We start from the raw sequence: 72,089 nt of genomic DNA, 5'->3' as shown, positions 1-72,089 counted from the left end.
CTACAAAATCGCATTATTAAAACCTGGAAGGATAGCGATGAACCACTATATAAAAGAAATAAATGTGATTGGAAAAACTGAAGGGAGATGATTTAAACGCTTAGTGAAATCAATTTGTAAAAAAAAAAAAAAAAAGCAACATCATTAGAATTCAAGGTACAGTATTTGGATTTGAACAGCTCTTTATCCTTAAGAAAACCACTAATCAGTGCAGCTAATCGTTCATTGGGCTCAAATTGTGAAAGAGTGGTTCAGGGAGAATGAGACTTCATTTTCACACATGGACGGGACACCACCGAGCCCAGACCTTAACCCTTATTGAGAATCTAAGCAAATGTGGAGAAGGCTTTATGCAGCGGTGCGACTCTCCCATGATCAATACAAGACCTTGGAGAAAAATAAACGCGACTCTGGACTGAAATAAATGTTGTGACGTAGCGTGAGCTTATCAACAATGCCATGTCTGTAATCAAAGCAGATTGCAGTCCAAAGAAATATTCCAGTGTGAGATTTTATTAATTTTTTTGGCAGAGCAATGTAGAACACCCCTGTTTCGAATGACGTTTGCACACCAGTGGATTAAAAGTGCATTTTACTAAAGTGCATTTTTTAAGGGGAAAAAGCTGTCCAAACCTACAGTACATGGCCCTATGTGAAAAAGTAATTTCCCCCTAAACCAAATAACTAGTTGTTCCCTAATAACAAGTGTTCATGATAACTTGCAGTGACTTTTTCATGTCGCTTTGGAGGAATTTTGGCCCACTCTTCTTTGCAGAATTGTTTGTTGTAACTCAGCCACATTGGGAGATTTTCGAGTACGAACAGGATCTCGATCAGGTTTAGATCTGGACTTTGACTAGGACGCTCCAAAACCTTAATTCTGCTTTTTTGAGCCATTTAGAGGTGGACTTGATCATCTTTTAGATCATTTTCCTGCTGCATCACCCAAGTTTATGTACAGAACCTCATATGTTACACCATTCATTTGTCAAACACTTGTTACAAGAGAGAGATTGAAACGTTAAAACAATTCCCTTGTAAAATAACCTGTTAAATATGCAATCTGCTCTGGTTTATGCAAAGGTTCTCTGAATGCAAATGCTGTAGAATAAACACTGATTCATACCGCGTTCAGAAACTGAAAAACACCATTTTCCTTCCAGAACACTTTACAGAAAGAAACACTAACTTTAACATAGCATGAGGCAGGTTATTGGTTCGGATTGGGTATTCCTGTCACTCCCCACTTTTCAATTCTTACACCGCACATGCTATTATTACCATCTATCCGGTTTTCTGCTAATCTTAGGATCGTAAGCTTTTATCTAAAGATAAAAAAGGAGTTGGGATTTTAATACACTTTTCACTTCCCTGTTTCTGTTCTCACTCATGACGCTGTTATTCCACCACGTGCTGCTCCATGACTTGTCAGGATTCTGCAACTCTTTTGATTTATGACTAAAAATGTCACTAAAATCCGTAACACACACCACACCACGGTTTAACAGCTTATAATTTATTTCTTTTTTTTATCTTGTATGTGCATGATGATAATGATAAGCCAAAAAGCTCTTTAAAAAAAAAATCTTAGTTAGCGTTTGAATTGTAAAGAAGGCCTCCATCGTAATTTGTATACAGTAGTAAACATATGAAATTACACTTCCTCAGAAGGGAGCGAGAAATTTCTTCTGCACCCAATACGTCACTCAGCGAAAGCTTTATACCCCCCAGATCACCCATAAAGCTTTGATGCTGTTTAATCACTTCCACAAAAAACATACATGAACCAAAGCGAAAGGTTTTCTGCAAATCTACACTATGAAAAGCCAATAGGTTAAAAAAAAACTAAAGTGGACTGTTTGTTTATTTGTTTATTTATTTATTTTCGCATTAACTCACACAATTAGTTATTTTCTAACATCAATACTTAACATTATTATAATGTTCACGCTTACGACCTAGCATTACCGTTGTGTTTTATCCATGTGCAACATGTAACGTACCACCCACACACACATGTTCTCACACACAGATACCCACAACAAACAGAACATTTCTGAGGCACTGTGAATGCGACGTTTCAATGCTCTATCTTCCAATTACAGCAAGAGCCGCAGACACGGATACGCTTCTGTGGTTTCAGTAAATGCTCTACCTGTATTTCCAAGCAACTCGCGTCTTGTCGGCCGTACCAGCAAGAAGAAAAAAAAAAAAATCAACAAGCATTTTTAATTCTGATCTTCACTGGTTCACCAAATGTACAAAAATAAATAAATAAACAAACAAAATCTTCTGAATTAGAAATGTGCAAGCTCATATCTGCTCTGGTCCACCAGGAACACTGCTGCGAAATGAGGATATGTAATGTTTGTTCTATTAACCCTCAGAGAACATAGAAGAATTAAATGAACAGGTTTATTAAAGCGTTTAAGACGTTATGAAGTAGCATTAAAAAAATAACATTTTTATCAGGTTTTAAATGGATATGTGTCAAAGGAACATGTAGTCGCTGTCTAATTAGGGGGAAAAAATTACCGTCAAATTTAAAGTGCATGAAAGCATGAAATCTCTTTCTCTTAAAAAGAAGAAAAAAACATAATACTGCTCATGTTTTTTTGCCATTCCACATTGATTATTATTCATCTGATTTGCTGTGTTTGGCAGCAAAATTTAATAAATCCATTTATAATAATAATTATTACATATAGTAATAATATACAATAATTATTATTGTTGTTATTATTATTTTTTTTTATTATTTATTCATGTTGACACAAAAAAATTAGAAAATATGTTGTTAAAAAGCACAAATGCCAAAATATTATGTCAAAATTGTTTTGGTCACAGGCAGCATGATGAGCGCGGCCTCACACCTTCAGGTTCTGGGTTCGATTCCCATCTTGGGTCTGCGTGCATGGCGTTTGCATGTTCTCCCCGTGCTTGCTGGGTTTCCTCCAGGTACTCCTGTTTCCTCCCACAGTCCAAAGACATGCAGGGTAGGTTAACTGGCGTTTCCAAATTGCCCGTAATGTGTGTGTGTGTGTGTGCGCTGCAATGGATGGGCACCCTGTCCAGACCCTGTCCTGTCCAGGGTGTACCCCGCCTTTCACATATGGACTGAAGGTTTAGTATTAATAATATCATGTTAGAGGTTTAATATGGTTGTGGTTTTGTAGTGAAGCATACTCTGGCACCAAATTGGAACAAGGTGCTGAGAAACCCTTTTTCAATTAAAAACAACCTCCACCACTAACAGTTTCGCTTCACTTGTTTATGACTTGCAAACTTCCTTGTTGTGGCGTCAACATTCTCCAAAATCCAGTGAATGCATTTATGTTACTCAGCCGCATTTTGTTCAGAAGGTAGTTTTGCTTCCACTTTGTGGATGTGTCGCGGTCGGCTATTAAATGCCTTCATTCACAGTTGTGTTTTGCCATGAACATGTAAGTTCAAAGCTGCCTAATGAAGGCGATGTAGCGTTTCTTTTAAGTTTTTTGTTTGCCCGAATAAAATAATTGGCCAGAATGAGCAAAAGTTCTTTTTTTCCCAATTTGCAGTCAAACTGTTTAAATAAAGCTTCATTTTCATGCCACTTCACGGTCTCATCTACAGTATATCACATCATCGGCAGTAAATAAGAAGAAGCTTGTGAAATAAAAATTGACATGATTATTTAAAATCAGCCTCAGGGTGATACAAGTAAATAATCCACCTCGTTCATATTCTGTATTGCACCTACGCCTTCTCAATCCCTGCTGAAGATGTGTTGCCTAATGCCAGCCCAAATGGCAGTTAAATTAGGGTGTAATCACCTGCTACATGACTGTCACTGATATCCTGCATGAATCTGTGCAACAAAAAAAAAAAACACACCAAATAACCCACATACTGTATAAACAGCAAATAGTCTGCACTGCATAACGTGCATTTGGGCCATGTCTGACCACGTGCACATCCATGGTTCCATAAGGTTACAATAGACTTGAGATAGAAAAAAAAGATGATACAGGTTTACTGTGTAACAGAGTAAGCTTCAACTTGTATGCAGCTGGATCCAATATTACATCTCGTGTGTGTTTGATATTTATAATGTGGTGTTCATTGAACACCCAAATTGCATAATATTGTATTACACACACACACACACTCTAGGATTTCATTCGGTCACCTTAAAGCTTTGATTACAGCACACACTCTGGTGTCCTGATCATGTGTGAAAATGAACCACTCTTTCACAATTTGAGTCCTGGAGTCTACCTGTTCCATCAGGGAAGAAAAACTCATATGTGATAACCTGGTCATTCAGTACATTCAGGTCGTCAGCTGACTTCATTTTATTGCCACATAACGTTGCTGAGTTTAGACCTGAGCAACTGAAGCAACCTCAGATCATAACACGGACACACACGGGTTTGTACAGCCGCCACTATGCATGATGGATGCATTGCTTCATGCGCTTCCCTCCTTCCTCTGACACGCCCATCACTCTGGAATCAATCTGATCAATTTCAGGGTCAAACTCATCAGACCACATGACCTTTTTCCAAATTTCCGATCTTTAATCCCCCTAGAAAACTGAAACCTTATTTTTCTGATTAGTCTCACTAACGAGTGCTGCATACAGCTGTTTATTCCCAATCCTGTGAGGTTTTTTTTTTTTGGCCAGGCAGTATAAAAGCTGGCCAGAGTGTTGCTTACTATCTATCTATCTCTGAATGAGCTCTGTGAGTGTGTTCCCATGTTTACACACTTCAACAGTTGTTATCTATGCGCTTTTTTCAAACTGAAAAATTGAATTATGCCAGCGATGCGTAGTATTGTGGTTCCTCTAAAAATGTCAGGAACTACCATCCTTGGTGCTGTCATGTGGCATATCATTTTCATGTTGAAGAGAGAGAGAGTGTGTGTATTTATTTATTTATTTATTCCTACCGGAGGTCCTACCACAGTTGTACAAATAGGTCACCATTGGCCTCCACGGTCCCTATTCGGACTACAGAGGATTCTAGATGGATGGATATACACATCTATACCACTTATCCTGAGCCCCGGAGTCTATCCCAGGTGGCACAAGGTGGGGTACACCAGTCCATTGCATGGCACAAACATACACACACACACACTCACACGCTCATTTACACACTATGGGCAATCTGGGAACGCCAGTTAGTCTAATGTGCATGTCTTTGGACTGTGGGAGGAAACGGGAGTACCAAGCGGAAACTCCACGCACACAGACCCGAGGCGGGAATCGAACCCCGTCCCCAACCACTATACCACCGTGCTGCTCTATCTATCCATATACATACAATCAATTTTGAATTTTAACAACCAGCCGTCGCTGCAAGACTCACCTGAACTTGGGAATAACAGAAACGCAACGTGTGTGTGTGACTTCTTCAGGTTTTCTGACACCATTGGCGTTCCATATGAAACTCTTTAAAGAACTCATCAGTATGTGAACAGAATCACACTGAGCTGTACCCCCCCCCACACACACACCCCTCTCCAGGAGCAGCTGATGGAGTGTCAGCTCTGTTCCTACAGGATCATCATGGTATAAACCCAGCAGATAACTAATCCAGATATTCTCCCTGTCTCACTTTCATACAAAGTCTCAATGTCATAAAACATTTTATTATAATAATGATAATAATGAAGAATCCAGTGAAGTTGCATACAGCAGCTCTAATCAGTCTGATCCTCTGTGTGCAGCTGTCTGCTCGGCTTAAAACTGTCAGTGTGTGTGTGTGTGTGTGTGCGCTGAGAGATCATCTCCTCTTACCTTCCGCACTTCTCCACAGGCTGTTTGTGTCCGCAGTTTGTTTGCGGGTTTTGGTTCTTCACCGCAGCAGCCCGGTTCGGTCCAGCCTCCCTGATCCCCGCACACGCCGGCGGGAGGAGAAAAAAACAAACCCAAAAAAACTTCCCCGAGCCACAGCGGAGCAAGGACTGCAAAACACCCACAATGCAACACGTGGAGGTGGATGTAGGGAGGAAACAAGTGCCCGAGCGTTCCGCGGGAATCGCGCGCACGGCGCGGGAAAGTGCGGCGCGCGCGACTCCAGCGGCACCACGCGGCCTGCGGTGGAGCCGTTTATTAGGTTACAGCAGTGGTGCGATCACATCATCAGTGGGGTAATGATGCGCGAGAATGTCTCTGACTGACTGACTGAGAGAGAGAGAGAGATGATGATGATGATGGACAGATGATAGAGGAGATAGAAGTAAAAAAGAGAGAGAGAACGCGAGAAAAAAAAAACGTATGGGAAAGGTTAACGAAAGTGAGAGAGAGGAAAAGTAAAAAAAAAAAAAAAAACGAGAAAGAAGAAATAAAAAGATGTAAAAGAGAGAAAATCATTATAGTAGATGACCGATGAAACAAAAAAGAAAGATTGAAGGAGTCTATTATAGTTAATCTACCGTAAACACAACCGTACCTAATCTACCTTAACCAATCTAAACTAACCTAACCCAATCTTATACAACAACCCCAATCTACCACAATCTGCCCTAACCCAACCCCACATCCAATCTCCCCTTCCTCAAGCAAATTTAACCTAACCCAACCTTACCTTACCGATCTAAACTAACCCAATATACCCCAATCCAACAGAAATCTGCCCTAAGTAATCTTCTCTAACGATCCAATCTACCTGTTCTCAAGGTAACTTAACCTAATCCAATCTTCCCTTACCCAAAAAAAACTTAACCTAACTCAATCTTCCTTTACAATTCTAAACTAACCAAATTTTCCTTTAACCAATCTAATTTGACCTAACTCAGTCTCCCATTACCTAGGCAAACCTGCCCAAATCCAATATACTCTGTCTAATTTAAAGTAAGGCGGCACAGTGGTGTAGTGGTTAGCACTATCACCTTGCACCTCCAGGATCCGGGTTCGATTACCGGCTCTGTGTGCATGGAGTTTGCATGTTCTCCCCATGCTTGGTGGGTTTCCTCCCACAGTCCAAAGACATATAGGTTAGGCTAATTTCCAAATGACCCGTGTGTGTGCCCTGCAATGAATTGGCACTCTGTCCAGGGTGTACCGCGCCTCTTGCCCTAAGCCTCCTGGGATAGGCTCCAGGTCCCCGCGACCCTGAATACTGGATAAAGCAGTATAGACGAAATGAGTGAGTAATTTAAAGTAACCCAATCCGATGTAAACCAAGCTCAAATTCAACACAGAATAACCTACCCCAATCCAACTTACCGTAACCCAAAATTTGATCTAACAACCCAATCTTCACTAACCTAACTTAATTTTACCCAATCTACCGTAACCCCATCTAAATTTACCCTACCCAATCTACCCTTAACCCAACCCAAATTTACCCTACCCAATCTACCCTTAACCCAACCCAATCCAACCTAACCCAATCTAATTGTAACACAACCCAAGTACCTGATCCCAACCTAGTGCAATCACCTCCACAACCCACACTAACCTAACCTAACCCATATAAATCAACCTGACATAACTCAGTCCAACCTTATTTAAACGAACAAACAAACCCAAACAGATAAATAAATACTAAATCTAGGGAAGAAACAGTATGCGTCACTACTAGGACAGATTTTAAAGTCTTTAAAGAAGGACATTAAGAAACAAACTATACTTGTGGTGTTTAAAAAACAGCTAACTTTAAAACCAATATCAGTGATTATAACTTTAATGAGACTTCGTGGAAAATACTTGATTCTGTTTGATCACCCCAATCTAATTAGAGCTGTGTTCATTTCTCCCCGCTCACATCCTTCCACCGATAGATGCAGAACTCTATTAAAATCAGCACGAAAAAAAGAAATCCTCTTCATTTTTACCTTATAAGGAAATGTTTGGTTTAACAGTGGAACACTTACTCTGCTGTAGTTGCTACAGGCAGCTAGTGCCGCCATTAATTATACCGCCTGTTAGTGTTTATGATGTTATGAACCATTTTACTGTAAACGCCAATAAACGCCTTGAAGATATAAGAACCAGCTGGTCTGCTTTGAGCCAGGGTGTCGAATTCTGTAACAATCAACTGACTGTACATATTGTAAGTAAATACTGTAAATACTCCACCATTTTTCAAGTCTCCAAGTCTTGTTTTCTCTGTATTTTCTATCAACGTGTTTGCATTTGTACAATTTTTTTTAATCGTATTAAACGCAGCAATAAAACTTGCAGTGTGTTCACTGGGCACACCACAAAACTATCGTAATAATATAACCACTGTGATGAATTATTCATGAATGTTCTGAACACCAAAAATCAAATCAAGGCTTTTTTCAAAATACAAGCACCAGTAGTAGAAAAAGAGGAGACGAATGAGAGGAAGAAACCAAACAGGGAATGTGGATTTCTAAACAATGTGATTTATTAGATTTTATGGACATAGAAAAATAATCTAAAGTCATGCAGGGAAATGTGCAAATGAAATCATTATCACTGACAGCATTGAGATGTGTATGTTAACGTTTGTAAAAAAATATTAGTTTTGAAAGAGCCAAGTTTAACACAAGCTCTACTTGAAAATATTCATCTGAACCATTAAAATTAAGTAAAAAAAAGCAGTCTGTGCAAAATCTGACTTGTTATTTTAGGGTAAATTAATTTACTATTTAATTAATAATTTAATAAACATACTGGGCACATTTTAACTTTTTTTCAAGCAGCAAGTATTTTTTTTTTTTTGGCCACAAACAAACATCAGTCAACCGATTAAGTAAAAATCATCAAAATATGAGGTTTTGATAAAAAAAAAAAAAAATTAAAAAAAAAATCAAACGTGAAATGGAAAGGACACTTTCATAAACTACAAAAAAAGATAATCTAATTCTCTGTTATTACAAGATCATATTAACCTGCAGTATTTCTGATATATCAGACAGCATAACCGGCTCAAGGTGGCATTTATGCTATTTACTTGAACGTGTGCAAAAACATTAGACTTCAGGTTTTTACAGCGCTATGAATAAACAAGGGCCTTTAAAAAAAAGTTAAAGGTCTAGTAAATCTAACATAGTCCCGAGACTGGTGATAAAAGAGAACTGAAATGCATCTACGGTTATGGATAAATCAATTCGCTACAGACTGCTACAGCAACGATAAAACGAAGGAAAGACAGGAAACTTCCTTACAGGCAGCTCTCGCTGATTGAACTGCAGTTACCCCGGCTGTGAAGGTAACCGTTTTTTTCCCCCTATAGAGTCACCACTCCACACCTTATTGTCGTTCACAAAATCATTCATAGTAGAAGTGGGAAATATGACAACGTAACATCGATCCCACGATATACATGGTATTTGTGCGTTTTTTTTTTTTTTAAAGTATCAGTAGGTTTATAACACTGACTGATTGTTAATCACAAAAACAAGCAGTTAGTTGGACTAATTAGTCCTGAATGAACAGAATAATTTTAGGCTGTAGGATAAACCAGTGTGTGGATGTGCTGTCACAGCGATATTTTCTTAATTTGTTCAAGAAATCCAATCAAAACAGGTTAAATATATAATATGAGATATCATTAAATCACTATAATTGCTAAATAGGTTGAAACATACTTAGTAACAAAAAAAAAAAAACAAGCTTTTTAAAATGAGCTAGTTCTGTCACTAAGTGCATTTTGGAAATGATGTCATGGGTACACAAATTCACAGATTGTCAAACGACTGCGCCAGGATGTTCATTAGATCATCACTTAATTAGTCATTAGTCACATAAGACAATGCAGTGCAGTACACAGGAAACAGAATTGAGCGATTCTTCTCAATGACTCTTCTAGTCCGAGTCATCCGTTCTTTTTCACGCGACTCTTATAGACGTTATGCTGTGCAATAGAACGATTTAAAAGAAAGAACGACTCGGACCAGAAGATATGAGAGGTGAGCGGCTCCTTCTGTTTATCATAATATGTCCTTAGCTGCATTGTAATATTTCCATTACTGGAACCCTAGCCAAAATTTGTGTATGAATTGACGAAATGAATTAAATGACAAAAAAGATTAGTTCATTTTGATGAACGAGATTAAAAGAACTGAGTCACGGAAATGATTTAAACTTCCCATCACTATCACTCTCTATATTTCGACAAGCTATCCATGTCTGGGAGTTTGATATTTAATGGCACTTGCTGGACCAATTAACCATCTGCACCATTTATAGCTCCGCCCATATGTGCCTGTTTGGAGATCATTGTGGTGTTGTGTAAGACATAATAGCAGTTAATGCTCTCCTCCCTAACAGTCACATGTTACATGACTGGGGATGGAAACTACCTAAAATAAAAAAAAAAATTGGCCAACCCTGGTTCATAGTTTCACAAACCACTCTAAGCAAAACCGTAAGGTGGTTATCATTCTGACAAGAGTATAAAATCAAACTTTTGTTAAGTTTTGTACAAAACAAGGCAGGAAAAGAAGCCTACAGCACAGAGTGGTAATCCCTAATGTTATATATATATAAATCAGCATTGTATTATTAAAATGAACAATACAACAAAACATAAGTGCAGTCTCTGGTCTGAGAACAGCCCTTTCCCAAATGCCTCCTTTCTCTTCTTTCTCACACACCCTTTTTCACACACTCATACACACATTCAAGGTGCCAGAGAGTTTGTGCAAATTCTGTAGAGAATTGTAATAACATGGGATTGAACAGCTTTCATCCTCTGCTGCACCTGCAAGAACTGGCACCATCCGCATGGTTTTCCCCTAAAAGCACGCACACACACACACACACACATACATACATACATACAGACACACATGCTGTGGAAAACACAGTTAAGGGAAGCCCCTAAAGACCACATCAGAGCTAATAATTTTGATCCAAGATTCTTTACCCACGTACATGAATCCGCTCATTCGTGCAGACACACACAAACACACACACACAAACACACACACACACACACACACACTCTCACACACAGAAACACACACGCACAGACACGCTCACACAAACAGCTGGCTTAGAAATCATCTCCGTCTCCTGGCATCAAATCACTCCATAAGGCCTCGTCCCTGTTCACCGGGGAGCGCGTGTCTCTCCTCCCTCTCCTCCTGCTGCTTCCTCTCTCTCTCCTCCTCCTCCCCCCGTCGCTCCCCCTCCATCTCCGTGGGGGTCACCAGACTGCTGTTTTCACCCAGAATGCTGCACAGTTCAGACAGACGCTGCTGCATTTTGGGGATCCCTGAGAGCTGTGTCTCCAGCCGCAGCTTCTCGTCCTGCAGCGAGAGCCGAGTGGACGCGTCCAGCTTTTCGAAGCGCCAGCCACCCTCGCCATCAAACTGCAGCAGGTGGGTGTGGTACTTCCTGTGGTCAGAGGAAGGGAAAACCATATGGCATAATTAGCACGGACCATTAATTATAATAATAGAAATAGTATTAATTAGGATATCTAAAATCTCATTAATTTTGTCCTTAAACGCCATCTGTTTCCTGGTGAAGGTGTGGCATGAGTGCCTGTCGGTCCAAGAAAAAAAAAGCCTTGGCCTATTTCTCAGTCAGTACCATTAAACTGTGCCTGTCGGGTATAATGAAATAGAGGTGACCTCTCAGTCATTTAATCAAAAAGATGAAAGAGACGTGGCCTTTGTGCCTTTCAGTCCCACAGAAATAGGCGTGGCCTCCGTGTCTCTCAGTCCAAGTGAAAAAGGCGTGACCACTGTGCCTGTCAGTCTCAGTAAAGACGGCGTGGTCTCTTTGTCTGTCAGTCCCAGTGAAGAAGGCATGACCTCTGTGCCTGTCAGTCCTAGTGAAGAAGGTGTGGCCTCTGTGTCTGTCAGTCCCAGTAAAGAAGGTGTGGCCTCTGTGTCTGTCAGTTCTAGTGAAAAAGGCGTGGCCTCTTTGCCTGACAGTCCCAGTGAAGAAGGCGTGGCCTTATTGCCTGTCAGTCCCAGTAAAGAAGGCATGTCCTCTGTGTCTATCAGTCCCAGTGAAAAAGGCGTGGCCTCGATGCCCATCAGCCATAGCGGAGAAGGCGTGGTCTCTGTGTCTTAGTGAACATGTCTGGCCTGTGTGTCCATTAGTCCTAGTAAAGAGGTGAATGGCATCTATATGTCAGTAAGTCGTAATGAAAGAGGCGTGACCTTCTTTGGGACTGACAGACCCCCCCCGATGTCTTTTAAGCTCTTTTAAATCATACCATTTGAATTTTTTTTAAACAGCTCCAAACCATATTATATTGAATTGTTGGCTGCTTTAAATATATCTTTCATACTTAGATACTTAGGAACATCTGTCAGTTCCCATGTGGTAGAGACAGGCTTTATTAACGAGAATGTTCATCTTATTGCCATAATCATCATCATCATCATCATCATCATCATGCCATTTTCTCTAATTTAGATCAAACAAATCTGCCGAAACCCTATTCCTGTACTCCGGCTGAACTCCTCCGTTCTCCTCCAGCTGTGCAGGAGCGTGCTGCTTAGAAAGAAAAAAGAAAGACCCACCACAGAGATGGACGGTGTGTGATCGAGAGAAGCGCGATCCCGGCATCCTTTGCGGCTTCAAAGATTTTGCCCTCAACGTCGATACTAACGGCGCTGGTGCACTCGTCCAGGAGAGCGTATTTGGGCCTGGAGGAAACGGTCAGAGATCAGTCAACACACAGCACAGGGCAACAGGCAGAGGCGTCAATCACGGTCAACTTCACAAGCATGAAAAGAATAATAATAAAATAAAAAAATAAATAAATCCATCTGCTGCCATGAAAGACTTTTTCTTTATCTTTTGCATTTGTATTTGCTCGGTATGTTGGAAAAGTTTCACAGGATTTTAAGTTGCACTCTGGAGACTATATGTTTCTATATTAAAAAGTAATATTGCTGTTTCCCCAAGAGTGTCAAAAGGGTTTTGGGCGACATTCTGTTGTTTAAATAAAACATTAAATGTCTCACTTGTGGTAGAACATCCTGGCCATGCCCATTCTCTGCTTCTCTCCTCCAGACAGAACATCCTTCCAGTCACTTTCTGCATTCCAACCTGCCAAAACACCATGTATCACATCAGTCTAGGCACAGGGCTTTTATTACTACTAAAGAACTATAAGCAAAAGTGACGTTTATGTTTAAGTACCGACAGCTACCCTGAATCCACTGTACCCTGAAGTTCAGTTAGTGCCTGGGTTTCTTTTCACAAATGGTTTCTGAAAATCTATACCAAAGCATTAAAGTATTTTAAAGCCATTTATCAGTTCCTGTTAAAGCTTAGAAATGCTGAGAGGTGTTGTGTCTCCACAGAACATCCAGGGAAGAAGAAGAAGAAGAAAAAAAAAAAAAGCAAACCGTTAAGCTCAGCAGTGTTTACTGGCGAAGGTGTGTGTGCTCACCTCCCTCTCTCTCGAGAATATAAAGGAGGTTGACGGTGCGCAGGATTCCCTCAAGCTGCTGATCAGTGAAGCCTCGCTCCTGCATCTCCTGATGCGTGTCGGGGTAAATCACCTGATCCCGCAGAGTGCCCACGGACATATATGGCCTGCATGAACACACACACACACACACACACACACACACACAATATAAAGCAGAGAAAGAATGAAATGAAACGTGCATTCCAGTACAAGTCCTTTCAGTGAAAATAAAAGTTGGCCTTTACAAAACAATATAAAAAACATACAAGATCTATAAAATATCCTAACCTGGCAATGACATGTAATGATACAAGTGCACTTGTGCAAAAGGTCAATACCCTGGAAAAGGGTTCACATTTAAGAGCAGGGGAGTAATCTGGACAAGAGTTAAATGTGAGTGCTGGGCAAAGTTTTTGTGATTTATATTTTTTGCATTTACTTTCGCGTCTAATTTACTTCTGGACTGAACTAATAAAAAGGTTAGCATGTTAAAGCAGACACTTGTGTTGAATGCCTAATTCTGGTTGGTCAGAATATGTAAAATTTATTTTCTGCAACTGTTGCACATGGACATGGAAATGTTTTACTGTGACAGAATCATAGACAGAAATGAAAGATTTATACAACAAAAAGAAATATATGGAGTGTTTTTTAATTTTTATAATGATTGAAATAACAAAATAGTATAAATATTAGTGAAATATTATAAAATTTAGTTGTTTTTTAAAGGTTTATTCAAGTCTCTTTTTATATCCTACAGTACAGTGCAAAACATTCTTTATTTCCTTATATTAATTTAAAATAAGTGAAAGTAATAGACACAAATGTTTTACTGTGACAGGTTGCAAAAAGCCTAAAGACACAATTTAAAAATGGTTGTTTATGTAACAACAACCTCAGCAGCGACCTCATTTCCCCTCTTGTTTGTTCCGACCACTCAGAATTCAGCATCAGCAGTATACTAATCACCGGCCTGATCATTTGTCATCATCTGCACTTGTTTCTCACTGGTTCATGTCTTAAGATGTTTTTTTAATGCTTGAATGATTTATAGATCAATGTGTAGCTTACAAAGCAAAGAACATTCCTCTGAAACTGCTCAGGTGTAGGGACTTGACTGAAAATGAGAGACAGAAAAAAGCTATTGCTCAAGGCTACATTAAAATATAAGACAGTCTGGCTCTCTGGAAGCAAAACATGCAGAAGAGAGAGCTGGCTGAAAAACTTTTTTGCACAGTACTGTACAGTACGTATAAAAAAATCACTCGTTCTGATGATTTTAAATATATTAACGGTAAAGGTTCACTGATTATTTTCTGTGGAATTGAACTTAAACCCCTCTCTTTTGCATTGTACTTCCTTCTTCAACAGTCTTCACATGTGTTGAGATCATGTGTTGTTAAGCTATAATGAGCCGAAACATCTCTTGGACTTAATTGATGTTAGGAACAAGTGTGTTGCTGCACGGCAACGATCGGCTGCTGCGGGTGTAATCTCTTTCACTTGTGCAATGAGGCAGTCACGTCAAACAGTCTCTCTGCAGGGCCATCTGGACCCACTGCTCTCAGAACCTGCTCCACTTCATCACCACCTTCATCACTACTAATTAGCTTAGCAGGGCATGAAATGAGAATGAACACAAACACATAGACTTCTATAACTTCTAAACAGTCGGGGGCGGTTTTTAATGGTTAAATTAAGAAAAAGGCAGCACCCTGTGATGTGTGACCAGCCGTTAAGTGTACGATGCTCACCCTGAACGGAGGACGGTTAATGGGAACGTTTAAGCTCAAGAATTTCACACGATTACACTGGTATTAAGGATTAATTAATTAATTGCTAATACAAAATTTTTATACTATTACTATTAGGGATGCACCGAAATTTCGGCCGCCGAAAATTTTCGGCCGAAATAGCATTATCGGTTTCGGCCGAAACGTAAGAAAGAGCCGAAAATAAAAGCCGAAATTGTCGCCATGCCTCTCCCATCCTCCCGTCTCGTTCGCGCTGTCATTACGCATCAAACACGGAGTATGTCGGTGGTTTGGAAGCACTTCAAAGTTTCAGATGAGGACAGCAAAGTTGCAATATGCAACATTTTTTTAATACAAACAAAAAGAAAATATTTTAAACATGTTTTTTAATTAAGCCATTTTCGGTTTCGGTATCGGTTTTCGGCCAAGTGCATCCAAAAATTTCGGTTTCGTTTTCGGCCCAGAATTTTCATTTCGGTGCATCCCTAATTACTATTATTATCGCTATTAACCAAAGTTATTCTAATGAGCTGTACCTCTGTGGGATGTAGAACATGTGCTGTGGCGGAGGTTTGTACAGGACACCGCTGTACACGGGCCACAGGCCGCTCAGAATCCGAAACAGAGAGCTTTTACCGCAGCCGTTCGGGCCGGTGATTAACAGATGCATTCCTTCGTCCACCTTAAACCAGAACAAGAGGAAAAAAGTGTGTAAGATATTGTGCATCATCTGTTACTCAACTGTTAATTATCTGTTAGTCGACTTAAGTGTGTGGCCGTCTGTTTGTGGATCTATTTATAGAACAATATGTTTTTCACACTGTCTGTAATGTACGTATAATTATTATGGATAAATTATTTAACACTTCCAAAAACGTTGCAAGCCATATGCTTACAATAAACAATATAGAATGGTAATTTAAAAACAGACATGAAATGAGTCTTAGCTACTATAATTTTTTTTTGTTCTGAAAAACCATCTGAGACTGTACTCAGTACGTATCTACAGTATGTCACTCATAATTTGCATAAAAAGACAAACACACACTACACACTGTAGGGATGGGAATTACCAGTCACTACTCGATACGATATCATTACGATACCTCGGTGCAGATTCGATCGAAATTGCAATTCTGTAAGTATAACGATTTAAAAAATATCCAGATTTGCTATTACATTTTTGCAGATTTTGTTTTACAATTTTAAGACCTTAAAATAAAAGTTGAGTCGTAACACGTAAGTTTTATACCTTAGTTTTATATTTTAGTTTCAACACGGAATTGAACATCATAATTAAACTTTCCTTATAGCATTAGTTCTCTTACTTAAAAACTAAGCACAGCATTTAAACAACACAAACTAACTTCAAATACAAGAGTTTAAAATAAAACGTTAAAGGAAATTAAACCAAAAGCTAAATTTTTACTTTACATTTTTCATTATTATTTACAAACAAACTTAGCAAATAACTTACTTCTACCACACCGGATGAAAGAGTTTAAAGTGTACCAACTGTAGTAGTATTATGAACAAACTGCAACATTTTACCAACTGAAATGCCTCCGAAGTCTTGGGCGCGCGTTATGAGCCCGCAGGTGAGCGCAGCTTCTAACACGTGTGTTTCGAAACTAATTACATTACTGTATGTGGTGTTTTGAGACTGTTAAGTGTGTGGGTTTGAGATCGGAGACTTTTTAACATAAGTGACTTTTGATAAAAAACTGCAATTTCCGGTCACTAGCTGATTGACTGACACATCTCTAATATGAGAGTAATAAATGATTTAAAAATCGAGGTTTTGGAGTCAGTGTGGCGAGACACGAATCAGCACACACAAGAATCGTGATTGGTAACCGAAGCGCTTTTTCCCTCCCTATCTCTACCGCACTGTTTGTCCAACAATATCTGGACCATATGATAATACCAGTCTATATAGTATCACACCCGTACATCCTTTCTCAAACTGTTGCCACAAAGTTTTAAGTACACAGTTGTACAGGATGTGCTTGTTTGCTTTAGCATTACCATTTCCTTTCCTTAGAAACTAAAGGGTGCAAACCTGTTCCACTGAAAACATCAGGGAATCATTGAGTTCACACGGTGTGCACCCCAGACCTCACCTCATTACAGCTCTTGTGGCTGAATGATCACAACTCTTTACATCTTTGCCCTCAAAATATAGAGTAAAGCCTTATAAGAAAAAAAAAAAGGAAGTTAACTGAAATGGGATGTTCAAGTTGTTCATGTAGGTGTGATTTATTACAAACTTACAGTGTACTTTGGGAGGGGAAAAAACAACAACAACAACAAAAAAATTGGCTTTGATATTTGATAACCTGACGACTGCCAACTTGCATTGTGAGTGAATTTCAGTAAGTGTGTGCATTTTTTCCCCTTACTTTTTCAGCATAGGCATACACGCTAAAATTCTTGCTTGTAGCAATTATGTACAATCTAGACTGAAAACTAGATTGATTTTTTTTAAATATAACTGCTTCATTTTAAAGCAAATACAAATCATACAATCACTTTAATTCCACAAAGACACCTGCGTCCCGTCTTGAAATTATTCCTATTTCTAGGGCGAGCCGACCTGTCTAATTGGTTGACACACACTGGAATCACAAGCCCATTTCAATCAAGTAGAAATTATATAAAAATTGTGCCCCTCCTTTTAATCCCGTGGCAGTGTCACTATCTGTCAGGCTGACACGCCGGTCTGGGAACGGCTGCCACGGTTCGATGCGCTCTTTAATGATATCACTGTCTCTTTTTTTTTTACCCACAAATTTCTCCTCGTGTCTATAAAAAGGGGAGGCGTGGTGCCGTTTAAGGCTGTCTCACAAGGCATTGTGGGAAACAGCTTCGAGTCACGCGGGTGGCAGATGACTGCTGCATGAAAGGCACGGAAGGGTTATTAGCGATGCGATCTCTTTAACGCTTCAGCGGAACAGCGTGTCATCACAGGAAGGCCTGTCTCCGTGAGTCGAGAGGGATGGCGTATTTGGTGTTTGGGAATAATCAACACATTGTTCCTGGCAAACAGGCAACCAGTCAGAAGGAGTGCACGGTCTGCTTCCCAGAAGTTAACAGGAAACATGATTAACCACAAGCGGGGTCTGGTGCAGAATGACTGACGTGATTAAGAAAACATGGAACGTCGATATGAACATACAATTAGATAAAATTATCCTTAACAGACTAAATCTGGAGAATTCTCCCAATTACGTTTTTACAGACATGGGATACAGTCGGAGCTGATTATCGCTTGTGTTTCCACAGATGTTTCACCGCTTCCTCTATAGCGGGGTCAGATGATTATAAATCATAATCGCTTGAAGTACTTTATATTGCGAAGGCTCCTGAATTCTCTTTTTTGATTGGTCAGAAAATTGCTCTGCACTTTTCAAACAATCTAACAGTAGTTGCTGCAGTCGCTGATTATTTTCTAGCTTTCTGGTTTTATTCCTTACTTATGTCATGTGATTAGATCCTTTTAGGGAAATTAATTTCGAGTCTGCTCGAGTGTAAAAAGTGTCACTGCAGTGTGGTGTTGCAGGGAAAAAAGGAATGAGGAAAAAGTCTGATCACATGATAAGCAAGTGGTCATAATACTGTATATACAGTAGTTGATCAATTGGAATGGTTATTACCGTCGCGCTCACCGCCGCGTAAAAACGTCAGCGGCCAAAATAAATCAGTTGCATTTCAAAGTCATTCGTAAAATGGCCGCCAGGTGGCGCAAAGTGACATTTTCGCTCGTTGCCGTAAATACAACAGTGACCGTTATACAGCGTATCTCTGTATCGGTTTATTGTTATTTAAGTTCTGCATTATTTCAGGTACTTTAAACACATTGTTGGGTTGCTCATGTTGGCTCATATGAGATGTAGTTTACAAATGAACACCTGGTTGGGTTATTTTGACCCAACAACTGGTTTATTCATTATTCTTTCCTTTCTCCAAATATCAGCCTGCAGAATGTTTGAAATATTACTGTTTATTGTGTTACAGGTGTAGTTTTAAGAGTTGTTTAGGCAGGAATGCGTGTGTATACAGCTCAAAACCTCCATCAGTTATTAAAGATAGCGGCTATTTAGAAAACATGCCCAGTGATTTCTGAGCTTCAGGAAATCTCCCGGCGCTCTGCGCATAACACCGGGCCAACTCATGTCGGAAAGAATTTATAAACGGTTTCTAAACATGGGCTATTGTTTTTTACTTATAATATTTGTTAATTGAATTTAAATGAGGTTTGGGCTCAGGACTTCAACTCGGCATCGTGATTCTCCTCTTTAATTTACTCCATAGTTTTAATCAGCGCTCAGCCGCATGCAGGGAGTTTTCCAGAGCGACCGGCAGAAGTAGACTAATGATTATTAACACGTCGGGAAAACAGCAAGCAGACTGACTCTGACCATTTAAAAAAAACGTTTGCGTTCATTTTCTGACGCGCTCAAGTTCACCAAAAACAATACAGAACAGCGCAGCTTACAACACTTACAAAATCACAACACTTACAAAATCACAACGTTTTTTCGTTATTGTGAGTGCGCTTAAATAAAAGTTGAGTCTTATAAAGGCATGTAGTCTTATATAGTTTTATTATATAGATTTTGCACATTAATCTGACACAGTTTTTTCAGCCTGTCACGGCGTGCGCCCAAATCAATATCGCTCCTCGCGCACTAGTTAGGCGGCCTCCCCTTCAGACATGCGAAGCAGCGGGACCGCAGAATTACACATGACTGGTGAGCTATCGTTGCTATCGTTGCCCGGGCTTGCACCCTGCGCTATAAAATACTCGGGGTTTGTTGGGCTACAGTGGATTTTAATACGCGCTGTGTATGCAGCGCGCGTGCAACAACGCGGAAGTGCGGCATGCAAGCAGGGCAAATGGAACGCGCCCCATGGACTTCAAAGGAGCGAGAGGTGGGAGGGGGGCGGTACCATCCGCGGAGAGCAGAGTCAGCGCGAGCAGACGGATGGCCATTGCACTCACACTGCGTAGTAAAATCCACTCCTCCCAATCATCACCAGCCGTGCCTTATTCCGTCATGTCATGTGGGCATTATAAGCTTTGTATTGAAAACTTCTAACTAAAAAGTGGCAGCTGGCACGCCTAATAATAGACGCAGGTTATTTTTTTAATAGTCTAAATAAAACCCCTCCGATTTAATTTCCTATAGTCTAAAAAGCGCTCAACCGCACGCATAGTTTTCCCGAGCGCGAGGAATTTTTTTGTGCTAAATAATGTTTATGCAGTATAAGAATTCCTATTAATCCTGGGTTGTTCTTTTAGTGTCACTATAGTGCTTTACAATGCCAGACAACATTCAAATGCAAATTATTCACCCTCCCCAGGTGTGAATCGGCTGTTCTCACCTATACATTCAGAGGAACTGAAATGCACTTCTCCCCACTTTAAAAACCTCTTGAATCTGAAGCTCTTCTGGAGACTTTCAGTGATTTCAATTTGTGTAATTTTAATCTCCTGGATTCTAGATTCTAAAGTTGACATTGTTACCTTTTTTAATCATTGGAATGGAAGAACTTATTTTCCTTATGATAGCATAAATTGCATTGTTTTTAATCAGTCTATACACAATAATATTCTTTGGTATTTTAATTAATTTATTTTTTTTTAAACGGGTATGGGGGCTATCTTGGTTCATTAATCTCCGTGCCTGGTTTAGGTTTAGTATTCAGTGCGCATCTGTTATATTACAACTATCATAACACTCAAATACCTTTTATTGGTGGTTAAGTGACTGATGTGCCTAACATTTTTCAGCTGAGCCTTTGTTTCACTGAAAACGACCGCGACACCCCTCTCTCTCTCTCTCTCACACGCACACACACACAGAGCCGACCAAATCATTAGCACGTCCCTCCCTCAAACAGCACAGACATTTACTTACACCTGAACTGAGTTGTTTGAGTAACCCGTTACAAATCATAACAGTCTACTGCATTTCATTCTTATAATAACGCAAAAACACAAGCGGGGCTGAAAGACCGACATCTGCTGACGCAGTAGAACGTCCTAACACTGTTTTAATGTTATGGTCATTTATTTCAGTTAATAAATCTACTATAAATTTAAAGAACACAAGAAATAAGATGACACAAATCCATACACGCTTTTTTTCTAATTACAAGTGATAAAATCAAAAGGCTCACTGTGTTAACATTTTTTGTGCTTAAATTTTATCCTAATAAGATTTGATTTAATTAGAATTTTAGAACAGTGGCAGCTGGAACACCTAAAACAGATGCAGGATTATTTTTTTAAAATCTAAATAAAAATGCTTTTTTTAAACGTGGGCTATTGTTATTTACATGCAATATTTGTTAATTTAATTTAAATGGGGTTTGGTCTCCGGAATGTTGAGCATCAGGATCCTCTTCTTTACTTTCCTACGTGGAATCAGCGCTTAATCGCACGCATTAAGTTTTGTAAATTCGTTTAATGTTTAATAGTAAATAATGACCCCCGTTGCGCTGTACCACCGCTCGGAAAACCTTATGAAATACAAGTTTAGGACAATTATGATGATCTGCCACGGCGTGCGCGTGCGATGGGTGTACGCCCAAATCTACTATAACTACTCCCTCACTCCGTAGGCTCCCTGAATAGGCAGCAAAGGGACGGGAGCCGCCTATTTGTGCCGGCTGGCGATAATTAACGTTAATATGATCTCGGGCTTGCTCCGCATTATAAAAGCAAGGCGCGGAGGTTTGTCTGAGGTCTGGGAAGTACGTGATGTAATGGAGAATATAAAAAAAAAGCATGTCAGTGGGGAGATGTGACGCGCCCGAGGGGCTTTAAACAAGGACACTAGAATTCCGCCCTTTGATCTCCGCGCTGAGGACAGCGCGAGAAAGAGCTGCGCGAGCTCCCGCGGCACCTTTACTCCCGCACCGTGCCCGCCCTCGCAGCCCCGCTGCCGAAGAGGAAAAGTGTGGTTAGGTTTTTGCGTCAGCGAGAACTCGCGCCGGCCATCGACAGCGGGAGAAGCGCCGTCACGAGGGAGCGTGCAGGAGCGCTGCCTCCGCGTGCTCAGTTCTGCCACTCGCACCAACACTTATCGTCAGCTGTGTGCCTGCATGCCAGTGTGGCACAGCCCCCGGAACTGCACATGCACAACCTTTATCCCTTTCTTTCCATTCTCCCTCCTTCAACACTTTCCTTCCCCATTTTACCTAAATAAATTACCCTTTTCCTGTAAGACCTCGCCTCGTGTCCGTGCTTTATGGTGCCGCCCGTGCAACATGGGTCGAACCCGTTTACAGGTCATAACAGTCTACTGCATTTCATTCTTATAATAACGCACAAACACAAGCGGGGCTGAATGACCAACATCAGCTGACGCAGTAGAATGTCCTGACAATGTTATAATTTTTATGGTCATTTATTTTAGTTAATAAATCTACTATAAATTTAAAGAACACAAGATATAAGACGACACAAAACCCTACACGCGTCTTTTCTAATTACACGTGATAAAATTTAAAGGCTCACTGTGTTAACATTTATTTTGTTTAAATTTGATCCTAATAAGATTTAATTTAATTTAAATTCTACATTTGTATCGTCATTTTAGTTCTGTCATTATAAATTTGTTTAACTACAATGTTTTACTTGATTTTATCCGCTACTACGTGCAGTTCTAAAACTCTGTGTCTCATTAATCCAGCAGAGAATGAACTAAGGCATGAGGCGTCAGCCTGTAGTTATATAGCGCCACTCAACGGTAAAAGCCAGCAAACGCACAAAGCCAAACGGTACCGCCGAGCGCCGCGACGGTAGGACCTACATTCCGATTGATTAACCACTGTAGTTAGATTTCAGTGTTTAGTACTGTAAGGGGTGAGACATGAAGGATTAAGGACTTTTCAATTTGCATGTTCATAGAAACTGTTACTTGATGGGATGATTCTAGTTTTTTTTTCCTGTCTAATAATTTTTGCACTAAACCTACTGAAAAACATTCGACCTAAGTGACTCTGTGTTCAAATTGAAGACAAACAGCATGAGCCTACCCCTAAATAAACTTCCTTAATAGTCCATTAATAGGATGTCATTTATCATTGTTGATTTACTGGCACTGCTCTGTGGGTTATGCTAACAGAGGACTTAAATTAAAGGCTTCACTTTTTTTTTTTTATTGAAAGTGCCCTGAAACGTAGTGTAAAGGTTACGAGCACTATAACGAAATTATACACTTGTATGTTTTTCAGGGTTTTTAATGGCTTTGTATCTCTTTTTTTCATCTCCTTGGATAAATGCATCCACCGCATAAATAAATGTAAATGCAAAATCTGAAATGATCTAGCTGACCATGAAATGAGCAGATGATCTAGCTGACTGCTGATGAGACGCTGTTTTTACAAACTGGTTCGGTTCAGGTTTTGCTCTACGCTGCCACAGTCTAATTAAAAATTTCTCTCTTAAAAAAAAATAAATAAATAAAAAAGCTGATTCAGCTTATTTAGAAATGATTACATTCTCTCTGAAACAGTGAAAAGTTTCCTTAGGAAAAGGTACACAGAGCAAGAGTATGTTAAATAAAAATAAGAAAAAGGCTGGAAATGTCTTAATCTAGTGGAGTGGATCTCAACTTTGGTCCTGGAGGAATCCCTGCCCTGACCCTTCTGCTCAGCTCCCAGCATACCTGATTGAATAAATCAGCTCATTAACATCCTGAACTGAATCAGGTGTGATAGAGCAGAGGAAAAAAAAAAAAACTGTAAAATTGGGCAAGGAGAGGATCTCCTTCAGGACCGAGGGCTAAGAACCACTGATCTCGAGCATGTTAAAGCTGTATACTGAGTTCAAATATATTCTTAAACGAAAGTCCAATAATGCCTTGCGGATGTTATTTAAATGCCATGCCAAGCTAGTACAAACTAGGCCAAACCACAGGAAATAAGCAGAAAAGATAACAGCTCACAAAACCATATATTATAAACTTCCTGCCTCACCATTCAAATACAGTATAGCGTTAACCTACACATTTTAAAAGTTTTGCGAAATGCCTCACTGCCTGGCCAAAAAAATCTATTAATTTAAAAAGTTCCCATTTTACACAAGTCAAATTATTGGGCTGCATCAAGCAAAGAAAACAACCAAAAAAATCATTAATGGAAATCACTTAAACTCTTGGTGAAGTTGAATGGTAAAAAAAACAAAAAAACAACAGAGCTACAATATGTTTAATAGTGAAAGTAAGAACATTTCTATACACGAACACACAATGTGATGAGAACTTACAGGATTGGGACTAAACTGCTGTGTGTTCATTAAAAAAGCAGTTTTTAGTGAGACTCATCCAAGCATAAACATAAGACTTTGGAACAATTGAAAAAAAAAAAAAAAGCGGTCTGATGAGTTCAGACTGACCCCATTTACCTATTTACCACATTATGTGCTGTAAGCTAATCTAAAGGTGACTGAATAAAATCTGTGGCAGGCAGTGTATATTTAATTGTTGTATGCTTAATATGCAGTATGACCCTGAAAGTCTCTAGATTCATTGCAATTATATGAAACCTGATATTTTTCTTTTAATTTCAGGCCTAAGATAGCTTCAAAACTCAACCTAGAACAGGGATCTAGGGTCCTGGGGGCCAGTGTCCAGCACAGTTTGTAATTCACCAACACCAAAAAACACCCATTGAACCCATAGTCATTAACAAATGAGTTTAATCAGCTGTGTTTAAGGAAAAGAATCAATAAACTGTGCGGGACTGGAGTTGAAGATAGAGTTCATCTCAAGTCAACCAGGACGAAATCATCTCTGTGTCTAAAACACTCTGGATACGTGTTACATGATACTTGTTCATAATACACGTTAAATAAAGTGCCACGGAGTCAGACAGCCACTCAATTTGTTATAATTTACACTTCCTACAGATCCAGACTTTTGCGCCATGATAGAGAAATCAGTGGTGCTATAATTTCATGCATTTGATATTGTGACTACATCCATAAAATCAGCCCTGGTTCTAGTACAGTATGGTTTGTAAAAACATTATTTTCAAGCGCTGAGGAGTACTCAGGTGCATACGGTACCTTGATGTTGAGGCTTGATGCTACCACATCGCCTGTGGGTGTTATAATTGGCAGGTTCTCGCACCTGATGCCTTGTTCCACATCAATCACTTGACCTGCATGCATAACCACACGCGCACACACACAAACACTTAAAGGAAAGCCAAGAATCTGTCAAAAAAATGAAAAAATCTTAAAGGTACATGGGGGATAAATGGCGTCCTGCCAAAGAGCTATAAAGTTGTACACACAGGCAAAGATTGACAAGGTTTATTACTGATTAGATATTTGTTCCAGCTTTAGACAAAACAACTGATAAACAAGTGCACTTAATGTTATAAAGCACTTTTTCTAAAGAGCATATCCAATCTTAATTGGTGCTGGTCCACACCCTTTCTGCAAAATGAGATAAGTGCATGTTATGGGAAAGATCATGGGTATATGTTTGCATATCCCTGTGCAAAGACAGTATATAAAAAAGTATCATTGATTTACTCATATAACTTATAGTTTAATTCCAGGCAAAATAATTGTGTCTTTGATGCTTAGAATGGATAATGCTTTAGTTTAAGAAGTCAAAACTCTGCGACCTTCTCTTCTCTCCTCGATGTAAGATAAAGCATAATTAACACGCCTGTATCTAATGGAGAGAGTGCTGAGAAAAGCTATTGTTAGTGTGTAAGATTCGAAGAACCCATTAATCCCAGAGGAAAACTGCTTGAGTTTAGTTTGACGCTTTAGTTTGTGTTCATCAGTTAAGAGTCATAAGCTGTATACAACAAACATCAGATACCTTTTCAAATAAAAGCAATTGTTTATCTACAAGGTCTGTTAATTCATAGAAATAATTTATATTTCATGTTAGACTTTTTATTTATTTTTTTAAATAAAAATTCACCACTAGTACCAGGGAAATTACTGAAATTCTTTCAAGTAAGCAAAGTAAAATAAAAAAGGATAAATGTTTAACTTAGCTTCTAATCTGTGAAAACATTCTAATGGTTAAACAGTAAACAAAAACAATTAGTGGAAATTAAGTGCATATTTTTAATTAGCCAACAAAAATTTAACAAAAAAATTAATCAGTAATGTATCTTGTATGTACAGTACTAGTCAAAAGTCTGGACACACCATCCAATTAAATGTTGATTTTTTGAAGTGATTTATTTTTTTACATTCTAGAACAATACTGGAGACCTCAGAAATACGAAATAACACAAATGACATTAGGTTATTAAGCAAGAACAACAACAACAAAAGTCAGTTATTTTAAGAAATAAATGTCAGCTGTTCTTGAACAATTCTTGTGAGAACAGTATTGTCGAGTGCTTTTGCAAAAACCCATCAAGCACCATGATAACACTGGCCATTAAAAAAAAAACAGTTACCAGCCTCAGAAATCACCAATTATCAACCCGCACCTCAGATTAGAGCTATTATAAAGCCTGTACAGAGCGAAAGTGGCAGACACGTCTTAATATCAACTGTTCAAAGGAGATTATTGCATATTTTCAACTCCTGCAGCATTGTTTTACAAAATCAGAAACCATGAAAGTTTGAAGTTGTGTCCAAACATTTGACTGGTAGTGTAATTTATCGTAGTAACACAGACACTACATCAATATCTATGCACTACATACATACAATACCAGATGTACTATGTGTTTTGTCCTGTATATCCTAGCTTTTTCTAGTGCTGCTTTGTTATCGTGCTTTGTACTTCCCCAGGGAAATAAGTATTAACTTTAAGCTAACTCTTGCACAATCCTTCAAATTGTAATATGTATGCTGAAGATTGTGCCTGGTCCCTTAGAAAGAAAACAAATAAAAAACTTATTTTTTCCTCTGCTCTTAATTTAATGATCTTGATCATTTTTTTTCATTGTGCAAATACATAATTATTGAGAAGAGTAGTTATTCGGCATGTAAAAACTTATTGAGCGAAACGAGAGTTTTCTTTCTAACTGAACTGTTTTTTTATAAAGTAGTTATTATATATGTTATATATATATTTAATTCATTGATTTTCTATAGTGCTTATCCTGTACAGGGTCATGGAAAGCCTGTAAAGCGTATCCCTGGAGACTTTAGGCACAAGGTGACACGCCTGCACGCACACACACACACACACACACACACACACACACACACACACACACACACACACACACACACCACAATTCGCCTAATCTGCATATCCTTGGACTGTGGGAGAAAACTGGAAGACACCCACCAAGCACAGGGAGAACATGCAAACTCTATGCACATCAACCTTGAGGTGGGAATTGAACCTGGAGCCTGGAGATGCGGGGACACAGTGCTAACCAATATGTTATTGTGCCACCTATAATTTAGTAACCTTTTAGGTGATGAAAAATCAATGTATTTATTTTGTGCCTGTGTTACATTCCATGTATGGTCCAGAAGCATCAGGTGAAAAGTGCTGCTTTACTACACCATGGTTTAAAACAGAGCCAGGGTTACTGTGCCAGAGCTCCCTTTAACTGCATTATAAATTAGCTCCTTGACATGGATTTATTGGAGACATGGAGCATTTTTTGGAGCCACAGAGCATTCTAAAGTGGAATTTTCCACTTACGAAACAATATATACTTCTGAGTTGACTTTAGTTCTAAAAATAATACATTTCCGCCAGTGGAACAAAATGAAAACATTCATAGAACTCCTGGCTAAACTTCACAGAAACCTCGGGCACAAGGTGGGTTTTACCCTGCACACGATGCCAATCCATCGCAGGGCACATACACAATGCCAATCCATTGCAGGGCACACACTTGGTACAGGCAGTTTGGGAACACCAAAAAACCTAATCTACATGTCTTTGGACTGTGAGAGGAAACTGGAGTACCCGCAAGGAATTGCAGCAAAAATCTAACCCTCAACCCTGGAGGTTCAAGGCCATGTTATGTTTAACATTTGCACAAAATATATTTCTAAACATAGAATTAGTGTTGAGATGTCAAATTTACAGACTGGTACATGTCAATTACTTTGTGTCTCATCCATTCTTGAATCTCTTTGGATTGTGTTGCCCTTTTTTTTTTCCCTCTTTTAGTGTGCTTTACTTTGTCAGACAGACACGGTGTTCTACTTTCTTGATTCAACAGTTCTGGGAGTAATCGGACCTGGGTGTGGCAAGTAACATTTAACTCAGCTCTTCAAAAATCGCAAGTCATTCATGATTTAGCATGCATTATGGATCAGCTTTTTTACCCTTGGTAATTAAAAATTAATTTTTTTTGGTATATTCGTCACACTTTAAAACAAATTTAATTGTACGCAAAAATAATCCGAGTTATCTGATGCTTTGAGACCACACTCTCACTTTTTTACAGCACTGTATGATTCTCTTGAACCCTCTTTTTTTCTCTGCAAGCTGAATGCTGAATAGAATTAAATGATGTTGAATTATTCAACAAAGAAAAAAAAAAACTTACCTCTAATGTGTAAGGGCCCCTCTAATCTCATACCGTGTTTCACCTCACGTGACCCACCACGGTTCTCTGTGCCCTGAGGGTCCTCGACTGATCGGCGAAACACACCAACACGCACCTCCTCAAACACATCAAACATCTCATAAACACGTGCTGTGTAGCCTGCCAGCTCAGTCACCTTAAACAAGAAAAACAAAACAAAAACAAAAACATAGGACATAAATTACAATTATTCAAATTCTTACATAGTAATACCATACAAAATATATTAATTGTATAAATGTTATTAAATCTCTGTTAATCTGTTCTGGTAACAGCCCACAACATACCACAGGTTTTTTGGGGATAGGACTGATCATCTCACCTCCTTGTAGGAGCTCATGATCCGCTCCACGGCATCGGCTCCCGCGTTTAAAAGATTCCTGGCTGTGGTAAAGGCCTCTGTTCGCTCGCTCACCATCTCTTCTTCGCTCATCACCATCACTGCCTGCTTCACGTCCGCGGAATCTAAAAATAATATATATTTAAAAAATAAAATAAATAAAAACACTGACACTTAAAAACGAGTGAAAGAGAAACAACTGTGCATATCACACTGGGATGCCTATTATTAGTTACAAATGAAATGTTCCTTAGAAAAGTTAACACATCAGCATGCTAGAAATATCACATGCAAGGCTTCTGTGCCTTTGTTATCTATTTAACACAGTCAAAGGCAGGCTAGCAGCTGGCATGTAAAAATAATATATATATAAAAATCAAAAAAGATCCGCACTCTAACTGTAGATTTTTTTTGTAATTAACTTTTAGAAAAGACAAAATACACCATTTTTAGACTTAATCTTCTCGCTTTTCAATACACTTTGTCAGTCTGTCAACAAGCTTTCGTATTCCCCCCATTAAAAATATTTTACGTTGAGCTGCCAGCCACGAATGCATGGCTGTCTCCACTTCTTCATTAGAAGTTAATGTTCATCCTCGTAGGGCTGCTTTCAGGGGACCGAACACGTGAAAGTCTGACAGAAGATCAGGACTATAGGAATGATGCTTTAACACTTCTGTTTATGCTTTTCCGTGGTTGTTTCAGCACCAGATACACCATCAAACCACAAAAAAAATAAAATAATAAAAAAAATAATCACTGCACGCTGCTGTTCTGTCATGCAAATCGGAAGAACACGTTGTTGTTAACACGTCACAGCAGTGACCGCAGAGACAGTAGCCTTGAATGGAAAGTACTGATAAGACAGAAGTTTTAATATAACTGGAGTGCGGTTAATTTTTGACTCACCCTTATACATCTCATAGTGTTATAATCTTTTTATAACCACAGCACTCTGCCACTGTATAAATTTTCAAATATCTATTTCAAATCTGATTCAAAACATAACGTTAAAACATAAATAAGAAATGAAATGAATGACAGGATTTAAGCATTAAAATGAAAACCTGCTATTTAAATTATAGCTGGAAAATACTGTCCAAGATGCTGAAACAGATGATTAATCAACAAATTTTGAGCAATCCAAGTCGAGAAATTTAACAGCACTGTGGCATGAACCATGAGACTTTGGTTAATTAGTTGTCCTTTTGTTTAGATAACATTTAGAGCTAAATGAGGGTTTGTCACCACCTGCTGGAACCATGCTACATGTTAGAAAATATTAATCCTTTGATCTCTTTAAAAGATCAATATGCATGTTAGGGCACCTAAAATGTTAGGCTACTAAAATACTTTGATAAATTGATTTTTAAATAAGTAATATACCAAACAGCATGACACACAGATCTGAGTGCCAATATTAGCCCGAAGCAGATCTTTTTTTTTTTTGTCGTAATTGCATGGTCTGGTGTGTGTTATTCCGGTTATACCCCAACAATTTTCCAACGACTACTGTGTTAAATTTATTTATGAGCAACATTTCAGTGGTTTATAGTCAGATTTAATTTTGTGGAACAGTCAACACGAGTTAGTTCCTGTCCCTTATTTACACTACAGGCAAAACAAACAGTCATTGCCTCTCCAATCTTTACTTATATTTTTCTCTTTTGCTTTCTAAAAAAAAAAAGGAGAAAAAATGGAATGTATCATCTGTCTTGAGGACTTCGTTGAGCTGGGAAACTTTATAAAGCAATGTCGAGACTGTTTCAAATTGCTCCATAAATGTTTAATAAACATCTCCTAGAAATAAATAATAATAATAATAATAATAAAAATGTCTCCAGATCGAGGATTTTCTGTCTTCTTTTATAAAATGTTTTTTTGATCTATGATTTAGTTCAACATTATACTGCGGCCATACAAGTTCCTGTAAATGAGTGGCTACTATAGGAACGATAATATATCAGAAGCAAGTGAACCTGTAGTTCTTGAGGCAGATGAAAGTACTATCTGAACTATGCTGTTAAAAAAAAAAACAACACACTCCTTTTGACCAATTGGAATTGAGAATTCAGTCACACTGAGGAACAATATCAAAGTCTTAATTCAAATTAAGAAAGAAAAATGAGTTGGGGTATAAGCGAGAACTAATAAAAATTACAGGCCTCTCTCATCTTTTTAAGTGGGAGAACTTGCACAATAGGTGGCTGACTAAATACTTTTTTGCCCACTGTATCTCCCATAGGTCACAATCATTTGCTAACCTATTAGATGTATCTGTTTTAACTATAAAATAAAATACATCATAACATAATTACTACAAAGAGGCTGTACATCTGGGTAATTATTACAGTATGTCTTGATGCATCTCTTCAGGTTTGTGGTCAATATGAAGAAAATGGGACCTAATAGCATCTCTTCTCTTCTCTTTCGCCTGAGTAATACTGCTGTGATGACGAAGATTTAAAGACTGAGCTTGTAACATCCTGTCACTGCGCGTGCAAACTACTCCTGATAAGCCGTGCACCGTGACCCGGGAAACACTGCTGCTCGTGTCATAATGAATGAACACTGTATCGTAGCGGATTGTTATGAAAATTATATGTTGATTAAAAATTATATGTTTTTATTTTTTTAAACCCTCATTTTAGTCTCGTCTTTTCGCTGTTCATTAATATCCCTAATGTCTCCTAATTTTCTCGCCTTAGGAAAAAGTTGATGATCAATGTATTTTTTTGTCATTATTTTCGATGACGAAATTGGACAAACGTCGCTGTTGCAGGTTCTGTGTTGTTTTATCAAATCATAACCAGTTTTCTTGTTTAAAATCTTACCTACAACCACCACCAGCAGCAGAATCATCTTAACTTTTGCTGATTCTTAACTTTGATTATGATTTCAGGTTAAAACAAACTAACTGAGCAAACAGTAACCTCCAAAAATAAACTGTTTATATCTGGGGCTTAGACCTATACCGTCACAGAAAAGTGTGTAAGTCGTACCACGTGTGGAGTACCCCACGGCGGTGATGATGGGCACGGCCACCATGACGAGTCCTGAGGCGCTCCATAGGTACTTCATGAGGAACTGTTCGAGCATGACGTACCATAGCCGCTTGAAGAGGATCAGGTTGATTTGCGAACGCAGCGCCTCATAGCTCCGCTGCAGCTGCGACATCTCCACCTACGCAAGGCACAAAGGCAGAAGTGTGCGCATACCCGGAGGCACACGTACACACACACAAACAAGCGACAGGTGAGCATTATGAGGAACTAAGAGGACTTTGAAATTAACTTAATCTTAGCAGCAAAAAATATCACATATATACTGTCCCTTTACAAAATCAATCACAGGTCACTAAGTTGGTCTTGTGAAATGAAAGCCTTCAGGTTTAGTCTGTGTGCCAAAAGGCCACTCACCACTCTCTGCGTGTGTGTTTTTGTGTGTAAAGGGGCAGAACAACCTGATACAGAAATCTGTTCCAGGATTTGCACCAATTCCAGGATTTGCTCTAATCTTTTTGTAATTTGTTTCAAACTACATGATGTCTCTTTGCTTTAAAAACAGTACTGTGCAAGAACACAACATCTATTTACATAGACCCTGTTGTGCACTTTTAAAGTGCTTAAAGCACCAAAATGACTGAGCATGTGTGTGAGGCTGGGTCTATACAGTAACATGATATATAAAAAAAGAATATACCACTCAAGGGTGTTGTGTTAAAGGAAAATGATAAATAGTGGAGTTGCATAACTGCAACTGGTATATTCTTTCTTTGATTATTAGGGTGTAGTTAGTTTCCCTATAAAAAATACAAGCGTGAGTCAAAAATCATCCGGACTCTGGCCATAGTATTTATTTTAATTAATTTTTTAGAATAGACAAATAAATAATTTTGACAAAATTTCCAATTTATATATCTGTCATATATATATATATATATACACCCTTATTAAAAAATGTTTTTTAGGCTGAGCAGTGAACTACGAATGCATTGATGTCTTCACTTTATCGGAAGTTAATCTTCATTTTCATCAGGGCTGCTTTCAGGGGACTAAACAGGTGAAAGTCCGATAGATTGAGATCAAGACTATAGGGGGGATGCTTTAACACCTCAAAAAACGGCGTTGTGTGTGAAGAGTGTTGATTATACGAATGGGAATCACCTGGGAACAGCCGATCTGATTATATCACAATACCTACTGTAAGCTGAAATTTAATCTATATTGTGATTCTATAAGCATAATTTTATAATTATCCCAATTTTTTTTTGGGTTTTGTTACAATTCTGAACAAACTTAGCAAATAATTTGTTTCTACCACACAGGATATTGTGCTGTCTGCCAATGTGTAGATAGTTAATGCCACCTGTAGCATAAAAAAAAAAATGCAACATTTTACCACCTCAGCTGCAAGCATAACCACACCACAGCAATACTCCAACGTATACATTTTCAAACATCTTTGTTGAATCTAATCCAAAACATCATGTCATGCTTGTTTTGGCTGATGTTGAATGTTAAGTGTAATATTTATGAAGGAGTCTCCAGTGTCAAAGTACTTTGTAACAATCAATGGAAAACATTTGCATCATGAATAATTCTTTTGTGCTTTGTGGCTTCTTAGGAACATGACAAGGGAACATGCTGTAATATAGCTGTTACAACTGGTAATAAGAATTGAAGAATAAAACAATAAAATTAAAAATTAATGTTTAATTGATAAAATTAATAATTGTCTGCAATACGGCTGCAACTAACAAGACTCGATTGAATGAAACGATTAATTAATTGATCAGATTGCATTAAAATGCTGATTTTACTACAGATTTTATTCCACATCGTCAATTGATCATTGCGCCCCTAGTATGAAAATTAATCTGTGGGATTAAACCCTCTGTAATGAGAATACCTTGTGACCCCCGTAGAAGGCGATCTCCTCCGAGTTGGCAATGATGCGCGAGTGCATGTACCTCAGGTCCCCTTTCCTCTTGGCCTCCTCTGCGACCAGCTTGCCGAAGCGCGGCGAAAACGCCCGCAGGATTTTGGCGGTGAGCGCCACCACGATGCCGGCGATCACCGAAGGCCAAGTCGTGTTGGCGCCTTTAGACTGTCCCGTTTTGATCAGCGTGTAGCAGGTCATCACTACGTCCAGGCAGGGCTTCGTCAGGTTGGAGTACAAATGAGCAACAGAGCCGGCAAACATCACCATGTCCTCTGTCAGTGACTGGTCCGGGTTGGCCAGCCTGCCATCCATGTTGCTGACACGGTAATAGGTCTGGTTGCTGAAGTAGAGCTCGTAGGCATGGTTCACCAGCCTGGTGCGAAACGCCAGAGTTAGCTGTCCTTCCAGATAACGGATAGTGCTGTTTACAAACGTTGCAGGGATAGCGATCAAGAGCCATTTCGTTAACTCCCACACGAACGCCTGGGGGTCTTTCTTCACGATGGTTTTCACGATTTTACCGTCCAAGTTGGCGACGTAAATAGACAGGAATGTGCGCGAGATGAGAGCGATCGAGTGGAAGCCCAGCAGACCCAGCTCTTTGCAGAAAAGCCGAGGGAAAAGGATGCTCAGGAGCCGCTTCAAGCGCAAAAGGAATTCTCGGTTTACAGCCGGAGAGTTTCTCTTCCTCTTTTGCCTCTCCGTGACCTCCAGCGGCTCCCCGTTCTTCTGATGTGCGTTCAGTCTCCCATTCCGAGGATCGGTCCGTCCTTTAAGTCTTTCAGAAATGTACGGGTAGAGTCTTTTTACTCCGTATGCAGCAACGAGGAGTAAAACCGCTTTCTTGGCTGCTGAAGACCTCTTCAGCTGTGAGGGAAGTTTGGAATATACTACAGGCATTTTTGGGACCTTTTTTTTTTTTTGTTTAAGTGTAAAGCAGAGCTTGCTGAGACACTAGACAAACAGAGCTAGTGCTGTTTCGCACATATTAATGAGAAAAACTGTTAACTGTGTAAGAATAAAGGTTGTGAACTGTGTCTACTTTGCCTGAGTTGAGGCGTCTCGTTAGATTTCAGCAAACTAGTAGATAACTGTAAAACTTTTTACACATTCAAGTTTGTAGTCAGTACTGCAAACTAGTACTTTTCTTTTTTTTTATGTTCAAGAAGAATATTTCATTCAGAGAAACACAAGTGTATAGTGTTACCTAATAACCTAGTTATCTTTATCTATCTTAGTTATATAACTTAGTTACCAAGTTAACAGGGACTGGTTTCCAGAACGTTTATGGTTCTGAGGGGAGATTAGTCTCAGATCAAACCTTTTTTGGTATTTTAAAGTTCGCACAGTTTAAAAATCTCCTATTTGAGCGTGCTCTAACCAAAATACAACGTTCCCACAACGATATAAATAACTAAAGGGGAAAAGATTATGAAATATTTTATCCTGTAGGTATTCTTTCTGCTGAGGTATTTAAGTGAGGGACTTCACAAAGCATTGAAAAGAAAATATTTTCAGAAACAAAAAAAAAACAAAAAAACTCAACTAGTTCCCAAAGTTTGGCTAGGAAATAATAATTAGCTAGGAAATTAATAACCAAATACAATAGCCTTTAGGAATTATTCCACCTGAGGTATTTTAAAATGGTAAAAAAAAAAAAAAAAAAAAGCTAGTTTACCAGACTAGTTAGCAAAGATTAGCTAGGAATTATTAACAGGACCTAAAAAAAGTAAACTGAGAATAAGAATAAGTAATTCACTTAGCAAATGATTAAAGCTAACATTTCTCAAAAAAATGCGGTGTATTTATGCAACGTGTAGATATTAATTTAAAAATAAAACCAACAATAAATTTAAAATAAGCTAGCAGCAATGCTAATGTACGTGCGGTTTTTTTTAATTAGCTCGTTGCTATGGAAATCACTTTCTCGTTCTTAGCTCAAGTTCCGCATAGTCTAACGTAGCTGCTTTAAACACAGCTAAAACAATGTATAATTCAAACAACTATATTAACTTTGATAACTAAAGGAAGCGTTTGCAATTTATGGTGTTTAATAATTCCTGTTATAACGTTATATACTCACATTTCACTCACAAGTTCAAGGCTGCTAGCTCTTAATCTCTCATTGCATTAAGGAAGTGTGGATGCTAACTGAAGCCGTTAGCTAGCTGCAAGAACTCTGCGACTTTATCTTCCTGTTTTTACAATTCACAAAGCCATAAAAATATCTTTGATCATCATACTCATAGGTGATCTGTCCTCTTCCGATTTCTAGTCATAATAACCGCTCATAACCTCGCCAAGGCAAGCCTTTCTTCATGGTCCAGAAGTTGTATCGACTGTAGAGGCTGAATCCCAAATTAATCCTCCCTCCCTACTTTAAGTGCACTACCTCAGGGTGTGTACGTATGCCCTTTGCTGCCTACCTAGAGAGCTTTATTTAGGTTTGGAGTTTATCCTTTGTATTTATCTGTACATAGCCTGAGTGTCAGACTACAGCAGTGTTGCCCAATAGGAGAAGGAGTAAAGAGGTCTGCCTCCCTTCACACACACACACACACACACAACCCTTAGACAATGGAATTTCCCCCTCTCATGCTATATATTTTACTTTCCCTTATCACATACACCAACCATATCTATAGTTTACAGTTACACAACCCCTGACCAGAGTGCATCTGCCCACCATTGGCCCACCTCTATGAAAGTTAATTAATCTTCTTCTTATTATTAGTTGTTTAATGGTGGTTGGAATCCTGTAGGTTACATTACCACCAGCTGTAGGTCTCATTCTCCCTCATCTCTGCGGCCTCTTAAAACAGATATTTCAGACCAACCTTCTTTAAAGCCTGTATTGCATCCTTCCCTGATCATGTCTTGATTTGTTCTGTGTCTTGAACTATTCATCTGCTTTACCCGGTACTTTCACACTCTTTCTTCTCAACATATTTCCCTTTCAGTACCATTCAGCACCTGGTTTGAAATCTGAAGGTTGCATCACGGCCACTTATAGATCTCACTTTCTTCAGATTTATTAATTTTCCATTCTGCTTATCATTTGCGAGGTGACAGTGGGCCTGGAGGCTCTTTCAGGGAATTCCAGAAACACCAACCAACCTTTGGACTGTGGGAGGAAATTGGAGTACCTGCAGGAAACCTAACATGAAAAAATGGAAGGATTTGAACCCCCAACCCTGGACAATGCGAGGCAACTGTGCTAACCGGTGACAGGTTGAGAAAAAAAAGTGTGTGTATATAAAACAGCCCAAGCATTAGTGTTGCACCTGATACAGTCATATCAGCATTATCATTAATAACTTTATACCTGCAAAGTATGATACCTGTATGATAGCTGTACCTAATAAAAAGATAGAAAGTGTGTTTTAATAACAATATCTATCTACCTATCTATATACAAGGTCAGCCAAAACAATGTATACTAACTTCAGCGAATGAAAATAGTATTATGTACTGTATATTATATTATTATAATATTAATAATAGTATCATATTATTATCATAAAATTACAATATAGTCATTAATACCTAACGTATTGCAATAAATTTAGTATTAAAATATTTTAGTTCTTCTTTTCCTGAGGTGTGTGTACACATATATATATATATATATATATATATATATATATATACATAGATAGATAAGGGAGAGTCATCATTAACATTTATGCCATGCTGTGGGTGATAATTTAATTTAATTATTTGAATTATTATTTAGGTAATAATTTGTCTGCCAAAACATTGGACAGCACACTTCTTTCACATTGCTTGCTGGGTGTATCCGGATACTCTGGTTTCCTCCCACAGTCTAAAGACATGCAGATTAATCTCATCGGTGTTCCCAAATTCCCTGTTTGTACTGTATGTGTGTGGATTGGCACCTTGTCTGGTATACAGTATATAGGAATAGAATTTATTCAAAATAAAAATGTCCATTTGTCGAACCAATTAAGCACCTTTATATCATGAATGATTTAATAAATATGATTATATTACAATATTTCTGAGTGTTTTGAGAAATTCTAATGGTCGTTTTTGGTTGGTGGTCATTGGTGGCTTCTATTAGCTATTAAAAGAGGTGTTTATGGATCATAATTTAATATTTGTATATATTTTTTTAACTTACAGCAAAAAGCAAATCCATTTTGCATTTGAGAAATATATTTTTCATATAAAATTAGGATATAAAAAACATATTAATAAACATATAAATAAGGATATAAAAACTAAAATAAAAATAATTTGAGATAATAGATATATCTAAGAAAACAAATGTTTGTAGATATATCTATTATGATCAGCCCATATTATTATGTAAGAAAAGCAGCAAAGCTTTATTAGGCTATAAACACACTGATTCGCCATTTTACACAACACGATGACATTTGCTCTAGTTGGCTTTGCAACACAGAAAGAAAACTCACCAACTCCGGTTGCATATTAAAACAAAAAAAATGCTTTATTTATTTTTTTAATAAAAACAAACTATGTACAATTTCATCATAGTTACTGTTGTTTTTGCCAAGAATATTGCAAATTGTAGTAGGGCACCACAGGGCTAAAAGTCACAGTTCAACTGAAGTGAATAGAACAGGAACCTCGAGCGTGCTGTAGAAATGTACTATCTTCATAAACAGACCTTTGCTCAGTGTCCAGAATTTGGTACATCCATGTTTTAATTATTTCATAATGAGGGCCTTTTAATCCTGTGATACTCTGCTATACAACAATATATTTACATTTTTTTAAGAAGACAATTTACATTGCTTAGTACAGTCTTTTTTGTTAACCGAAAACCTGTATTGTACAAAAAAACTGAAGCATCATCAGGGGCTTTTATACCAAAATGTGTCATCAACATTAGATCAAAGAACACTGATTCATATTTGAAGAACTGTCCTTATTTGTTTGAAATCAAATGCTCCTAGCTACACGTTTCCTTTGGGCGAAGGTCGAAGACATTTTTTATCACAAAGCCGATGAATGTAGGAGTGAAAATAGAGCATACAAAACCGTTTAGTAAACTGGAGTCGGCGAAGTAAACATCCAGCGACCTTCACGGAGGTCGCTTGCGTTCCCATGAAGATAGAAAAAAATGCTTTGTCTTGTGTATGTAGTATACAAAGCCCCTGAGATGGCCATGGTGGTTGTTTTCTTAAATAGGGTGTGACCTTGGTTTCGGTATAGGTGACAAGACAATACAGTATATCAAGGCCAAAAGATATACAATATCGACAGTATAATTTATTAAGGGCATGAAATAATATATTCAGGTTCAGAGATCTAGGGCGCAAATTATTATATCGTGGCCACGGGATAATACATTAGGTTAAGATTGTAAATATCAAAGCTGCAAGATAATATTACAAGGCCACAAGGCGGTCATGAGATAATATATTGAGGCCATGAGATATTAAGAAGCCCCCAGATATTATGAGGGCATGAGATAATAGTATAAGGCCATGAGATAATAATACGAGGCCATAAGATAATATATTGAGGTCATGAGATAATATGAGGCCATGTCAAATAATATATTGAGACCTTGAAATAATATCTTGAGGCCAGATAAAATCTTAAGGCCGTCAGATAATATCTTGTGGTCGTGAAATGATATCTTGAGGCCATGAGATAATATCTTGATGCCATGAGATAATATCTTGATGCCATGAGATAATATCTTGAGGCCAGGGCATAATATATTTAGGCCATGAGATAATAATATGATGTTATGAATTAATATACTAAGGCCATGATATAATATATTGAGCCCATGAGATGATACATTGAGACCATGAGATAATATCATAAGGGCATGAGATAATATATTAAGTCCATGAGACAATATATTAAGGACATAAAATAAGATCTTAAAGCCATCAAATAATTTGAGACCATGATTTAACATTTTGAGGCTATAAAATAATATTTTGAGAGAATGAGATGATATCTTGAGGGAGTGAGATAATATATTAAGTCCATGAGATAATGTATTGAGGCCATCAGATATTATGAGAGGCATTAAAATAATATCTTGAGGGGATGAGATAATATATTGAGGCCATGAGATAATATGTTGAGTCCATGAGATAATATCTTGAGGGGATGAGATAATATATTGAGGCCATGAGATAATATGTTGAGTCCATGAGATAATATATTGAGGGAATTAGATAATATATTGAGGCCATGAGATAATATGTTGAGTCCATGAAATAATATATTGAGGCCATGAGATAATATATTGAGGCCATGACATGAGATAATATCTTGAGCCAATGAGATAATACATTGTGGCCATGAGATAATATCTTAAGGCCATGAAATAATGTATATTGGATCCATGGGATAATATCTTGAAAACACTTGCAATGAGGTCACAATTATAAGACGTTAAAATGTCAAGTAAACTTATTGTATTTAGGCCACATATAATAAATTGAGCTCAAAATTCAATATAATAAGATCATGAGATATGTTTTAAATAAAACATTTGACAGAAGTTGCCAGAATACATAAATCTGTTGACTTGTTAAATAATTCATGACCCAGACTTTGGTGTCTCATGGACACAGTAGAATAATTCAAGACTATGGCTAGGAAATACTTAGTTTGTGGCTTCAATTGGCCGCACTTTACTGAAAAATAACCACCATGTCACTTCAAGCGCTTTGTAACGATGCTGCCCGTTCGACCGTGTTGTCGTTTTTTTTTAAAGACAGGAAGTGGGAGCAGCTTTTGTCGTTTGGTCCTGAGACAAACATGGCAGCATTTGGCGGCAAGGTTAGAGCTTCCTGGGTAAACCGAGGGAGAAGCTCCTGATTGCTTTAGTAGTAGCATTCATTAGCATGACACAAATATGTTTGTTTCATGACTATGTTCAACACACCCTTGTTGACTCATACTCACATTTACTGTAGGCAAAAAAAGGGGGCGAATTTCTCATGTGATATCCTTTGTAAAAAAATAAAAATAATAATAATAATAATAATAAATCTAACTACAGTATACAGTGTAAAGTCATTAGGTTGCAAAATAACTGATTGATTCCAGTTAGCAAACTAGCATGGTACATTGTGTTACATCTGACCCTTATACATGATTTTGTGTATGATGTGTGTTTTTATTATTATTACTATTAATGGACGAAAAAATAACACTGATGTTTAGTTGACAAGGGTGCATTAAACCAGTATAACTGTTTGCACAGAGAATACGCTGAGTGTTTCATTTCTGAGACAAAAGGACCACTATCGGCTCAGTTCAGAGATTTACAGTAAAATCAACAGGGCATGAATAGGAGGTTAGCAGAGCTGAACGACTGAGTACCCGCATGCGCTTCAATACGAGAGTGAGTTTATAAAAAACAGTAATAACACTATCAAAAAACCAGAGCACGATACATTGATTTGGATTAGCCTGCAATCCTGATTTCTTCTTTTTTTTTTTCAGTCTTAACCTGAAATACAATCAGACTGTGAGAAAATACACAGATGCATGTTGAACTATACTATATGTGGGTTTTTACATAAGCCGAAAAAGTTTTTTTTCTCTTCTTTTTATCCATTTTCTTTTTTACGTCTTATTGCTGCTAGGCATGATGATTGACAGTTATCGAACTGGCTTTGATTAAGCCACATTGTACATGTAAGTCACCAGTAGAAAATGGATTGATATGGAAAGGGTTAAGCAGGAGGGCTTGTCAATGGTGTAAACATTAAGTGGATGAACTGTTACACTATAGCTATGAATCAGAGCTGGACTGTTGATTCGATTCAAAAACAATAAATTGTTGTGGCTTAATATTTTTTAAAAATGATATAATAAACAGCGATATGCTGTGTAACTTGTGTTAAATGTAATGTCTCGTACTAAGCGATAAGCTGCTTTTCCTGACAATATTCTGTTCCATACTCCATTCCAGCAGGTGGCGGTATGGCGTGGACTGCCCATGAAGTCAAAAGAAGAAATAATACTCTTGCAAAATGCGAGGATTTGTAGAAGATGTCATTGATGTTTATTTTCTGCTACATCTGTGGGATATTATTATGGAATTTGTCAATTTCAGATTATTTAATGTTTCAAAGTTTACCTAAATAATTTATTAAAATTGTGAATCGATTCTGGTTCGAAAACTGATAACATATTAGACTAGAAAACCTTTCTTTCAATCTATTGGATGATTTACACTTAGTTTTACCCCAAAATTTAGACATAGAGTGAAGAATCCACCGTGTACACATTAAGTTCTTCTCAATTCCCAGCTGTGTTACAGATGTGTGTGGGGAAAAAAACTAAGTCACTAATAGGCTAAAGCTGGAGTGTGTGTTAGACCACTTGTTTATACTAACGTAATTACCTACAGTATAATCATTGGCAGGTCTTTAAAAGACAGGACGGGGCTTAGCCCTGCTAGCCCATTTTATACCAGCCGCCCCAGGAAAATTCTTACATGCAGGTACAGTACCAATCAACAATTTGGACACACCTTTTAATTCCATGGTCATTCCTGATTTTTAGTTCTTTCTACATTATAAAACAATTCCGTAGGCGTCCGAATTATGCAATAATCTTCTTTGAACAGTTGAAATTAAGTTGTTTATGATATCTATGCTCTGTAAAGCCTTTATAACGGATTATGAATGAACTTCTTCTCTGCAGCAGAGCTAAGTTTTGGTCTTGCTTTCCTGGGAAGGTCTTCATGAAAGCCAGTTTCATCACAGAGCTTGATGGGTTTTGCAAATGCACTTGAGAATAATGTTCTTGCAAGAACTGATCCAAAACAGCTGACCACAATGTGCCAAAATACATTTTATTGGAAGGTGTGTCCAAATTTTCTGCCCGTATTATATATATATATATATATATATATATATATATATATATATATATATAAAATGTTCAATAAATAATAATGTTATAATGAAGAGAAACTGGGACTCATCCATTATCAAGCTCTTTAACGTTCAGCAGCTGAACCTAATTATAACAAAACCGGAGCTGAGATGACAAAGTGACCTCAGTAAAGAGCCATTTGCATGTGTGAATACTGAACAAGGAGACACAAATGAGCAACAGTCAAATCTTTCTCTCTCTCACACAATCACACATACTTTTCTCATCAGAGATTTTGCATACATGCAGAGATGGCATTATGTGTATTTTTTTGTCTCCTTGCACTCCAAATACTCAATCTTTTCTTTTAACACGCATAAGCTCATACGTTCCCTCGCTTTAGCAGCGGATATTCTAGTCTTTTTAGAAATGCAAAAGAAAAAAAAAAGTGAAAAATACTAAGACAGCCAGGAAAAAGATTTTTTTTTTTTTTTTTTTTTAAGATTTGGTTGAATGTTGAATGAAAAAAAAAAATCATATATTAAAGACTATTCATCTACTTTTTTTCCTAGTGAATTCTAATTTGCATAGGATTTTTTTTGTGTGTGTAAATGTGAGAAGATAGATTTAAAAAAATCCTGACCCTTTTAATAAAAAGCTGAAGCTGATCTATAGAGAAAGACCTGAAATTTAATACTGACTTCAGCAGTGATTTATGATAACTATAAATCGGAAAAAATATTTAAGCAAAGCGAATCAAAACGATGCGAACACAGACGGCACAAAGTCCTCGAACACATACGGATGATGGTTTTAAAATGACGTGCTACCTTGGTAAAGTTGCCGGTGTTCTGTCTTCTCCATGATTGTACTTAAAATACAATCACTTTTAAATAACTGGGGAAAAAAAAGAGACTTAAGTGTTTTTGTTGTTGTTGTTGTTGTTGTTGTCCATCTCGGTTCTTTTCAAGAGCAAAAGAACAGGATTAGGATTGTGTGTTTAGCGTGTTCTGGTTAGGACTCTGTAACGTCTATTAAACAAGCCTCATCTTGTTGTGCCACTTTATGCGCCCAGTGTTTATACACTTATGTATGTGTGTGTTTGTGTTGGTGTGTTAGACTAGTGTGCCTGGACTAGGCCTGTCATTATTCATCTCCTTTAAAGTCAAGTCCTCCATTTTGGAAGAGAAGGTGTCTTGGTATTGAGACAAATCCGCAGACCTGGAGCAGAAAAAGAAAAAAAAAAAAGAGAGAATAAATGACTTCTTATACAACTGTTACCATAGCAACAAGAGTGTTATGCAAAAGATTAATAACTAGATTGTCTACTTCACTCATTATACTCTGATGTGTGCAAACACAGCTTGTGTAAACTCTATCTTAATGAACTTCCTCTCCAGCTCACCGTAACGGATGTCCGTGGAACGTGGCGGACTGGGGCAGGTGTGTGTACGCCGTGTCTCCCTGAAACGACTGCGTCTGTTGCTTAAGTGGTGGATGCGGATGTGAAGTATGCAGCGATGCCGTGGTTCGTCTGCGCTGAGACGGCGCCACCTCCTGGCCTTTCCCGGGGCACGCTGCGCCCGGCTGCCCCAGTGCGTTACGCAGGTACCAGTCCCTCAGACCCTCGAGCGCCAGGGCCTTGTGCAGGTTGCGTGTAGGTTCATCCTGGGGGGTGGAGCCAGCAGACAGATCTGCGCTGTAGTTAGGGAGTCTCTGCCTGGCCTGAAACTGTCCCATTCCGTTGTGTCCGTTAGCAACAGGGATTTCCGTGTAACCTTGCTGGACGGGGATGAACGGCCCGCAGGATTTGGTTCGGCTTACTTTCACCCGCCGAGGCTCTCCCGGTTTACCCCGCAGCATCAGCGGGCTGTAGGCTGGCGGTCCTGAGCCCAGAATCAGGCCTTGATTTGAGGAAAAGCCATTCACATAAGGTGGAGGCGGTATAGAGGGCACTTCGTGCCAGGCTCTTGGTTTTATACCGTTTTGAGCCTGCAGTCTCTGCTGCTGCTGCTGCTGCTGTTGCGCCATTTGCTGCATCTTCTGCTGCTTTCCCAACACGTAGTCCAGCAGGACGTCACTGTAGCCCCCGCTCGAGCCGCTCGTCCCACGACCACCTGATACGGAGCGGACGCGGGTGACCTCCGTGTGTCCGTTCACCTGTTTCAAACGGCCGTCCAGCAGCGCCTCGGAGCTCTTATGCGACCCGTTTCGGACCATAGGACCTGATAGCTGACATTCGTCCACACAGCGGTCCAGCAAGGCATCAGAGCTGTTGCTGCGTCGTGTTTGGGCGCCGTAAGCGCACACCAAGTGCCCAGGAGATAAAACATCCTGAGATGCACCAGGCACCGCTTGGGTTACTTCGGGATTATCTGATCGCTGCTTTAATGCTGAAGTGCTACTGGAGGATTCAGACCTGTAAAAAAAAAAAAATTGAAAGAAGATATGTAAACCACAGGCGCAGCCATCAAAACTTTAAAATGAAAAACTGGTGTTTTATGAAATTGAGATTATAGAGTTGAAAAAGCAAACAATAATAGATATTTGTTTCATCTGAGAATTAACCCTTGGACTCGCCAAAAATTCCTTTGTATTGTCTGACAATTTTCTTTTAGCATTTATGCTTTAAAACAAATGCTGGACGTGTTTCTACACAAGGTCTGGTAATGCTGCAAAAACGACAGCCGTGACCATGACAACCGTATCCATTTAACAAACCTCTGTACGGCACTTAGCTCAGTGGAGAGGTTTCGTCTTCATCTTAATGAACGATAGAGTAGATGACGATATGACAGCATGCAGTTCAGTCAGCCAGGTAATGAGAACATGAAGTGTGTGTGTGTGTGTGTGTGTGTGTGTAATGAGGTACAGACCTGACATGCGGTTCTGAGGTACAGAGGTGTAATGAGGTACAGACCCTGACGTGTGTGTGTGTGTGTGTGTGTATGTCACTGTGCATGAGGTACAGACCTGACATGCACGGCGATCGGGCCGTTCCGGGTCAACTGGGGCGTCGCCGGGACGCTCCTGCCCTCCAGATTGGACATGCTGCGCGGGAGAGAGCGACTCGGACTGAAAAAAAAAACGTCAGGCTTATCTTAGACGTGCTTTAATACTAAACAGAACGTTTAAGCTAACACAAAAAGTAAAGGGAGTCTTCGTGTCACGGCTGGATTTGCATGTAATTGCGGCACCAATTAGAGCACTAATTACAGCTGTTGGATGTGGCTTGCTGTGAATGTACAGTACACGCAAATAATCATGGAGATCCCACATAATTAACACGTAGGTTATCATATAGGCTGTGCAACCTCGCCAGGTTTTTTCTTCTTCTTTTTTTCAGTGATGCTTGTGATTAGGATTTTTAAATAGCACATACCCTGAAAGAAGGCTGAAAAACCGTGTGTGTGTGTGTGTGTGTGTGTGTGTGTTCCATTTAGCTGGAGGTGCTCCCTCAATATGAAACTCATTGCAATTACAAAACTAGAAAACGCAAATTTTTTTTTTACATTTCTTTCATTATTTTCTTATTTCTTCGAATCATTTTATAATAATAGCCACATGTTTTGTGAATTGATTTCATCGCATTTCATTGCACATACACATTTATATTAACCTATTTTCAAAAAACATGGACACTTCTTATGCGTGCTCTCTCGGTCTCTGCAGTTGGCATGTTCGCGTGCAATCAAAAAAGCCAATTTGTTTTTTATGCTACTTTTAGTCCTCTTGCGTGACATTCGGGGTTTTTTTTGTGATTGGATCTTTAAGGAGTTAGAAAAACCTTTATGAATTTCAACCTTCATTTGGAGGAATAAGGCGGTGGGTCATCCTTCCTGCGCCCTGCGGCAGCACCACGCTTATGAATATAACGCTTGATTGGGAATAATATATATATATATATATTTCAGATCTCACTCACACTGCGTAACCTTTAATAACAACCAGACATTCTATAGTCAGAGCACAACAGCAATTTAGTTTTTTTTTTTTTTTTGGGAGCAATTTACTGTTTTGGAGCTGAAAAGCACAGATCATGATGAAAATATTAAATATATATGGACTTATGCATCTTATAAGTTATGGTTTGTTGAATGTTTTCAAGTGAAAGATCTCTAACTGTAATATAAATTCATAAGCTTTTGTTCAAAAACTGGATGAGGTTAAAGGTCTCATGACCGAGGTTAAGGTTAGGCTTAGATTCAGGAGAAGCACAGCATTAATTAAGTTATGTTATATTATTATTATTATATTATGTTAATAATTTAATGTGTGTGAGAGGGGCGTCTGATTCGGCTGTACCTAGCTGAGCTGGACACAGAGTTGCGTCTGGCTTTCATCTCGTAGTAGATCTCCACGGGGGAGAGTTTCCGACAGAACCTGCTGTCTGGGCTCCCCGGGACCAGCCGGGGCTGAGACGGAGATGGACCATCGGAGACCTCCTCTAAAGAGACGAAAAGAGACGAAATATAGAAAGGGGGGAGGTGTAATGTGTGAGTGATCGTCTGGGTCGTTCGCAAGAGCTCGTCAGCTGCAATTCACCTCCCGAGCTCAGTTTCTTACAATAGATAACTGGGTCAATGTGAGCTTACAGTGCAAATGTTCAGGCAGCTAGTACTCTGTTAATGTTACCATTCAGTGCTCCTGAGGAAAAAAAACATCATTTTATCACATCACTTGATTATCGATAAGTTAAAGAAACAATTACTGATAAAATACTACATTCTAAGGGGCGTTCAAGTCAAACCAGGACTTGGTTTAAGTCAGACCAAGGCGTTTTTCCGACTTCAAGCTCATCACGATGTCGCAGTAAAACATTTGCATTTATGTTTACATTATGTTTATGAGTTATTGTCACTTCCCCCGTACAGTCCATTTCCACATGTTTGGGCCATTCAGGGAGTTCCTGGGAGGCCAGTGTTCCAGACAAGAAGCAGACAGTCTCTGGTGTACTAAGAAAACTTTATACCTTGTTGGTGTCCAAGCACTAGTAAAACAATGTGATAAATGCATTAGTGTAGCAGCGGATTATATAGAGAAATAAAGGGAGTTTTTATTCTCTAAACTGTGTTCTGTTATTCTGCACAAACAAAAGTCCCGGATTAACTTGAACACCCCTCATATACTGTTTTGTAGTTCTTATTAAACTTGCTTTTGTTCACTTTTACATCTTTTTTTTTTTGGAATGTTTTATATTTGCTGATAATATTTACTATTACTGAATTACGTTGTTTAATCATAAAAGGTGCCTTATTGGAAAAAAAATCATCATACACATTTTTATTTTTGTCTATTATAATGAGATAAAGTTACATAAACTCCAAAAAAAATCTAATCACTGGGCTGGTAAATGTTCAGATAGTAATATAACTCCTGTAGCGCTGATATTACAGATATGTATATCGTACTGTATGACATCACTCATTAATAGATAATAAATGAAATAGTAATTGTTGGTGTACAGTATAAAACATCATTCTTGGATAAACAATAATCTTCAGGGCGGTAACTGTAGGTCCACTTCGCAGCACCACCGCAGAAATGGATTATTTTCCTGTAACAGCACGCCCCCATGTGTTTGACTCCGTACATGACATGCAGATGAGATGTAAAAGCCTATACACAGTGCTGAGTGTAACACATACAGTATACGGGATCAGTCACATGGCCGAGCTTACCTGTGTCCTGGCTGGTGGAGTCGGACGTGGAGCTGCTCTCGGACCTCACCGTGTTCTCTGGAAACACGTAAACAACACAACAGTGTATAATCAGATGTATCAGCCGTTAAAAAGTAAAAAAAAAAGTTTTAAAGCCATGTGTATTAATAATTTGGGATCAATTTTTAAAAAATGGGATTAAGATAAATACTGTAGAAGAAATTCTAAATCTAAGGACATCTAAAATTATAAGTATGAGGTCATTGTTTATGTTTATGTTTCCAGATTTAGTCGCGCACCAGAATGGGACCCCGGACCAGCGATGTTAAAGTCATGTGACCCATGTTTAACCCAAGCTGTGAGCCTCTCATCTCTCACACACACACACACACACTTATATGCCGACACCCACACGTCTCTGATCGTTCTGATGCTTCATTCAGAGCGTTTTATCTCAACACACCGACACACTGTTCTGAGGTCAGTTGCACAGAGCGTGTAAACCGTACGCTGACTCCGCTGAGTTGTCCTCAGGCTTGACAAAAGGTCAGAGAGAACAATGGATCTGAGGTCTTGCCTGACCTTACAACACTCCATCCTGAGTCACTGCGGTTCCTGTTATGCTTCTGCTAAATTCCGCCTCAATCCCACCTTTGTTCAGAAGAAGGACAACGAGATCTAGTTGACTAAACTAAACTTGAGCCCGGAGCTTTCTATATGTGAGTTGCATATGAAAGGAAAATTATTCAGACTACAAAACTGTTGAATTCTGGATTCTGATTGGTCAGAGGGTGGTGGTTCATTCTCGATAAGTATGTTATCACTTCGACTTGTGAATCCTCACCACGCTCATACTTATTATTTGATTTTCCACAACACAACAAGGTAGAATGCCTCCTTTAGTCTCACCTGTGTGACATCCTCTATGAACCGTCGTCCTCTTCCCATGAGCCAGCTGTTGCTCCGCTTCTATGTGCCTCCGGAGGGCGCCGCTGAACAGAGTCTTTTTCGATTTGCGCTGACACGCATCCTCCTCCTAAATCGCAACGCAGTCAGAATGCGTACTGACGTGATATGAAAGGAAACACTTTAAAAATTGACACCATGAGAAATCCACACACCTCGCTTTTCAGGTTGTTCTTGGAGCCGGCGCGGGCCGAACCGACTCTCCTGCGCACGTGAGGGGGGTTTTCACCTGCTTCTAAAGGAAACTCGTTCGGCAGCGCTCCAGTCAGTTCCTGCAATATTAGTCGATGTTATAATGCAGGGTTTTATTTTAAAGGAATGGTTTAGTTGCAATTAAAAAAAGCGTTCAAGTCAAACTATTTAAATGTTTTACTGCAGCTAAGAGACTGTATTGTGTGCTCGAAGTCTTCATCGGTTTTACGGCTTCAATCACGAGAAATCCTGGTTTGACTTGAACGCGACTCTTGTTTTATTAAACAGCAAGGAAAGCACATATTTAGAAATTTCGAATTTAAAATGAGTCAATATTATTATTCTCATAACATCGAGATTACACCACAGACATTCGATCCTACATGAAACTATACCTTCAGCTGTTTCTTTACCACATGATAGACATGTTTGCTACGAGACACTGCGAGCTTTTTAAGGCGAAAAGCAAAAGTCCAGCGAGCGTTATTTGGCAGCACGACAGCCTGATCAGGAGTGTTGCATGTGAAGCATTTGCACTGAGAGGAAGCACAGCGGGAATGCAGCACTTACGCCCAGTTATCCAGCACCACATGGTGATAGTGTTACTCACAGACAGCAGGCTATAGCACAGAGTGCACCAGTGGCCCATCACTCCATAGCTCAGGAGTGTGATAATGAGCTGTGTGTTTCAGAGCACATGTCTGTGTCTGTGTGTGTGTGTGTGCGCGTGTGTATGACAGTGGCTAGCTCCACATGCCAAAGAGATGTCACTTTGACAGGAAACAAGTGTCATACATTTATGTCACTGTGCATGTGTGTGTGTGTGTGTGTGTGTGAGAGACACTCACCGCCTCCTGGAGACACACACGCCTGAGTTCAGCCAGACGGGCACTCAGTAAAGCCTGAAGGCTCCTCCGTCTCTCCTGCAGGTCGACCATTCTTTCGGCGCGCTGCTTAGTGTCCGTGGAGCCCTGCAGCTCTACACATACACACAAAGAAAGAAAAAGACAGAGACCTTTCAGATAAAATGACTCCAAATAAGCAATTTCCCTGATTCTATCCGAACCTGTTTAATTCTCTATCCTGACTGGTCCGAAGGTGATGATTTACTTTCTATAAGAGCAGCTCTGACAGTATTTCCACTCATAATTCAATAATCCTAAGTTTTACTTCATGATGCTGGTTCAAATACATCATCGTTTCTATAGTAACAGTCCGTTCACAGGAACTTGTATGGTCAAGGCTAATAATAAACGAATTAAAAACTGCTGCACTCATACAGGCTTACGTGAGCTCTGGGAATAAATGCGTTGTGTTCTGCAAAGGGGAAGCGGTAGTCCTTATTAACAATACAACCAATACATTCTCTAGCGTTCTTACAGAAAATACGAACGCTCAGAAATAATGGGGAAAAAAATCAAAGTGAGGTGTTTGCTCGTATCACGCGACCAAATCTGCTCTGGTTTCTTCAAGACTCGGAACTTGTGCAACATTTGTCTTTTGTCCTATTGTCTATTGATGAGTGTATCTTTGTTCAAGTGTAGAAATCTGTCACGAATAAAACACTCACCATGCCCAGTAATTAGGTGACCTTTGACCTCCATGTCATGTGTCTTGCTGATTGATTCTGCCTTCACCTACATGGAGAAAGAAGGCACACTAAGGCTTTTGTGCAATCTAGATATTTTACAAATTCACAATCATCATCATCATCATCGAAGAAAAAAAAAGGTTTGCAGCCGTGTCTATGTTTTTATGACTTTTTCTCACCGTCCAGCCGTGCTCATGCGTGCTGCAGTGTGTCGGGCTCGTGGCCATGCGCCACCTCTAGAGAACGTCCTGAAGGGGGAGCCACTGTGCTGCTGCTCGGGATGCTGCTCGATTCTTTCTGAACTCGATGCCCTGCAAGAAGCACACACACCAACGCACATGCACACATCAAAGCGGAGTGAGCGATGCAGCCTTTAGACAGCGAGCATAAGGGTCCAGGTTAAAAGACTGGCTTTGAAAGGAGACTGATAAGGGTACAAGTGGGCTCTGTGGAGTTAACACATAAGCGCGATGGCTCAGTTGCAGTGGGGGTGATAGAGCCTAACGGTTCACTGCTATCATAAAGATAGGCAAAGCTGGCACACCAGGACCAGGTGCAGGAGGAAAAACAGGCTGGAGCTTTGAAATAGGCTTGTTGTTTTTGTTTCAGAAGGTTAACTACTGCCTGTGGGATTGGACTGGATCTAAAAACTGAATCCACATGTTCATGTTAAACCGGGACCCTTGATTGTGCAAAATTAAGTAGAGAGTAAAACCTCACGTTATTTCTGTATATAAGCCCCTGCTACACTAGTGCACTTATCCCAGCGTTTCTCAGTACACCAGAGCCACGATCGGACTGCCTGCGTCACATGTGAAACGCTGGCCTTCCAGGTACTCCCTTAAAGGCCCAAATATGTGGAAATGGCTTGGAGGGAGGTCAGGCCTGTGCGAGGGTTGTGGCAATAACTCCCAGCCGAGTTCCTGTAATGTGCAAGTAGTGTTGGTGAAGGATTGCGTACAGTTCCCACAGACAGACGCATCTCTTTTAAAAGTCGTAGATAAGTTATTTGTTGATTTAAAAAAATCAGGTGTACCACTCGTTGAATGTTCACGGGAACAACTTGGCTGCGATGAAAATGTAAATGTTCATCACGAGAAATGTCATCACAAGTCTCGGTTTGACTTGAACACAGATCGTACATATTCTCAGAAGATGTAGGTAATAAATGCATAATAATCCGTTTCGATGGAGTTACTAATCCCTACTGAACAACATGCTTTTCCTTCAAAACCAGAACACAGTTGTTTTTAGGTTCATTCTTTGAACTCTGAACACCATAACTCTGTTAAAATTATTGATTTTTAATTGCCCTTGATTAAAACATTTTAATTTCTATAGAGACAACGTATTTACTAATATTCATACCGTACATAATTTAAGTCCATAAAAAAAATAAAAAAATAAAAAAATCTGATGTTAGGTATAAACGTTGCTGATGTGAAGATTTTTGTAAGGAGATGTTTCTGTAAGAAGATTGAAATAGGGTTGTTTATAAAATTTTTCCCCTCAAAGCGGACGGACTTTTGGTTTCTTGCTTCAAGCAGCAGTTTAGAGAAGAAAAAAATAATAATAATAAAAATATTGAATGGGGATATTTATAAAATGGTGATATTTATAGTATCGCAATACAAATTGAATCGGTACCTAGGTATCGTGATAGTATCGTATTGGGTGATCCATAGAGCTAAAATGCACCTCATGGTAATATTTCTGAAAGAAAATAAAACAGCGAAGTGACATTACAATACTGAGAGCTGCGTGACATGAGAAGCACATGCTGTGTGTGGGAAGCTGTTGTGTTTGTCCCAATCTACAATCTTAAAGGACCGTGGATGTAGTCAGACATTGTGTGAATGGTTGTTGATCAGCATAAACGCTCCAGGAAAAGGTTCAAATTGGATTATTTGAGGTTGTGTGTTTGGGTGGTTCATTCAGCGATATCTCAACGTCATTTTATCGAAGTCATTCTAACTTTTATAAACGCTGACATATTCCTGCTGTCGAAGGTTATTGAGGTTGAATGTTGTTATAACAGTCATCCAATGTTAGGGTTCGTGCTGTATTATGTTTATGTATATAAATACCTGGCAGGAAAATTTGTGCAATTGATAATATCTTGGTACTCAAGTCAAAAAGCAATTGGAATGAGGTATTTGCACTTGAAACGACAAAAATACAGTATGTAGTGGCTTTTTAATTTACAGGGTGATAAGATGATGAGACAAAAGTCAGTCGATTACAGTGAAAGTTTTATTCTGACAGGCGGTGATAAGTAAATAATAATACACCTCATAACTCTTTGAGTCGTAAAGATTAGACAGTGCGAAAGTCGTAAATCTTCCAACTGCATCCAACTTCCCTCTCCACCCACTGGTCTGTCCGTGGGAACTGCAGACAGGAAATTGAGCTCCAAGAGCAGGAAATGGCTCATAATGGAGGAAGTGAGCTAGGGAAGCAAAAGGAAAAAACGGGGAGGCTCAAACAATATCGAGAGTGAGAGTCTCAGATGAACAAGCCAGTCACAAAGCCTTAGAGAAGAAACAACAACCAAAACTTGTGTTTCATTTCATCCAAAAGGTCCACAGAACCACTTCCTGTAAACATTTCCTTCACCGCAGGCACCGCTGAATTCTTCGTTTTTAGCTTCAGAGCCCAAAAACAAGCTTCTCTGTTTCGCATGGTGAACCGACACACAGTGGCTTTTCCCAAACAGTCATTATGTGTGGACTGAAGGACAGCACACAGCACAAACAAGTCCTTTTGTCAAGTGTAAACGATGAGTGCGCTCGAAAAAAATGTAGCATGCTGTCGTCAGAAAGCGGAGAACAGCACGCTAATTTCTCTTGTTGTTGGCTTCGTTCAGGGAGAAGCTCTACAGTTATAATTTTAGGAGGAAATAATTAAATAAATAAATATAGTATATCAGGTATAATAAACCTTTATTATGTATATTTAGCAACACAACCTGAAAAACTGTGCTGAAAGACACATCACCACAGACACCTGCATGCTAAAGATGCTAACATGCTCCTTTCTAATGCTTCATTTCTTTTTGTTTAAGTTTACTTTTTTTAATCTACGTTTTAATCCATAATCAGGCACCTTTTTATACTTTCTTAACAATAAATAAATTAGTTACCAATGTATTTCTCTGAATATTCTCTGCATATAAAGTAAATCCAAAGCATTCTGCCACAGACCTAGCTAGCTAGGTGCTTAATACAGTTTGTTAGCTAAAAGAAAGATATCTACAATAGCTTGAAATCATCATTGATACACTAACACACCTTTAATAACTCTTAACTGTGTATCATGGTGTTAAAAACCTTTTATTAAATTTAATGGCTTGTTTGTGGAGTTGTGGGTTTCTATAGTCTCTTCTGTTGCTAAATGCACTTAGACAGCAAATTTGCTAACTAGAGGGATTAGAGGTGACACGGTGGTTAGCACTGTCACCTTGTTCCTCCAGGGTCTGGGTTCAATTCCTGCCCTCTCCTTGTAATTGGTGGGTTTCCACCTGGTACTCCAGTTTCCTCCACACAGACTAACTGGTGTTCCCAAATTGTATGTGAAGTGTGAATAAGCGTGAGTGTGTGCCCTGCGATGGATTGGTACCTCATCCAGGTTTCGCCTACGCGTGCCCTAAGTCTCCTGAGATAGACTCCAGGCACCCCGCAACCCTGAATACAGGAAAATAGCGGTATAGACGATGAGTGAGTGAGATAGATTGGATTAGATTAGATTACTCCCATTCTGTATAGCACTTATTCTGTACACGGTTGCAGAAGGCCAGGTGTTAATCCATTACAGGGCATAAGAACGCACACTCACACACTCGCGCACACACTACAGGCAATTTGGAAGCACCAATTAGCCTAATCTGCATGTATTTGGATTGTGGAAGGAAACCCACCAAAAACAGGAAGAACATGCAAACTCCATGAACCATCAAATCTAGAGGTGCTAGATTTAGATCTAATCTAGATTAGATTGGTTACTAAGTATTGATAATGTTAAGTCATATATATCAAGTATATCATATATATCAAGTCATTTCAAAGAATTCAGGGATGATACAGACATGAAAAAAAAAGCTTTGTATGACATTCTAACTAGTATATAAAACTAATTAAGAGCAAAACCTACTAAGATAAATACTTAGCAAAGGTTTGAAACCAGATATCTAAATAGTTTGGATAGCCAAATGAACCTGTAAACCAGCTAGCTGAATAATTCAACAAAATGTCCTCAGTAGACAAATTTCATGCCAGGTCATACATTGGTCAATACTTTGAGATGGTACGATTGAAACGTCTAGCTTAGCTGAACTATTAGACAGTGCTGTATCATGTATTTTTGCCAGAAAAGAATGACAAGATATTAAAAATGACAAACAATGAATACTGACCGCCAGCTGCAGTTAGATAAATCACACCCTTAGGACAGAAATGGAAATATTAAACAATCAGATTTTAATCAAAGCTCTGCCACTGTTGCCACATCATTAGCACTTAATCATGTGTTCCCCACTTCCTAAATCTTAATTTTTACAAATGTGTCCATCGAAACGAAAACTATGAAGCAGGAACACAGAGATACTGGGTCAGACAGGGACGTCTGAAAGTGATCCACCTGATGACCTTAACGCAAATAATCACGTGCTGGTAGAGCAAACACAGGAGACGTGCCTGCCTCCGTTTGCTTAGTGTAGGATTTCAAGGAGTCCCTGCTGTTATCTGTCTGAGTGAGTGAGACGAAGCGCATTTCGAACCCTTTAAGAAAACGGGACTACAAGACAACACGGTATACACTGAAACCACAAACAAACAAGAGACAAAGACAGGCTTGAGAGAACATATGTGTGTCTATGTATGTCATGTCTCTGACTGTGTGTGAGTATGTGAGCAAGACGGAGCAAATGTCGAGACAAATGGTCTGCGGTCCTCGGTAAGCTTGCCAGCATTCCGGCACCTCCACTTAGTCATGTTGAAGCCTGCATTACAGTTTCGGAACAGATGTTGGGCCAGTCCATCCTTCATCATTTCTCTGTCTTTTACTTCTCGCTTCATTCCCCTCCATCTGTCTTTTTCTCCTTACCTCAGCACAATCCTGTAAAGCAGGTCTTGTCCTCCCAGACTTGTCACCTCGGTTTCAGACTGAAGCATAACTGCAACTTTCCCCATGCACACCTCTGTGGCTGCTGCTGTCGCCTAGAGGGAGACGACTTAGCCCTCGAATCGCTCTTTCATGCAGAAAAAAATGCCTGACGCACAAACTCAGCAAATTTCTCCTCCCAGGACTGTCTGCGACCTCTCTGATCCCAACAGGGGCTGCTGGATACCCCCACACTTACACACACTACCTTGTGTAATTAATCTGGCACTAACGAGGACATGTGGACACAGCTGTTTTGCGCACATAACCCCAGAATGCAGTGATCCACACTGATACAAGGCTGATACACTAAACATTAATGACTGAAAAAAAAGTAAACATAGTCAGGTATCAGTACTGCTATAATATAAAAGTGACTTTCACTTTACATGCCATAACGAGTAGTGATCAATGCTTCCGAAAGAAATTATTTTAACAACTTCAGCCCTTCAACCTTTTGGTTAAGCATATTTTGAGTTACTACTCATATTGAAAAAGTTGTTGAACCTGATTGAGCCATCTCTACCACTTGCTTGGGATATGTTATTTAAAAAAATATATATACAACGGTCTGTCTTTTTCAGTCACCTCTTAGCATACCATAAGAAATATTGTGGATCTAATTACCAAAAACTGTTACGCCACCATCCAGAGGTGTTTGGAAGGATTTGTAAGTATATTAATACTTTTACCATGATGTGACTTCTCAACCATTTGGAAGAGGTCTATACTGGATGAACAAGTTACTAAAGTGTAATTACTGGTTAATTATTGTGGTATAAAAGAAATAAAACAGGAACATAATGCGGGACATGCTGTTATAAGAAAACAATCAATTATAGGGGTAGAAAAGTAACCCTGCTTTATATTAGCCTATATCACATTTTCCTGTCGTTGATTACTTTCCTTAAACAGTGTTCTTCAAATGCTGAATTGTTACCCTCGCTTCTCTCTCTCTCTCTCTCTGTCTTTTTTTAAAGCTATTAACTTTTGGAAACATTAACTGCATTAAATGCAACTGTATCATCCTAAGCCTACACAAACCTTACAGAACAAATGATAGATCTACTGTAAAAACACTCATAATCTACAACAATATATTTATGGGTCATCATACTTTTTTTTCCGTTTTTGTTTTTGTACTGCATAGCTAGTTAATCAAAGCCTTGCTAGTTCATGGTGACATCTCGCTGGGAGATAAGCTGAAACAAAGCCAACCTACTTCAAGTGGGCAGTGAGGGCTGGAGGTGATAACCAGAAGCCGTTATGGTGCCACAATGTGTACACTCTTCAGCATGAAGGACAATGGTTGTCAGAGAGAGAGAGAGAGAGAGAGACGGAGTGCCAGTATCCTGCAGGTTTTGGCACCTCTCCATTCCAATCAGAAAGTGTCTTCCTTTTGTCCCCAACCAAATGCTGAATGTCAAAATCTCAGATTTATAAGATCTCTAAAAATAACTGAGGACCTGAGAAGTAATCTGAGAAGGAACTGAGACATTTCCAAATAACAACGATAAGAAAGAAAAAGGCAACATATGAGCTCAGGAATCTTAATCGAGTATGGTCCAATGTGTTAAATTTCATAAGAAGTAATATAATTAGAAAAAGAAATACTAGCTAGGAACAGACTGTGAGCTTGTGGACTCTGTAAAACTATTTAGTTGCAGTGAAGGCCAATGCAAGACGCTAGATGTCCATTTTTACTCTAGCAATTGCACAAAAGTAAGTTACATATAATTACTTCTGATTACATGTAATTTTCATCCACTGTTTTCACTTTCAGAGACGTAGGTCATGAACAAACCTCTGTAAACAGTGCAGGGCTGCTGTCAGTCATAACGCTGAACAAGCAGAGCAGACAGGAAAACTTTAATTACAGGTAGAGTACTCCTTGTTCCTAAAACTTCCTCCCAATTTTTCTCCCCCCCGAGTTTCGACTTTCCCCCACCTAATGTCTAGTCCTTCCCTACTGTACCACAACCTCCAAAAAGACAATCTTTTCATTCAAATGAAACTTTTTTCAGGTGGCTAAAAATGCCCGGGGGTGATCATGCCCGTGATTGGCTGGCCTTGCCGTGACTGACAGAGCCTTGTTTAAAGATTAACAAAATAACGCTAGAAATGTAGAGCAATGTTAGCCTCCACTCATCGTTAGTCAATTCAGCATTTTTGGGTAAAGTAATCCTTTAATGGTAGGTCTTATTGAAGTTTTCCTTACATCTGCATTGCTTTCAGGTGTTCCCTGAAGGCTAGGAGTGACTTTTCACCAGAACGATGGTGAAAAGAAAGCAATACACCTTCATAACCCTGTGAGGGTGGAGGTCAGGTCCTGGCTTTTATACGTCAGTCAGGTGGTGCCGTGTCGCTTTCAAGGGCCCTAAGCTTCGGGCACAATCAAGTCTGACAGCCACATACACCGAGATTGATTGAAGCACGAGTCAAACAACTGGCAGCATGCAGTCTGCATGGCTACGACTGCAAAATTTTCAGCCCTGAGGCTAATTGGGGGTTTCGACGCGTCAAATGTGACACAGATTGACCCGAACTCAAAGCCACAGCAAGGGAATAAAGATGGGGTTGGGGTTTGATGGGCATTCCCTATGGAGATCACCTTCATGCCCTTTACTCTCCATTTCCATGTTTCTCTCCTTTGTTCTTTCACCCCAAAAATCTGCCCCTTTCGCCCCCCCCTTGGTATACCAGGTGGAAGCCACATTTCCTCTGACTGGCAGGAACAGCAGCTACAGCAGGGAACAGGCCGAGAGGCTGCAGACAGCAGATGGCAGGAGCACATGTATGCGCTCCGGTCCACCCGTTAACCATCCGTCCACTGATAAACTATTCGCTTTTAGAAATGCTGCTATGCTGCTACAAAATCTTTGTTATTCTATTTCAAAAACTGAACAAAACAGAGAGTGAGAAAAACAGTGTTACACAATATTCTCATTCTTTAGTGGCCACTAGTGTTTCAGGCTCTTGTTTACTTTCTCCAGCTGTCAGATCAGCTCCGTTGCTCAGCTCTGTCTGCTTTTTTCAAACGTCACCTTGTTGTTAACTCACTAGCTACCAGTGATCATTTGGAGATTTCGATTGTGGCTGACAAGAGATGGGGCAGAACAAGAAGAACAAAGCTAGCACGGGATCTGGCATGGTGTTCCCTCAGACTAGTTAATGGTATCCTGAGCACCTCTTCTAGCAAGATGCAAATTCACTGTGGACAAGTATCTCTGGAATAAGTTTACATAGCAAATGTAAAAAAAGATTTGTACCATCCTTTCTCCACTATCCTAACTAGCTTAGTCCAGGATTCGTAACGATAGCTTAAACAACTATTTTAAAATAGATCGATATAATGTCATGTAAAAAAAAAAAAAAAAGGCAGTGGTAAAGTGACGCAGTGGTAAACTGCTCGCCCTATCATCCGGAGATCGCTGGTTCGGTTCCCGGGTGATGCTGTAACCTTTCGCAGCCAGAGGTCTAGAGAGAGCTCATTGGCCTAGCTCTCTCGGAGGGGCGGGATGAGAGGTACTTAATTATTTACAGCTCTACAGCCAATCAGGGGCGTCTGTGAGCTTGCGCAAGCGGAAGGAGCGGATAGCGCTGTCCTCCGAGTGTGTTACGCCGCTCTCAACGGTGCGTCAGCGAGCAGTTTGAAAAGATGCGGTCGGCTAGCGTCACGTGGTCCGGAGGAAACATGTGATAAGTCTTCGGCCCTCCTGACTGAGTGATAGTAGTAGTTTTAATTTGGGAGCCCCCTAGTGACGGGGAGGAATTGGACACGACTAAATTAGGGAGAAAATCGGGGAAAAAAATTAAAAAAATAAAAAATTTCTCATACAATATCCAAAAACCTCAAAACAGATCACTTGGACAGCCTGGCCGTAAAAAAAAATATGCTAGTAATTCTAATAACTTCATTGTTTTAATTTGCAAAGTAAGTTAACTGACCAGTTTTTAAAAAAACATCATGAAGAACCACTAACTATTACTTAAAGATGAATGACATAAGTATAAATAGAATTTTTGTTTTATTTCATAAACACAGCCTGTTTAAAACCTGACACATCCTTCATGCTAACCATGCTAACCAGAGACAAGCTAGAAGGTGGCAAGGCTTGTCAAAAGCTCTAAAGACCCAGGGAACAATGTGCTTGTCTTTATTATTTTTTTGCTATACACCGATCAGCGCACTGTGTCCCTTAATTTGATCTCCAGTAGCTCTTCTATTGCATCGGACTACATGGATCAGCCTTCACTCCCCATGTGCATCAGTAAACCTTGGCCACCCATAACCCTGTCGCCTCTTCACTGGTTTTCCTTCCTTGGATCACTTTTAGTATGTCCTGACCACTGCAGCCCACAAACATCCCACAAGAGCTGCAGTTCTGGAGTTGCTCTGACCCGGTCCTCTAGCCATAAAAATCTGGCTCTTCTCACAGAAGCTACATTTTCAATATCTCGTCACAATGGCGGCTGGAAGTAAGTGAGTTTATATATTAGGCAGCAAGTGAACTTTTTTCCCTGTATTGGAAACAGAGACTTTGACCAGGTTGTGATTGTGATGGCTAGATGACCCGGTCAGACCAACTCTAAAACTGCAGCTCTTGTGGGATGTTCCCGGTCTGCAGTGGTCAGGACATACCAAAAGTGATCCAAGGAAGGAAAACCAGTGAAGAGGCGACAGGGTTATGGGTGGCCAAGGTTTACCGATGCACATGGGGAGTGAAGGCTGATCCATGTAGTCCGATGCAATAGAAGAGCTACTGGAGATCAAATTAAGGGACACGGTGCACTGATCGGTGTATAGCAAAAAAATTGAAGAAAAGCTTAATGCTTGTTGTGATAGAAAAGTGTCACACAGGGCATCTGTTTTGGTAGACTTACTACAGAGTCTATAAAGTTACAGTTAGTTGATAGACTAAATATAATCAATTTAGTCTTGCTACAAAGCTTGCAGGCTAGTTATACAGCTAACGGGAGAAGAGATGCTAATAAAGGGAGGGAATGTGTTTAAAGCTGCTACGAGCTAAAAGATGACAAGAATAAGAGCGTTTATGACTACAAAAGTGTTGTCTTTAATAACTGTATTAAATGTAATCTTTGGCAAATTGTTTTGAAATAAGCGGAATCCAAACTTCTCCTATAATCGGAAAAAAATAAAGTAATAACAGTCGATCGACTTTGTTTTTTTTCAAAGTTTTTTTTATTATATTTAGTGCTGAGTATTAAACAAAAGGTGGGACAGGAAGTGTGGCGACTGCTTTTGGACAAAAAACGAGTCCTACACAGGCAGCACTGGCACAATGCTGACCAGCTGAACAGGAACAAGCATGTCGGGTTACGATACCGCTGCCAAATCCTCACCGTAACAGTGAAGACGTCCAACTATAGGCTATTAATAGCTTACTTAAAAAAAACACACACCATGGGCTAGTGCATGGATAATCCTAAGAAATGCACACATCCATGGGTGAGGTGTAGCTTACAGTAAAAACTCTAACAGGGCTAAAAACTGCACCGGTCTCCAGAGACAACACGAAGCATTCAGGAATGCCATTCGTCAAGGTCAGCTCCTTCTACAGGTAATAAACACAATATTTATCAGCCTTATTGCCTTCCACTGTTTCGGCTCTCCTCGCACCCAAACCTACAGTAGTCTCTAAGCTAAACATCTTCCTCTTGTTCATATTCCTGGAACGTGTGACGCTGACACATCTGGGTTTCTTTTTTTCTTTTTTTTTTGTCCTGTTTAGAACAAAAAGCACGTAGAAAAACAACCATGGAAACCTCGGTGTACTTGTGGGAACCGCAGGAGGCAACACTGACTGCTGCGCTAGAATGGGTTCACAAAGCGAGGACGCCTGTGGGATCCATGACGGGTACCGACGGCACCCGGGATTTTTTATTATTAAGACACAGAGAAAATGATTGCAGTTGTTTTATTATATATTATGTTTTTTTTTTTTTTATATATCATTAAGATTGGCTTAATTATGTGCAAGTCAAAGAAGTAACAACACAGTGAAACAATGCATTGAACTCAATTGATGGAAAGTTAAAGAATAAAGTGCTCTAATAAACTAATATAATAATATAATATAATAACTAATATAACTTTCAGAATATGGCAATTTTACACTTCCGAAAAAGCACGTCTGAAATGATGCGATCATGATAAGCAGATCTAAGTTTATTTGGATACATATAACCCTGATTCCACCTCCAAATCAAGCTTCTCTTGTTGAGCGTACAGACTGCAGAATGGCCTCGCTTTGTTCTCTTATCGCTTCAATCTGCTTACGCGGCTCGAATCCACGGGGCTCGTCCAAAAGCAGGTGATGGTTAGGATGTAACGCCCGTATGAGGGATAAACATCAGTGCATGCACATCTGGTGGGCACATGCTGCCTCTAATTTACCTCTTTGTCTGCAAGTCAGGGCTGAATTTAAGGAAACAGCAAATACACCAACATCATACAGTAGACCCTAGTATGCAGGTGTGAAAAGTTTGTAAACCATATGGCTGTTTATAAACTCTTTATACTGTATATTAAATATTAATCCACAATAGAAATGAAAGGAAAACCCTTGCTGTGTTTAAACATACCGGATGTGTGTATTGTACATACTGTTGATAATGTCCCTGGCAAGGCGTCTCATTGATGATGTCCCGCCTTGAGGATACTTTTTTCGAAATCTTCTTTAAAGATCTCACCAAACAAAAAAAAACAAAAAAAACAGAAGCTGTTTTAAATCAGAGCGTGATCCGCAGCAGCGCGGCGGCCTCTTTTACAACCGAACGACGAGGATTTTACGGCTTTTTTTTTTTTTTTTTGGGGGCTCTTTGATCTCTCTGCAGCGCTTGGAACATTACAGCAATGAATCCAGGAAGGTTCAGCCGGGTAAAGCCATAAAGAGAATGTGCAAGAGCAGCAACAAGTAACGCGGAGACGTCGGAAGAAAGAGAAAGTCGGGATGGGTGTGGGCGGCGACACGCGGAGCCTGAACTAAGTTACGATGCTCTAGGGTACGGAATTAATGAATCTTTTTTTGTTTTATTTTATTTTTAAAAAAAAAGAGAATAATTAAAAGAGAGACTACGACAATGGGAAAAGCATGAAAATGAGGTAAAAAAAAAAAAAAAACAGTCAGGATGGTATGAGTTGTATAAAGGGAGATGCACTGCAGGATTAGAACAGGGAGAATGAGTTCATTTAAAAGGAAAAGAAAAAAACAAACAGCCAGCAGCGAGACGCTGGAGATGCAAATCTGAACCCAATTTGAATATTAAAAGCTAGAGAGAAGGACGGTACACGTTTTATGTCCCGAATCGAATCCTATCGCTTCCTATTGAATAAACCGACTGATATCCTCTCTATATAGTTTACTTCCAAAGATAAGGAAGTAAATGAGAGAGTTACACCTGCAGGGCTGCTTGCGTCCTGAGCTGAACTTACACTTACAGCTGCTTTTTTTGCACATACAGGCGATACACATCCGGGGTCTGGACAAACGTAATACCCAGGGGACGCTGTCCTGTTGAACTCTATTTTAAGACGAATAAGGGGATTGTATTCCCAAAGCATCTCAGGGTTGTAAGGAATCAAACCTTAATTACTAGACCTGTTCAGGATTTATATTTTGATCAAACAAAATAACAAAGATTTAAAAACCAAATACTAGAACAAGACTTTCTCTGACATCTTCCACGGTGAAACCAGATGACTGATGCGACCAGTATCCAAAGTGACAGCTAAAAAGAAAAGACATGGGAGGGCAATTGGGGGAACACAAATGCATTTCACTATCATCATATCACGACCCAAACAATCTCTGATCCATCCAAGGTCAGGAGTCTAGACAGCAGAATTAGCCATGGGAGGGATGCCACATTCTCTCTGCTGTCAATCACAGCATCACTGGCCAACTGAAGATGTCCATGAGCGCACGCATTAATAAATGCACGGGAGGGTGCTCTTATAGTGCTCTCCTCTGACTGTCTCATGCTACCCAGGGACATACTATAAGCACTGAATTGAAAATAATATTCACGTGTCTCCGAGGAAGCATGTGTTAGGTTTCACTCTCCCCAGTTGGTAGCTGTGGTGTGATAGGGGAGAAGCTGGGGAGAAGATGGGAATTGGAACATGGCCAGATTGGTAGGAAAATGGGATAAAGAAATGCTTGTAGATGTCTAAGAATGACATCGGGTTATCTCCATAGCCAACTGCAAATAATTTGTACATCAAAAGGTGTCACAAACAACGTTCATGCGCCTCTAGCTTTGATTTCTATTCATGTGTGAAAGTGATTCCTTGTGCTCCCTAGTTCTATCCTTTCACTATTTAACCCCTGGAATATGCCCGTGCCATCAGAAAAGAAAAGTGGTTTTCTTCTGGACACACAGCTAAGTTCTCATAACATTGTGTACACAAGGAAATGCTCTTACTTTCACTATTAAACATAGCTCTGATTTTTTTTCCCCTTGATTTTTGTTTTTTACAATCCACCTTACCAATTGTTTAGGCGATCTCTGTTCATTATTTTTTTCCCCCAACCACATTTCTTCCAAAAGTTCACAGCTCAGCACTATCCTTCCAGGTTCTACTAACGCATTGGAGTTTTTTTAACCCAACATTAACACTGTGTAATGTTAACCCAGCTTCCCCAACTGCTGGTATAATATTATTCCCCCCCAAAAATACCAATTACTAGTCAGCGCTATAGCCCTGTGATAATTACTACTCACACGTTTTGTCCCTGATCTAACACTCTTGATTCAGATTATCAGTCATGTGATGCACCCTGGGTGAGATCCAACCACCACTCTCTAATGTTAAAATGCGTTTAAAGATCTATTTATTTCATTGTCCTTTAATTATCTGTGTAGTTCGGTCTCTGAGCCGAATAAAGTGTTCATCAGAGTACGCTGGCTGCAAAAGTAGAACCAAGAGAAAACAATGAGCTCATCGTCAGCTTTAATTACATCACCCTTAGAACAGGAAGCAAATCTGACAGCCAGATAACAACTCGATGACTAATAAATATGCAAACACTTTACAGTACAGTAACCTGAACCTTAGGTGTCCCGTCATGCCTGTGTAATCCTTCAACATAACTACGAGGGTGTTCAAGTCAAACCGGGACTTTTGATTAGCCAAAATAACAGAAGACAGTTCTGAGAGTAAAAACTCTCTTTATTTCTCTATATAACCCCCTGCTACACTAATGTATTCACCCCAGTGTATAAAGGAACTCCTTTAATGGCCCAAACATGTGGAAATGGCTCAAACCGAGGTCAGGACTGAATGCGGGGCACTGTGGCAATTACTCCCAGCCCAGTATGGGGCTGTGCATTGTCCTGCAAAAACCAGGCTGTTATTTTCCAGTAAAGTAAACGGAGTTCATGGGGGGCCAGCGTTTCAGAAGCAGGCTCAAAAATTATCCTTTTAACCGTGTTTTTAACCGTTTGACTTAAACGACACTTGTAAACCATTACAATATTATTATAATAACATAGCCCGAATGTAATTAATGGTACGAGGATTATATTATCAATTAGTATGATAATTATAACTTTGCAACTATAAGTGTTGATTAATCACCTGTAACAGCATGCTCCTAATTATAAGATATGATTCTCCAGTTTACATGAAAGTATCACCCATGCTTCTTATACTGTTTATTTAACTGAGTTTGACACATACTTCATGGATGGCAAAGCCCAACAGGTTTCGGTTGCTTGTTTCCTCCCATGCAGGAATGTTCCTCTTTGGTCAAGAGCGCTCTGTTTGTTTTTGATGCTCATGCAGGACAAGGACAAGCATCAAGCATCATCTCAGACTGCACGACACTTTATCGATCTGTATGCACAACGAGCAAATCAATAGGGTATAAACTGCGACAAACCGATGCCGCCCGACCTGATTACACGGGGAAAAAAAAATAACATGCCTACCATCTCAGCGAAAGACTGTCATGCTACGCTGTATCTCTGGGCACTCTTATACTGTACGCAATATACACAGCTGTTACGCTGCTGATATGGAATTCCACTAAGCAATTTAGCTGCCTAAGTAAAGGCATACTTGCTTAGGTCCAGCCCATTAGAAATCTTAGCTATGTGTGCACTCCGCAGCTGATTATGATGAGAATGACATCGATCGTCCATTTGGCTTTGGTATGTTCAGTATGCTATATATTATACGATGCACACCGTATATACTGCTTATGATAGGTGTAAGGTTGTCCAAGAGAAGTAGCAAACCCTTTCCAAGCGGTTCTGTTGTGTCAGGACTGGAACAAAAGGGTGACAAGACACAGACACGGCGTGCGTGATGCTTTCATCAACCTGGTAACGAGATAAAGACGCATTAACGAGATAAAGACGCATTAGCTCTCTTTTCAATAAAAAAAAAGAAAAGAAAAAGTGTGTTTAAGCTGCACTTGGCTGCGTGCCACAGTAAAAAAGAAAGGGGGGCTGGTTTCTAGGTAGCCCTTCAAACACTTTAGTAATCTCCTTCCTACTAAGCAACCGGACCGTCCGAGCAAACGCAGCAGGAAGCCGAAACAAAGAGTTATCATTCCTGTTTAACTGTTGTTTCTTTTTCCAAATGCCGTAAACAGAGCGAGCGCCTAAAAGGAAAAGGTCAGCTTTTAAATGAGTACGGCAAGAAGGAACAAAATGCAAAGTGATAAAAAAGTAAACAAGTGATGAATTTGGACCTACAGACTGTAGCTGTATCCAAACCGACCTCGATGCTCGGAAATCCTTCTGACATTAACTATGGAAAAAGTAATCATTTACGTCTACTGTACATCCCGGTGTCACCCAGAAGAGGACATCTTCCCTTCTGAGTCTGGCTCTTATTAAAGCTTCTTCCACATGTCATCTTAAAGAGTCTTTCCTAATATCTGGCTTGTTCGATAAATACCGCTCTGAATACGCGGCTGCGCTGGGATTTCTGTAAATCTCCTCCGTGACGGGCCGTGCCTGTTCTTAAAAGCACTTTCCAAATGAAATGGAATTGAATTAACACAAGCGAATGATATTACACTACTGTGCTTTTTCAGCTTTCGTTCTTCTGCGGTTATGTTAGAAGACAACGAGAGCCGTCGAGATAATCACATGCAGATGACAAGCTCCAAACCGAGCGCTCAACGCTGGGAACGGCGAAAGAGCGATTCCGCGTTTTCTCGCTGAGTAAGCAGAGCAAGCTGCGCTTTTGTGTGAATATCAGCACCGCTAATACGAAAAGTAAACGACGCTATCGGCTCACAAAAGGGTCAGGGTGGAAATATGTTTGAGGTCTGCCTGCGAACCTTGTGCTACAGTACGTCCTGACTGATAGATAGGGTTACAGTACATTCACTTAAAGCTGGGTTTAAACTTTATGCAGAGAAAGAAGTGGCGTGGAGATCGTCAGACTTGGATATATAAAGTGTATGACAGCGTACAAAGTGATAAAGTTTATTACAATTTCCGAGTTTAAGATCTAGCACGTCACTCGCCAAAAAAGCCTCTGATAGAACAGGATGATGCAAAACTGGCAAAATAAACAGAAGTATCGTTGTCATTTTTATAACCTTATGATACAAGATCTTCATCATGTAACCTGACGTGTTATTGCACAGTCTGTTGTTACAGAGTTCAGCCAAGATTTTCCTTTAAAGAGTGATAATCAGTAACACAGGCTTTAAAGCTCCATGCTTGAGTGTAGAAAAGTAAATTATTTGATGAAACGAATGGTGTCAGGACGTCTAGCCCCGTGGCGTCAGATGAGCCCTCCTCCATAACCCAGCCATGACCAAAGACCTGATAAATTATGCAAAGACACCATCGTCAGGTCTCGGGCCCCTCAGGGCTGGAAACAGCCAGGACTGTTCATCCTAAAGCAGGAGGAGGAGGAGGAAAGGGAGGACTGTGTGCAGATGTATCCGCAGCTTTAAAACAAACAGAGCTCGCTGTTCTGTTCTGCGTGCTGTACATTAAGTTCCGTGAGCCGTGATCAAGGCCAGATTTTAACTGCACCGAAGGCTGATGGTATCACTTACAGAGTTTTGGATCCTGGGTAGGTTTAAACTCGAAAGCAAGAGCTGCAAGCACAATACGCAGTTAGTACAGCAACGTTTGTTGAGCGTAAAAGGTCCCGGAGACGATCACTGTTATTCATTATTGGATGATGAAAGTTTCTGAGCAATTATGCCTTGTGAAATGCCCTGGAACTCCTGACCGCTGAGCTGAGTCAGGTTTGAGTTCATCCAAAAATGATCCATGAGTCACTTTGTAGCTCACATGGAGAGGCTGCATGCTCATGGAAAGCATTTTTAAATCTCTTTTTAATAGCCTGGACATTTTAAAGTACATTTCATCTCTAGATCATTATTTTGTTAACAAAACACACTGTAATCCATCCATCCATCCATCTAGGAAGCTCTGTAGTCTAACTAGGGACTCTGGAGGCCAGTGGTGACCTTTGTATTTATTCCCATTTTTACGTCCTTGGTAGACCTCCGGTCAACATTCACACATGGGGCAATTTGGGAACGTCGGTTAGCATAATCTGCATGTCTTTGGCTAATTCCTCTGTGGGAGGAAACCAGGGTACCCGGAGGAAACCCACCAAGCATGGGGAGAACATGCAAACTCCATGCACACAGACGGTGGGGCAGGAATCAAACCTGGACCCTAAAGGTGTTAGGCAACATTGCTAACCACTAAGCCATTGTGCCACCACTCACTATAATAATAATAATAATAATAATAGTGTATAATAATAAAGTTTAATAATAAAGTTAACTATTATCAATTTGCCCTTGAACTTTGTCGTCTATTTGTCGCTACAGAGGACAGCCAGGCACAAGAACAGTTTCTTCAACAGTTCTTCCCACTGTGCAATATTAATATGTGCAATATGTGCAATATGTGCAACACCACGGATATTTATTTGATAATATCCCATATGTTATTCCATCTCTTGCTAATTGGTTTTGTGTGTGCGTGTGTGGTGTTGTCTCTGGAAACTTCTGTCACCAAAACAAATTCCTTGCATGTGCAAACGTACTTGCCAATAAAGCTCTATCTAATTCTAATAATACTACTACTACTACTACTACTACTAATAATAATAATAATAATAGTTAGTGATTAGTTCTGTGACTTCGCTCCTTTAGGGGTCTGTGTGTATGCAGTTTGCATGACCTTCCTATACGTGGTGGGTTCCCTTCAGGTACACCAGTTTCGTCCCACAGTCCAAAGACATTCAGAGTAGAATAATTGACGTTTCCAAATTACCTGTTGTGTGTTAATGCCAATGTGAATGTGAATGTTGACCGGAGGTCCTACCATAGTTGTAAAAATGGAAACAAATACAATGGTCACCATTGGCCTCCCTGGTTGCCAGTTGGACTACAGGGGTTGCTGATGAAAGGATGGATGGGATATTAATATGTGCAACACTGTGCAAAACCGCTAATATTTATTTGATAATACCCCATCAAATTATTCCATTTCTTGTTATTTGTTTTTGTTTGTTTTTTTGTGTGTCTTTTATCATCACTGATGGCTTCTGTCACCAGAACAAATTCCTTGTATGTGCAAAAGTACTTGGCAAAAAGGCTCTGATTACTGATTCTAACAATAATAATAGTAATAATAATACAGCAGCCATGTGAATTAATCTTTTCCCTCCCAGTTTTATTTGTTCAATGCATTTAATCAAATTCACTCTAACCTCAACTCAGAGCTACATCCATTATTATACTACAATAATAATAATAATAATAATAATAATAATAGACAGCATAGCAGCTTAATGGTGTTGCCTTGCAACTCCAGGGTCTGGGTTCAATTCCCACCACAGGATCTGTGTGCATGTGAATGTTGACCGGAGGTCTCACCACGGTTGTAAAAAGGGGAATAAATATGATGGTCACCATTAGCCTCCACAGTACCTAGTTAGACTACAGAGATTCCTAGACGGATGGATAGAGTATTAATATGTGCAATACCACTGATAATTATCTGATAATACCGCACATCTAATTCCATTTCTTGTTACATTTTTTGTTTGTTTGTTTGTTTGTTTGTTTGTTTGTGTTGTCATCTTTGGACGCTTCTGTCACCAAAACAAATTCTTTGTATGTGCAAAAGTGCTTGGCAATAAACCTCTATAATATTATTCGATAATTATAATTAGATATCTATAATTATTATGAGTCAGAATCTCTTTATAATAATAATAATAATAATACAGCAGCCATGTGCAATAACCTTTTCCCTCCCTGACCAAACAAGACAGTTTTATTTATCCAATGCATTTGATCAAATTCACTCTTACCTTAACTCAGAGCTACATCCAGACTTCCAGGCATTGTGTCATGATCCTTGGGTTAAAGAGTTCAGAAGAGCTGTTCTTCAACAGGCAGCAGTTCCCTTTAAATCCTTCTGACCAGGCAATGCATGAACACACACCAAGAAACAACTCATTGGTGTATATATATATATAGATAAAACAGGTGCATAAAACCCTTGTGTTCGAGTTTTTAAACAATAATAATAATTACAAAAGAAAAGCTGTATTGTTAGTATGTAGAGCGCTCCCAATAGGAACAGCGCTGAGACATTCCGCGTGAGTTCTGCGCTCAGGTCGAGGGAGAATCCAGCGGGCGATACCAACTCGGGCGCGCAGAGGGGGGGAGCGGTACTGCGCGTAACCGCGCTCTCACTATACATCCACAGATATTAACTAGATTTATCTACGGTATATTATAAATACAGATTATCCATATATAAATGTATTAAATATTTTTTTTAAAAAAAAGTATAATTATATTTGAAGTATATTAAACTTAAAAAAAAAAAAAAAAACTCCCCAGAGACAGTTGGTATCGTCTGTTTTGGTAACCTGCAGCAGGGTTTATACAGCTTAAACGCGCGTTCTCGTACTAAAAGTCTTTACTCTGTGCTGAACTTATAATTACCTTTAATACATAACTATTTAGACTTTTTCATTATTGTATGTTTGATTGTACTGATTGTGAGGAAAGCGTCCGTTTAAAGGTAAAGGTAGCGTTATGCGCGCGCGCTCCTGTAATCTAGCCCCCCCCCCTCCCTTTTTGTTTGTGTAACTTTGCTTCCATCAACCAATGCACGAAACATGATGGCAAAGAAAAGTGCACAGTCATAACCACCGTCCGAAATATCAATGCACTGACATACACTGATTAGCCATAACATAAGAGTTGGTAGTCCCGCCCCCTTTCATTTGCCACCATAACAGTGATGTACTGTGTGTCCTGACACCTTTCCATCACAACCAGTGTTAAACTTAACATCAATTTGAAGTACACCCATGCTTCTATTGGATAGGACTACACTCCCCGTCTACATCAGTAAACCTTAGCCACCCATGACCCTATCGCCTCTTCACTAGTTTCCCTTCCTTGGGTCACTTTTAGTAGATTGTGACCACTGCATCCTAGGAACATCTCACAAGGGCTGCAGTTCTGGAGTTTGTCCGACCCAGTCCTCTAGCCATAACAATCTGGCTCTTCTTACAGTAGTTACATTTTTAATATCTCATTACAATGGTGGCTAAAAGTGTGTGGGATCTACAGTACTAGGCAGCTGTGTTGGAAGTAGAAAAAATTGGGCGAGCTTAAGGATTTAGATCATGAAGGACCTCAGCCACCCCAGCAATGGACTGTTCTCTCTGTTGCAGTTAGAAAA

At 39.4% G+C, this 72,089-nt stretch overlaps 3 protein-coding genes across 3 annotated transcripts in view; all 3 read right to left on the bottom strand.

Moving 5' to 3' along the window:
* Window positions 1–5,945, bottom strand: part of plxnb3 (plexin B3) — a 120,420-nt gene extending 114,475 nt beyond the window's left edge. The window contains exon 1 of the mRNA XM_053503627.1: window positions 5,786–5,945. The gene's annotated coding sequence lies outside the window, so the exon portion shown is untranslated. The remainder of the gene's footprint in view (window positions 1–5,785) is intronic.
* A 2,399-nt stretch (window positions 5,946–8,344) lies between these two features.
* abcd1 (ATP-binding cassette, sub-family D (ALD), member 1) lies at window positions 8,345–36,327 on the bottom strand. Its single transcript, XM_053503879.1, has 10 exons — window positions 33,909–36,327; window positions 32,000–32,180; window positions 28,980–29,122; window positions 28,619–28,793; window positions 25,182–25,276; window positions 15,637–15,782; window positions 13,326–13,471; window positions 12,895–12,979; window positions 12,448–12,573; window positions 8,345–11,305 (listed from the first exon to the last, which is right to left on the bottom strand). Exons 1-10 carry the CDS (start codon window positions 34,839–34,841, stop codon window positions 10,993–10,995), a joined length of 2,343 nt encoding a protein of 780 aa, XP_053359854.1. The 5' UTR covers window positions 34,842–36,327; the 3' UTR covers window positions 8,345–10,992.
* Window positions 36,328–43,282: 6,955 nt separating this feature from the next.
* Window positions 43,283–70,952, bottom strand: ccdc120a (coiled-coil domain containing 120a). The gene is made up of 11 exons (XM_053504292.1): window positions 70,699–70,952; window positions 51,383–51,514; window positions 51,183–51,249; window positions 50,461–50,591; window positions 49,576–49,692; window positions 49,364–49,490; window positions 48,476–48,532; window positions 47,100–47,241; window positions 45,768–45,869; window positions 44,200–45,213; window positions 43,283–44,015 (listed from the first exon to the last, which is right to left on the bottom strand). The coding sequence occupies exons 2-11, from the start codon at window positions 51,428–51,430 to the stop codon at window positions 43,910–43,912; spliced, it is 1,911 nt and encodes a 636-aa protein (XP_053360267.1). The 5' UTR covers window positions 51,431–51,514; window positions 70,699–70,952; the 3' UTR covers window positions 43,283–43,909.
* Window positions 70,953–72,089: the final 1,137 nt, after the last annotated feature.

This window comes from Clarias gariepinus, chromosome 9, assembly GCF_024256425.1.
Source record: "Clarias gariepinus isolate MV-2021 ecotype Netherlands chromosome 9, CGAR_prim_01v2, whole genome shotgun sequence".
Classification (NCBI taxonomy): Eukaryota; Metazoa; Chordata; class Actinopteri; order Siluriformes; family Clariidae; genus Clarias; species Clarias gariepinus.
The sequence above is the reverse complement of the archived record's forward strand: the minus strand, read 5'-3'. Positions and strand labels throughout refer to the sequence as shown.

What these genes read in the sequence shown, in the direction of transcription:
- abcd1 (XM_053503879.1), bottom strand. Translation starts at nt 34,841, where the DNA reads ATGCCTGTAGTATATTCCAAACTTCCCTCACAGCTGAAGAGGTCTTCA. An exon ending in GGGGCCCTTACACATTAGAG is followed by an intron (nt 25,277 to 28,618) that starts GTAAGTTTTTTT and finishes TTATGCATGCAG; the next exon opens with GTCAAGTGATTGATGTGGAA. An exon ending in TATTCTCGAGAGAGAGGGAG is followed by an intron (nt 12,980 to 13,325) that starts GTGAGCACACAC and finishes GTGTTTTGGCAG; the next exon opens with GTTGGAATGCAGAAAGTGAC.
- ccdc120a (XM_053504292.1), bottom strand. Translation starts at nt 51,430, where the DNA reads ATGGCCACGAGCCCGACACACTGCAGCACGCATGAGCACGGCTGGACG. An exon ending in TCATAGAGGATGTCACACAG is followed by an intron (nt 48,533 to 49,363) that starts GTGAGACTAAAG and finishes ACGTGTTTCCAG; the next exon opens with AGAACACGGTGAGGTCCGAG. An exon ending in TTCCACGGACATCCGTTACG is followed by an intron (nt 44,016 to 44,199) that starts GTGAGCTGGAGA and finishes TTTCTGCTCCAG; the next exon opens with GTCTGCGGATTTGTCTCAAT.